General features: G+C 46.2%; 1 protein-coding gene across 1 annotated transcript; it reads left to right on the top strand.

Annotated features, from left to right (window-relative positions):
* The first annotated feature begins 32,650 nt into the window (after positions 1–32,650).
* TMX1 (thioredoxin related transmembrane protein 1) lies at positions 32,651–43,588 on the top strand. Its single transcript, XM_038405390.2, has 8 exons — positions 32,651–33,056; positions 34,137–34,252; positions 34,984–35,029; positions 35,627–35,755; positions 38,878–38,923; positions 39,020–39,121; positions 39,233–39,302; positions 40,165–43,588. The coding sequence occupies exons 1-8, from the start codon at positions 32,893–32,895 to the stop codon at positions 40,341–40,343; spliced, it is 852 nt and encodes a 283-aa protein (XP_038261318.1). The 5' UTR covers positions 32,651–32,892; the 3' UTR covers positions 40,344–43,588.
* The last annotated feature ends 26,649 nt before the right edge of the window (positions 43,589–70,237 follow it).

The raw sequence follows: 70,237 nt of genomic DNA, 5'->3' as shown, positions 1-70,237 counted from the left end.
TAAGCCTCTGAGTGTGGACCCCCGCCTTGTTATATAAAAACATGTTTTTAATTGATACCATTATAAATGCTGGAGGCAAAGTGGAGCTTGGGGTGGAGGCTGACAGCTCGTGACCCTCCATGTAATAACCTTGTGGCCCCCTGAGGGGTCCCAACCCCCAGTTTGAGAGCCCCTGGTCTAGATAATATTTAGTCCTGCTATGAGTGCAGGGGACTGGACTATAGGACCTCTTGAGGTCCCTTCCGATTCTATGTGCACAAATCTGATTCCTGGAGTCAATGGGTAGTGAGAGATGCTGGGAGTAGAGAAGAATTGTTCCCAGCTGTCATATGCTTTCTGCTGTTTCCATCGGACAGAAAATCCCATGAGTGCAGTGGGTGAAATGAAACTTACTCCTGTGCAGGAAGCCCAAGGACTAGACATCACTTAAGCTCAATTTGAAGATGTATGTGGTGCACTGGCCTTGTGCTTATCTGCTGGCTAGGTGTGAATTCCATTGACTCATTAAGAGCTTCCAAAACCCACTGAAGGCAATGGAGAGATTCTGACATCCACCGGCTTTGGATCAGGTCCTCTGCTTCTTGTGTAGATGTATTTCCCCGTTTGTTTCTGTTTGGCATTTCTCCCAGAACAATTTTCAGTCTCATCTTCATCAGCTGTGACGCTAAGGGCAAGAGGTTCTGAACTGAGAAATGTCTCCCTTGCAAATGGAGAAGAAGGAAAGCTGGGTCCCATCAGTGGCTTGGAAATTCCCAACTTTCGTTTGCCCATCTGTGAAATTAATTTCTTTTATTGGACTCTGGTGAGTAGTTATGAAGTGCTAATGAGAATCTGACTCCCTTAGCATCCACGGCATTTAATATAGCACTGGCAGGCCCATGGGCAAGAGGAACAAATAGATTTCCTCTGTCTTTCATTTCTGTGATTCAGAATCTGGAGTGATTGTTAGGAAAAGGCATCTGCAACAACTGCCAGTGGTTTAAAAAACAAGCAACAAAAATACTTTTTTTTTTTCCTACTGATTGAATATCCTAATGGCACAGAAAAATATCATATTAGAACATTTGGCTCTGTGCTGTCATGAAAATAAATTGCAACAATGTAAGGACATTAAGAGCCAGACGTTCAAGGGTTCTACCCCCACAACTGTGGCCAGTTTTTTTCAAAAGGGCTTAGCTCCCAGCTGCAACCTAGCAAAATCTGGCCCTAAAGACTCCGTTCTCCTCATACATACACAGGCACCATCCCCAATGACTTAGGTGTACCCATGCTGTGCTCATGGGCAGATTTTGCTTCATTATTTAGTACAGTAAACATACCCAGCCTCAAAATGAATAAAGGCAGGGGACTGCCACAAAGATTGCAATCTATGGGGCCAGCCCCACAAGCCCTTTCGTGCGCAGCAGCCCTTACTCATCCCAGTAGTTTAAGACAATGGGATTACTCCAGAAAGGAAGATGAACAGCAAAAAGTGCAGGAGTGAGAAATTGCAGAAAGATCTCTGTCCACAAGGAGATTAATGAGTAGTATGTTGCAATATCTAGTAGGTTTGTACAAGAGCTCCCTCTAGTAGTGAGACTCTAGGAGAGACCATGTTACTGTAACTCAGATGCTGTGTATTAAAGAAGGACTAACACACTGGCCTCCTGAACAGAGCAATGATCCAGGAAGGAAAGTTTTGCCCAAGATGGGAAATTGGCCTTAATGACAATGACATATTATGTCTGTGGCATTGCTGCATCCGAGTTGTATCTGAGAAAATAAGACTTTTTTTTTAAATGGGATAAGGCTGTATCATCTATTTATTGTTTTTAAGACTAAATAGCTATATCCTAGTAGGAGAGGACTTGTAGAGCGGACCCCATTTGATGGGATTGACTCAGGACAGAAGAACTATATTCTAGTAGCACGCAGATGTCCCGTTCAGGATCAGAACTCCATTGTGCTAAGCATTCTGGAAAGACATTGATGGCTCCTACCCCAAAAATCCTTATTTTTCAATCATGCTGTTAGATGTGAGGAAATACTCTGAATGGAACAAAACAGGTGTAATGAAATTTAGCTGCAAAACTGATCATTGGCTTCAGTGCTAGGTGGCTACTGAAGTGATCAGAACAATTCTGTCCATCTGACTCTTGAGATCATCTGCTCTTTGTGGCCTATGATTAGGTCTTCTGATTTTTGACTTTAACTAAAACACTGATAAAACATCCGAAAATTTTAAAAAATGGTGTTCATCCAATAAACACCAGAACTGGTTACTTAGGGTATGTCTACACTACGAAATTAGGTTGAATTTATAGAAGTCTGGTTTTAGAAATCGTTTATATATATTCAATTGTGTGTGTGTCCCCACACAAAATGCTTTAAGTGCATTAACTTGGTGGAGTGCTTCCACAGTACCGAGGCTAGCGTTGACTTCTGGAGTGTTGCACTGTGGGTAGCTATCTTGCAGTCTCCGCCGCCCATTGGAATTCTGGGTTGAGATCCCAATACCTAAGGGAGCAAAAACATTGTCACGGGTGGTTCTGGGTACATGTCGTCAGGCCCTCCCTCCCTCAATGAAAGCGATGGCAGACAATTGTTTCATGCCTTTTTTCCTGAGTTACCTGTGCAGATGCCATACCACGGCAAGCCTGGAGCCCATTCAGCTCACTGTCACCATATGTCTCCCGGGTGCTGGCAGACGCGGTACTGCATTGCTACACAGCAGCAGCAACCCATTGCCTTGTGGCAGCAGACAGTACAATAGGCCTGAAAACCATCCTCATCATGTCTGAGGTGCTCCTGGCTGCCTTGGTAAGGTCGGTCAGGAGCGCCTGGGCAGATATGGGTGCAGGGACTAAGTTAGGAGTGACTCGACCAAGTCATTCTCTTTAGTCCTGCAGACAGTCCTATTGTACCATCTTCTGCCAAGCAGCCAGGAGATGTGAATGGCTTATAGTCCTACTGCACTGTCTGCTGCCAGCCAAAGATCTAAAAGATAGATGGAGTGGATCAAAACAAGAAATAGACCAGATTTGTTTTGTATTCATTTGCTCCCACCTCCTTCTCTGTGAAATCAACCGCCGACAATCATTTCAGTGAGGTCTGTCAGGGTCACCTTGAAAAGTTTAATGGAGATTCAGTCCTACCTTGAATACCAGGGGGAGAGAGCTCAGTGGGTTGAGCATTGGCCTGCTAAACCCAGGGTTTTGAGCTCAAGCCTTGAGGGGGGGGCCATTCTGTGTGATTGACAGTTCTTGTTTCTCCTTGATGTAAAGCCACCCCATTTGTTGATTATTATTTTTTTTTTAATTCCCTGTAAGCCATGTAGTCAGTCGCCCCTCCCTCCGTCAGGGCAACGGCAGACAATCATTCCACGCCTTTTTTCCATGCAGACTCCATATCACAGCAAGCATGGAGCCTGCTCAGATCACTTTGGCAATTATGAGCACCTTAAACACCACGCACATTATCCAGCAGTATATGTAGCACCAGAACCTGCCAAAGCAAAACCGTAAGCAACGTCAGCACAGTGATGAGGACATGGACACAGACTTCTCTCAGAGCACGGGCCCTGGCAATGTGGGCATCATGGTGCTAATGGGGCAGGTTCATGCCGTGGAACACAGATTCTGGGCCCGGGAAACAAGCACAGACTGGTGGGACTGCATAATGTTGCAGGTCTGGGACAATTCCCAGTGGCTGTGAAACTTTCGCATGTGTAAGGGCACTTTCATGAAACTTTGTGACTTGCTTTTTCCTGCTCTGAAGTGCCAGAATACCAAGATGAGAGCAGCCCTCACAGTTGAGAAGTGAGTGGCAATAGCTCTGTGGAAGCTTGCAACACCAGATAGCTACCAGTCAGTTGAGAATCAATTTGGAGTGGGCAAATCTACTGTGGGGGCTGCTGTGATGCAAGTAGCCAACACAATCAAAGATCTGCTGATATCAAGGGTAGTGAGTCTGGGAATTGTGCAGGTCATAGTGAATGTCTTTGCTGCAGTGGGATTCCCTAACTGTGATGGGGCCATAGACAGAACCCATATCCCTATCTTGGCACCGGAGCACCAAGCCGGCGAGTACATAAACCGCAAGGGGTACTTTTAATAGTGCTGCAAGCACTGGTGGATCACAAGGGACGTTTCACCAACATCAGTGTAGGATGGCCAGGAAAGGTATGTGATACTCGCATCTTCAGGAACCCTGGTCTGTTTCAAAAGCTGCAGGAAGGGACTTTCTTCGCAGACCAGAAAATAACCATTGGGGATGTTGAAATGCCTATAGTTATCCTTGGGGACCCAGCCTACCCCTTAATGCCATGGCTCATGAAGCCATACATGGGCAGCCTGGACAGTAGTCAGGAGCTGTTCAACTACAGGCTGAGCAAGTGCAGAATGGTGGTAGAATGTGCATTTGGACATTTAAAAGCGCGCTGGCGCAGTTTACTGACTTGCTTAGACTCCAGCGAAACCAATATTCCCATTGTTATTACTGCTTGCTGTGTGCGCCACAATATCTGTGAGTAAGGGGGAGACGTTTATGGCAGGGTAGGAGGTTGAGGCAAATCGCCTGGCTGCTGGTTACATGCAGCCAGGCACCAGGGCAGTTAGAGCACAGGAGGGCGCAGTGCGCATCAGAGAAGCTTTGAAAACCAGTTTCATGACTGGCCAGGCTACGGAGTGACAGTTCTGTTTTTTGTTTCTCCTTGATGAAACCTCCCACCCCTTGGTTCACTCTACTTCCCTGTAAGCTAACCACCCTCCCCTCCCCCCTCTGATCACCGCTTGCAGAGACAATAAAGTCATTGTTGCTTCACATTTATGCATTCTTTATTAATTCATCACACAAATAGGGGGATAACTGCCAAGGTAGCCCGGGACAGGGGGTGGAGGAGGGAAGGACAAGGCCACACAGCACTTTAAAATGTATTGAATGCCAGCCTTCTATTGCTTGGGCAATCCTCTGGGGTGGAGGGGCTGGGTGGCCAGAGGCCCCCCCACCGCGTTCTTGGGCATCTGGGGAGGAGGGTGGTTGGTTACATGGGGCTGTAGTGGCGGTCTGTGCTCCTACTGTCTTTCCTGCAGCTCAACCATATGCTGGAGCATATTAGTTTGATCCTCCAGCAGCCTCAGCATTGCATCCTGCCACCTTTCAGCTTCATTCCGCCAACTCTCCTCCAGGTCATTTTGTGCTTTCCTGCACTCTGACATTGTCTGCCTCCACGCATTTGTCTGTGCTCTGTCAGTGTGGGAGGACAGCATGAGCTCAGAACATTTCAGTGTGAGTGCGTTTGCTTCGCCTTCTAATCTTCGCTAGCCTCTGGGAAGGAGAAGATCCTGTGATCCTTGAAATCTATGCAGCTGGTGGAGGGGGGAAAAAAAGGTACAGTGGTATTTAAAGACTTTTTTTTTTTTTTGAACAATGGGTATGCTCTTTCACAGTAAACCTTGCTGTTAACATTACATACATGTACTTTTGTTACAAGGTCGCATTTGTCCTCCTCCCTATGACTAACAGCAGGGAACATTTCTGTTCAGCCACAGGCAAACAGCCCAGCAGGAACAGGCACCTCTGAATGTCCCCTTAAGAAAAGCACCCTATTTCAACCAGGTGACCATGAATGATATCCCTCTTCTGAAAATAATACAGAGAGATTCAAACAATATCTGTTCTTCATGCCACAAACATACACTGCAATGCTTTGTTTTACAGTGATTCCTGAGTACGTGCTACTGGCCTGGCATACTAAAGTGTCCTACCATGGTGGATGGGATAAGGCTGCCCTCCCCAGAAACCTTTTGATAAGGCTTTGGGAGTACATCCAGGAAAGCTTTATGGAGATGTCCCTGGAGGATTTCTACTCCATCCCCAGAGGTGTTAACAGACTTTTCCAGTAGCTGCAAATGCCAGGGCAAATCTAATCATTAAACATGCTTGCTTTTAAACCATGTATACTATTTAAGAAGATACACTCACCAGAGGTCCCTTCTCTGCCTGGCGGGTCCAGGAGGCAGCCTTGGGTGGGTTTGGGGAGTACTGGCTCCAGGTCCAGGGTGAGAAACAGTTCCTGGCTGTCAGGAAAACCGGTTTCTCCACTTGCTTGCTGTGAGCTAACTACAACCTCATCATCATCATCTTCCTTGTCCCCAAAACCTGCTTTCATGTTGCCTCCCTCTCCATTGACTGAGTCAAAGCACACGGTTGAGGTAGTGGTGGCTGAACCCCCTAAAATGGCATGCAGCTCATCATAGAAACGGCATGTTTGGGGCTCTGACCCAGAGCTGCTGTTGGCCTCTCTGGTTTTCTGGTAGCCTTGCCTCAGCTCCTTAAGTTTCATGCAGCACTGCTTTGGGTCCTTGTTATAGCTTCTGTCCTTCATGGCCTGGGAGATTTTGACAAATGTTTTGGCATTTTGAAAACTGGAACAGAGTTCTGATAGCACAGATTCCTCTCCCCATACAGCGATCAGATCAGAGCTCTTTTGCGATTCTGGGACTCCATCATGGTCACCTCTGCTGATTTCAGCTCTGCATGGTCACCTCTGCTGAGGAGCTCTGCACTCACCTGCAGCTTGCCACGCTGGCTGAACAGGAAATGAGATTCAAAAGTTCGCAGGCCTTTTCCTGTCTACCTGGCCAGTGCAATTGAGTTGAGAGTACTGTCCAGAGAGATCACAATGGAGCACTCTGGGATAGCTCCCGGAGGCCAATACTGTCAAATTGCATCCACATTACCCCAAATTCAAACCAGCAAGGCCGATTTCAGCGCTAATCCCCTTGTCGGGGGTGGAGAAAAGAAATCTATTTAAAGAGCCCTTTAAGTCGAAAAAAGGGCTTCATCATGTGGACAGGTGTAGGGTTAAATCAATTTAATGCTGCTAAATTCGAACTCAACTCCTAGTGTAGACCAGGGCTTGTATGTAAGAGCTTGTCTACATGGAGTAATGCAGACAATGGAGGTGTGATTTCTAAAGCACACTTATGTGTTGTGCATTAACTGGTCCATGTAGGTCCAGCTGGTGAGCACTAAAGGTTCCCTATTGTGCTTTAACATAGTGGTGTTTGAAACAGTACTTTGTTAAAGAGCACTAGAGAACATTGCAAAGAGATTACTCAGTGTATAGCACTGTAATGTGTACAATTGTATACAGAATATACGTTACTTATTACAGTATAAACAACCCCCAATTTTTGGATCTCTACATAAAATGACTAAAAATAAACCCTGAAAAATTAAATTAATAAATCTGAAAACCAAAAGCCCTACTGATGACTTAGACTCTCTCTCTCTCTAATAAAAACAGTTGGGTCCTATTCCCTGAGCCTGCCACTTTTTCATGTAGTTTGGTCATTCTCCTGAAAAGCTGACTTGGTGACCTTTCCATATCTGTAGATCCACCTGTAGGAAGTAAGTTCCCTATGGTCTATTTCTATGTATAGACTGTAAAAGCTACAGAGAATTTTCTGCTATTTCCCTATGACAGCTGTTGTCTGAAGATACATATACATCTCCCTTCACCACAGAATCAGAACACCTAAGTAGGTGGAATATGAATGCATATGGACCACTCTATACTGGGAGATTTATAACATAGTTGAGTCAAGGTGCTGAGGAAAATGATGAAAGTGACTTTACCTGCAGTTTTGCAGAGCTTCTGCTTGCATCTCCTATGATAACCTATGTTATTGGCTAGAGAAAGCAATCATGATGATTACAATGAAGGCTTCCTCATGACAACTTAAAGACCACCCCAAAATAATTGAAGTGGTCTGCTAATAAATGTAGAGCAGAGTTATACTCAGTGGGCCAGATTTTGCTCTAACTTACACCTTTCTCTACTGGAGTAACTCTGACTTTAGGGGAGTTACTCTGGGTACACACTGACATTAAAAAAAAGCAGAATCTGGCCCATTACATTTGGGGGTGGTTTCTTACGACAGGAGTTTGCCTAATACGGGTGGTTTCTTGAACAGGTTTCTCAGTGACATTTTTAAAGGCAGAGGCAGGAAAGCAAAAGTGGGTGAAAGAACATTTTGCATCAGCCCACACAGCAGCAACAGCACCCATGGTTAAGTGGAGTGTGGGCGATCCTCACAAAGCTTTTCACAACAAAATTTCAGATGTATGCCAGAGAGAACACCCTCTGAATAACTGAGAGCAAATCTATTCTTAAAAGATCTGACTCAATTATTCCTTTAAAAACTAAAATTTTAATATGCTTCTTGAAGAAAGGAGTTGAACAAATCCATTTACTTCAATTTAAAAGTAGTTTCATTGTAATTTACTAGTACGTAATGCAACACTGGCCTGGAGTAATAGCATACTTTGCGAGTCATTCCATTGAAATCAATAGGGCTGTTTGTGGAGAAAGGTACTGTTTGAGGTAAGCAGAGGAGGTAAAATAAGGTTCTTCAGTGAAAACCGTTTATAGATTGTTTCACAATGGCAAACATCACAACTCTTTGGAGTTTTGATTTGTTGTGTGTCTTTTATTCACAATTTAAAATTCCCCAAACCAAAAACTGAGTTACAACAGAACTAAGGTCATACATAAATATCCATTTGTTCAAAACACAATTAGAATGCTATAGAGCAATTGCAAGAATTAAATGTCAGAAAGTAAGGAAATCCATAGGTAAGGTTCCACAAAGAACCTTAAATCTGCTCCCATATCTTTACCCACCATCTACAATACTTAAAAGAGTCATTAATTGTTGTTGTTACTGGACAATTATAGCTTTTGACACCAATCCTGCAATGAGCTCTGTGGAGATGGATCCCTGAGTGTGTGCAGAATTCATTACAGGTTTGGGGACACACTTTTTTTTTTAAACATAATATACTGCCATGTCTGCTCCCTTCTCTTTTCCATAGTACCTGGTTTGATGTGGTGAATGGGGTACTCAGAGGTCTGTGATGTCAAAATGGATCTAGAGGCTGAGATCTCTGGCTTACATCACTAGATGGATATGAAAGGTCTAGTGGGATTTCCAGTTCTAGAGGCAAGGAGGAAGAGCTAGACTAGGCCTTTATTTTGTAGTGGAATGGTGAACGGGGGTGCTGTTTCTGGAATGGCAGTAGAGTCATATGTTGTGTTCTGAACGTAGCTACAAGATGGGACGCGTGATGGTCAAGTCTCCGCTTTGTATGCTAAACCTGGGATTTTTGTCAAAGTTAATAGGAATTGTCCATTATGCCTCAAGGTGAAATTTTACCCTTTTGCCAATAGGAGCTATAGGGTTTTTATTATTTATTTATTTTATTTTTTAGCAAAAATGCTTTAATGGAGGTGGTCTTGTTATAGAAGTGAAGCCATCTGATACTCATTTGGAAGGATTCTGGTCTCAGTAACCCATGTTTAAGTAGAGTTACTCTGGAGTTACACTGCCCAATGACATCAGTGTAACATTACCATGCAGTGGAGTTACACTGGTATAACGTGTCCAGGGCAATGTAGAAAGACAGTTTCTCATCTTAAAATGTTCTTTCATTTCCACAGAAAAAAGGTGGAAAACATGGATTGGCTAACACAACCTATGCGATCCCATCCTCGTTTCCCAATCTTACTTTATTTTCTCATCCACCTGTTAGGATCTTGCCTTTCAAACTATAAAATCTCAGGGCCGGGTCCTGTCACTATATGTTTATACAGTGCCTAGCAGTGGTTGAGGTTTGTACCTGCTATTGTAATATTGCCATTGTTCAATAATAATATGGTCAACTATTTGCAAATAGTGGAAATGCTTTTTTCCGTGGTTTTAACAGCAATGTGTATTTTCCACACAGCTCTATCGGTCTTTTTCAGACAAATTGACGTGTTTTATTACCATTTCTACTCTTGAGACCAGACAGTTATTACATTTTCCCTCAGCCTTTAGCTGTGATGAAGACAGAATGAAAACCTCATAAGACTTTGTTATCTAGAAACGTGTGATGGGTGCCATTTTGGCTGACGCTGGGGATTGAAGGAGGCATTTCCAGAGCTAAATGCATGAGCGGCTACAGCTTGAACTAAAAGACTGGGGACTATGTGTGAGGGCTGTAACAGACTCCCATTCTCGTGGATCAGGCACAAAGAGGCATGTGTAACACACACACACACACACACACACCGGTTTGATTGTGCATTTGTCTGTTTTGTCTTTTCTGGGTTTCAGTGTTTATCAGCTGTTCCCTGAATGCATCTCTCTTCCTCGAGCACCTTTTCAATGGTGTTTACCATGATCCCAGTCTCTTGTAGTTCCACACGGGTCCAGCTCAAAGCCTTGGATCTAATCCACACATTCTAACTTTGAGGACTGTGTTGGTTGAAATCTAAGCTTGGATCACAGCTGTACCCAAACACCTATGCACTTTGGGTATTTGTAAGATGAGCTGGATCTGAGTTTTGCTTATTGTAGGGGACTCAATCTACTTATTGTAATTATCTTGCATCCCATGGTGTTTTTTCCCCACTATAAATGCTGCAAAGTGGTTGAGCTCAGTTGCCACAAGCGCTTCCAAAAGCTACAGAACCAAATTCTGCACTGTGGTCGCTGGTACAGGTCCCACCGATTTTGGACCAATTTTGCTAATGTTTTATGGTTTCATACTCTTCTGAAAATGTTCTTAAAAGACATCAGCTTTTGCTAGATCTTAATTTTGAGTGGGAGCAAGATGATTTTTCTAACGTGAATTATCCCACCTTTCAGCTGAATCCTTTTCTCTGCTTTTCCTGTTCTAATTTCCCTGGAGTCGATACTGTCATCATTGCTACAGTCTATATTGTCAAGGTAAATATTGTTCCTCTTGGCTTTGAGGCCAGGCACGCAGCAGTTTAGATCTTTATTGATTAGAGATGAGCCCAAATTAGGAAGTGAATATCCAGAACTGGATTCAGACTTCCCCAACATTCAGAGGGTTTGGATCTAAAGTTTTTTGCTTTGGGCTCCTCTAACATGGACTTATAATCGTAACTCCAGAAATCAAACCAAGAACCAGCTCCAGACAGCAGGCAGGTCATTCATGAAGATAGCTTTTTTTTTTTTTTTTTTAGCTTGGATATTTTAATGTAACATGTTAATGTGACATTTATACCACATTATAGGCCTGATCCAGAGCTCACTGAAGGCAATGGAAGAGACTCCCATCAACTTTGATGGGCCATGGATCAGGTCCTATTGAATGACATTGTTCTGTTGACATTTACTACCATTTTGTATCTTCCACCTTAGATGGTAGAAGAGTACAAGGTGGAAGGCATTGGAAGGTGCTCAGATAGTGCGGTGATGAGCCAATACAGAATAGAACAGACCCAAGTTGCTGAGTTTGCTCTAGGGCTGCTAGTCCTATTGTTAATAACAGAAGGCCCAGATTCTCCATTGCCTCATACTCGTGCATCATTTACACCAGTGCAAAGTGGGTTTAAAACCCCACTCAGCGAGAATGGTAAGAATTTATGCTCACGTTATGCTGATGTACATGATTACACAAGAGGTAGGACAGTGGAGATTCTGGCCCTTAATTTCCCATTGTCTGGGCAGTGCAGTGCCAGTGACTGTATCTTGGTCATTCCCTCTCCCCATTCCTTTCCTTTGATTTTTTTGTTGTTGGTTTCTCTCCTTAATTCATAGTAGACACATGTGACCAGATTTGTGGCAAACTCTTATCGGCTGCGCAGTTAAGGACACCTAGAGTTAGGGTTGCCTGACATTTTACCTTTATAAGACCCTGTTTTCAGTTGCTTTTAATTTTGTCAAACTTAAGCCATTCAGGCTGAAATTTCCCATGCCAGGTGTCTACTAAGGCTGAATTTTTGTGGAAAGTTTCAGCTAAAAATGGGGTTCTGCTTTTTCTGAGATCGAAGTTAGGAAAAAATGTTTTATCCAGGTTTTTAAAAAAAAATTCTTATAGCTATATCATTGAATAGCTCTAGCAACTCCACACTTTTCAACAGGGACTTGAAATTTGCCATTGGGTCACCCTGGAGTCAGGGATGTGCCTTTTGCCATCCCTATGAAAATCTGCCCAAATTTGGCCAAGTTATAAAGCTCTGAAATAGGAACGAGGATGGGAGAAGAGAGGCAGGAGCCAGGGATGGGAGACAATAGAAGTCCACATTATGATAGTCTTCAGTTACCGAGGATGGATGGTGCTCTGAGAATTGAGTTGTGTAGCAAATTAAACTGTTTGTGTAGGACTCCTACCTCATAGGGGTATTGTGAATAAATTCATTAATGTTTGTGAAGAACTAAGATTCCACGATAAGTGTACCACAGAAAAGCTCAATAGGAAATGAATAATTGTGCATTCAGTGCAGGGTGTGGATGGTGTGTAGTAAATAATGCATGGAGGCATGCATTGAACGATGAGAATAAAAAGAAATATTGAATACCTATCCATTCGGTAAGCACCATCCATCCAGTGTGCTGTGTGATGCCGCAGTCTTGTGGGGAAAAATAGTACGTGATCATGTACTTGTTTTGCAGTAACACCTATGAGCCAGTCATGGGCCAGAACACACGGGGCTAGGTGTTGTACAGACACAGAACAAAAAGCCCCTGCTCCAGAGACCTTCCAATCTATATATAAGACAAAAGACAGCTTGGTACAGACCGATGGAGAGATACGATAAAGCAATGAGCCAGCGTTGACTGGCATGATTGGCAGTGGTCTCGGCATGCCAGCAGCCCAGCTGTTGTCAAGCATTTTGCGGGCATCGCAGCAAAGGAGAGGTTTGAGGAGGGATTTGAAGCAGGATCATGAGGTAACTTTGCAGATGTTCACGGGGAGCTTCTAATCGCGAGGGGCAGCACAGCAGGACACTCCCTGGACTGACTGACGGCCAGTCGACAGGGGGTAGAAATGAGAGGTTGGTGGGGATGGGCTGTGAAGGGCCTTGAAAGTGAGGACAAGTAGCTTGTGTTTGATGCAACAGAGGAGGGATGCAAAGAGAGGGGAGACATGGTCAAAGCAATAGGGCAGGGGAATGATCTTTGCAGCAGCTGTCTGAAGGGATAGAAGTGGGGCAAGATTGCATGTGTGAACGCCAGAGAGAAGGATGTTGCAGTAATTGAGACATCCAGGCTCTTATCTTATGAGCTTGGATAAGAAAGGCTGGATCTTGGAGATCTTATACAGAGAGAATCTGCAAAGTTTAGACATAGCCTGGATGTGAGGAACTAGAGAGAGGTCGGAGTCCAGGGTGAAGCTCCAGTTATGGGCTTAAGTGACAGGAAGGATGATGGTGTTGTCCCCAGTGACTAGGGACAGAGCCAGTGGGGTGGGTTTGGAGGGAAAGATTAGGAGTTCGCCTTTAGCCATGTTGAGCTTGAGCTGACAGCTTAGACATCCACAAAGGACATGTCAGGAGAGAGGCTGAGATTTTAGTTTGGACAGAAGGAGACAGGTCTGGAGTAGAGAGGTAGGTCTGTGAGTCATGAGCATAGAGATGGCAGCTGAATTTGTGTGTGTGATTACCCAGATATAAGGTGTAGAGGAAGAACAGAAGGGGGCCAACGACAGAACTCTGTGGAGACCCCATGGAAAGATGGAGGAGGGGTGAAGAGGATGCTCTAAAGGCCACACTAAAAGAACAATGAGAGGTAGGAAAAGAACCAGGAAGGGACAGAGCCATGGAAGCTAGCGGAGAACAAGATATCAAGAAGAACATGGTCGAGAATGTCAGAGGTGACTGATGGGACAAGGAGGCTGAGCACGGAGGACTGGTTCTGAATTTTGGCCGAAAACAGGTCATTAGAGACTTTGGCAACAGCCATTTCAATGGAGCTTGAGGGATTGAAATTGGACTGGAGAGAGTGTAGGGTGGAACTGGAGGAAAGAAACTCCAGATTGCTATTCTAAGCAGTGCATTCAATGAGTTTACCTCCCCATATCCCTTCTCCCTTTCGTCTGTAACTGGAGAAGCAAGTGGGGTCAAGGGTGGGGTTTTTCAAGATGAGACAATTATTGCAAGGGGCCGAAAGCACCTGTAGACATCTCTGAACTGGTTTCAAACAGGACAGGACAACTGTGCGGTCAATCTCTTTAAATGTTTTTTTTTCTAATGACCACTATGCAGCTGTGGTCAACATCAGACTATGTCGCATATTATTGTCGAGTGCCCACTGACTTATTGTGATAGCAAGCTACCAGCTCTCCACCTGGCTGAGAACGCCAATAAATGGCTGGGCACATTGCACATATACCGATGATGATTGGGAGGGGAAGAGCCAGAGGCAAGTGAGAGTTTAAGGAGAAGGGTTGGGGAAAGAATAGGAAGAGTGTGTGAGGGAGATGGGATGGAGTCACTGGGGCAAATTGAGGGATTAGAGGAGGAGAGCAGATGAGAAATCAGAGAAGGAGAAGAGCATTGTAGAAGAGGGAGGGAGGGCAAACAAAGGGGAAGGTCATGTCATAATTTGTCAAATTTCTCTTTGACGAAATCCATGAGATCTGGTGTAGAGAGACTAGTGGAGGCAGAGTTTGCGGGGGGGAAGGGTTTGAGGAGTGAATCAAAGGTGGTAAAAAGCTGACTGGGGTTGTGAACTTGGGATTCAGTTAAGCTGGAGCAGTAGAGTTGTTCAGCTAGGAAGATGGCAGAACTGAAGGATGAGAGCATGGGGTGAGGGAAGTGGATGTTCGGGGTGAGCCAGGGCTGAGGGTTGGCAGGGAGGACCTTGCGGTGGGGGAGAGGGACAGATCGGGTAACTAAGGTGCAAATTTTAAAAAATGCCTCTACTTTTTAAGTTGATTTTCAGAGCAATACCTACAGGCTATGAAAGAGTTAAACCAAATGAATCAAAAATAAGACAATACCCGTTGTCGGAAACACAATCTGTTTGACTTTTTGGTTTTCAAAAATCTTTCTACTCTGGTTCCCATGGTAACTACCGTGGAACACATGAACGGAACACAGCCTTCTCCTAATCATCTCTACACAGTTGAAAGTGATTTGGTAGTTCTTTCACATGTAAACCACGGAATTAGTTTTTGTACTAAGAAGACAAGCGAGATAACTGAAGAGCAAACAAACTCTGGGATAAGAAAGATTTACTGTTCCTAAGTGAGACAGTAATCAAATTATTGAATAATTAGCATTTGGTCCAATCTCTCTGGCATGCAAAGGAAAATGCCGACGGAAAGTGGTTATGAGAAGGATGTTGTGATGCTTATACATCCCAAGAAGATGACAAAATTGTTATATAACACACAATAGTGCAACTTTAGTATGTGTTGCATTTTACACCCCGTCTCAAACTGCATTCAGGAATGTGATACAAGACTGAACAAGAACCTGCGTAGAGTATAGTACACGCCAATACAGCAACACTCCATAAAGCAGAATGAAAAGTCCCTAATCCTCTCAAATGGCATTGCAAGGCGAAAACTGCATTTGCAATTACAGGGTCTGATCCAACTTCCAATGAGTCTATACGTGGGCTCACAGTTAAGCATGCAGGGATTAATTCACTCCCACTAGCACAGGGACAGCTGCATCACAGCAAGATTCTTCCCTGTGGAAATGCAGGTGATGTTTGCCTTGTCCTCCCTCCTTCCAATTATGGAAATGAGCACCTGGGTTGCAGAAAAACATCACCTCCTTGCACTAGCTCCACTAAAGGCCAAACCCACACAGTCATGGAGTAGGTTTCCGAAAGCCAGCTTTTCCAAAAGGCCTATACTAGAAAACAGTTCCATCAAATTAGATGCGCTGGATGCTTATATGTAATATTTCATCTGCCTGCATAATACTAGATACTATGGACGTAATCTCAGAGCAATTTTTCAGCTTTAGGATTTTGGGGTCAGTTTTACTTGGGATCCTAGAATTGTATTGTTTAATGTCCACTACCTCAAATGATTGACAGCTGCGCGGTATCTCATAAACTGCAGAGGATTTTGCCAAATGTGTGCCCTGGACCAGCTGATCAAGGTCAGGTCACTGACCATGTGACCCATCTAGCGGTTGCCTGGCTTGTTTGTATAGCAGTGGGGCTTCTGAACTGGATGTATGGTCAGGCGAGTCACCATGGCAAAACTCTGTTCAATAAGGTCAGCTCTCAACAGCCAGGTGATATGAGCATGTTTTGTTCTCACATTATATACTCAGATTTACTCACTGGACAATATTTTTGTTTAGCTCTGTGTCACCAGAGCATGCAAGTGTTCATTAAAAAATGAACATGCAAAGAGAGCTGTTTGAAACTTTTTTCAAATTTCCAAATGTGGACAATTTCAAATTGTGAAATTTTTACAAAAAGGAATAAAAAACTGAAATTTTAGGAACAATTCATTTATTTTTTAACCATTTATGTGTGTGGTTGGATTTCCAATTTCTACATTTTTGAATATGGGAGGAAAAAATCTAAGTGTTTGGGTTTTTTTCAAAATTTGTTCCTGTTTTTTTTTTTTTTTTTTTTTTTGGGTCAACCAGTCCAACCAAATAAATCCTGGGAATTTTTTTTGAGGCTAGGCATGACCTAATGAAAAGGCCAGTTCCTTTATAACATAGATAAAATACTGGGCTTTTGTCTTCTCCCTTTAAGAACATCTAATCAATTCCAGAACTGATGCAGCCAGCCATTACAGCAGTATAACTGGCCATATATTAAAAGAAACAGGACTGGAGTTGTTAATGGAAATATAGATGAAAGTGATCTAGGAATAGTTATACTGCCTCATCTTTAATATATTGATAACTATGTTATAATGCCATTAGCAGGCAAATATAAATTCTCCAACACTCATGCCACATTCTGCTCAGAAGAAGCATCAACTCTGCCACCTTGTGCCCAGATTGAAAAGGAACACAAAGCCATTCTCCAGCAACACAGTACAGCTAACTATCACATTCAGAAAACAAACTACCCAACATTGTGGTTGAGATTTTAAATGCACAGATGTCAGAAAATTCACATTTACGATGCCCATCACAGCCATAACTTAACCCCATGCGGTGTATTTAGTAGTTTGTAGCACTGTTTTGTGCTTTCTGTAATGGTATGGCAAAGGGTTTTGTGTAGTCTGGATTGCCCCTTCAGTCATTCCTGTAATGGTTCTGGGAGACCAGTTACTGCAAAAACGTTTTCAGATGGGATCCAATTTCCTATTGTAGACTGGTGGTGAGATGGAGTGCCATTGGGGCAGAATGTGCTGCTAAAAGCCCAGACCCCACCAGCTGAGTCTTTCCCTTAGTGAAAGCAAACAACCAGCACTGAGTCTCAGGCCTGGTCTACGCTACAAACTTAGGTCAACATAAGCCACATTAAGTCAATCTAATAAGAACATAAGAATGGCCATACTGGGTCAGACCAAAGGTCCATCCAGCCCAGTATCCTGTCTCCCTTCTGACAACCTAAGTGGCCTGTAAAGTCCACTTTTGTACTCCATCTCCTCAAGAGGCATAGCGCTTGATTCGACATCCACGGGTCAACATGGGGATAGTGTAGACGCTGCGTTGTGTCGTTTGAATGAATTGGCCTCCAGGAGGTGTCCCACAGTGCTCGACTGTGACCACTTACAACTCCACTGCACATCAGCCAGGTACAGAGGAAATAGCTGCTCCCCTGTTAGAGCCCCAGGAACTTCTGAATGTTCATTTCCTGTTTGATCAGTGTGAAGAGCTCACCAGCACAACTGATCATGGAGACTCAAGGCTGCAAATGCACTCCAGCATGGAGTGTGCAGCGAAGCTCCGATCCAGCAGAAGAAATGCTGACATCTATGCCAAGATTGCATGGGGCATGGGGGAGTAGGGCTACACCAGGGAAATGCAGCCGTGCCATGTGAAAAATAAAGGAGCTTCAGCAAGCATACCAGAAGACAAGGGAGGTGAACTGTTGTTCTGGTTCTGTCCCACAGACATGCCGCTTCTATGAGGAGCTGCATGTGATTCTCAGTGGTGACCCCACCGCTACCCCAAAATGCTCCGTGGAGACCTCCCAGGAGCCTAGGGCAACCTCGAGCAACAATGAGGAGGATATTGTTGAGGAGGAGGAGGAGGATGTGAGGCAGGCAAGTGGAGGATCCATTCTCCCCGACAGCCAAGAACTGTTTTTAACCCTGGAGCCCATCCCTTCACAGGACCAGTTGGCGGCAGAGCATGATACCGGGGAAGGCACCTCTGGTGAGCCCACATTTCCGATCAAAATTGCAGGGGTTACATGCTATTATTTTTTATGAACAAAAAAGTAGGTGTAGTGGGTATCGGTGGCCACTCCAGCTACGCAGAGGGTGCTCTCCAAAAAAGACTGTTTATGTGCACAGGGATGGCCTGGGAATCCTCCATGGAGAGCTCCAGGAAGCTTTCATGGAGGTACTCTGCAATCCTTGGCAGAAGGTTTCTGGAAAGGGCTGCCTTATTTTGTCCACCACAGATGGGACACTTTTCTCCGTGCCATTCCAGTATTAACTCTGCTGGCATCATTGCAGCACACAACATTGCAGCATAAGGACCAGGTCTGTACCCAGACGCTTGCAGTATCTGCTCCCTTGCTGCCTCTGTTACCTCAGGAGAGTGATATTGCATAGGGTCACCTAGGGGAAATGGGGGAAGTTTTAATGCTAGCCCTTAAACTGCAAACAATTCAACAAGTAATCCGCCCCCTGTTTGGTGAAATCCGGGTCACACAACCATGCTTTCCCAAACGTGCTGTGGTTGAAAGGGATCAAGCAGCATTGGAAAAAAAGGGGGTGACAGTTTCCTGTCCTCCCCAACCTGGTGCTGCTTTGTGTGTGTTTAAAAAAAAAGGGGGGGGGGCTTTACTCTGGTGCCTGTCCTCAAGCACCATCCATGTTGCTGGGGGAAAGGGGGCTTTTCTCAAGTTCCAACCTGTGATCTCAAGGATGTCTTCACAATAGCAGCAGCACGAGACCTTTTGCCTATGCCTCGTGGCCGTACGCACCATGGCTGGAGCAGCAAACCAACCCTTGCACTAGCCAGCGGTTGTGGTTGCGTTGTGGCTTGCAGTGAAGTGTATCGATGGGTGTTTGTTTCTGGTGCAAGGTTAATTTTTTTTATTTATTTTTTTTAAATGTATGTACTGTCAAGGTTACCCTTGTGCTTTGCATTCCTTGCAGTTGAAACCTTGTCAGCCAGTGCATCCTCCACCCTGGGACAGAGACTTCCCCAGATTAGAAAAAGAAGACGCGGGAGGATATGTTCAATGAATTAATGCACGCCTCCGACAGTGACAAGACAGAGCTCAGAAAATGAAGGATTACGCTGTCTGAGAACCTGGACATGGACCGGGAGGAGAGGAGACCACGCAGGAAGAGATGCTGTGGATTATGAAGGAGCAATCAGACATGTTGAGGTGTCTGGCTAAGGGTCAAGAAAGGCAACTGGATGCTAGATTCCCTCTACAGCCTATGCTGCCATCATTGCCCAGTTCTCAAGCCTCCTCCCTCCGAACATCCTATGAGGTGTGGGGAGGGGAAGTTCGGTATCCCTTGCACTCAGCACCAGCGGAGGGTACAAGGACCAGAAGGTGCCCATTCCCACGTTTTTTTTTATTGTTGTTGCAGTGCATCTGTAAACAAGCTTTACTTGTTTCTTCCCCCACACGGTGTTATCAGCCCTTTTGCCCCAGGTTATCTAATTGTTCTTTGCTGTCTCTGTGTGTCTGTGAGTATAATAAAACCTAAGGGATTGAGGAGGAAAAGCTCTTTATTCATTCAAACACACAGTGGTTGGTGGGGGTGGAGTCTACAGGGAAGAAAATGCAAAAAAGGGGACAGTTTGGTAAGGAACAACACAGATAAGTGTCACATTACTCTGGTTCATTGCTGAAACTGGTTTTCAAAGCCTCACGGAGACGCAGAGCCCCTCGAATAAGCTCTTCTTATTCTCCTGTTGTCTGGCTGCTCAAAATTGGCTGCCAGGTGATCTGCCTCAACTCCCCACCCCGGCAGAAACTTTTCTCCCTTTGTTTCACAGATATTATGGAGCACACAGCAGGTAACAATAACAATGTGGGTATTGCTTTCACTGAGGTCTAACCTAGTAAGCAAACAGTGCCAGTGACCTTTTAAATGTCCAAAGACACATTCCACCACCATTCTGCACTTGCTCAGCCTCTGGTTGAACTGGTCCTTACTGCTGTCCAGGCTGCCTGTGTATGGCTTCATGAGCCATGGGAGCAAAGTGTAGATTGTGTCTCCCAGGATCATTATTGGCATTTCAACATCACCAATGGTTATTTTGCAGTCTGGAAAGAAAGTCCCTGCTTGCAGCTTTCTGAACAGACCTGTGTTCCTAAAGATGTGCGTGTCATGCACCTTTCCTGACCATCCCAAGTTGATGTCGGTGAAACAGCCCCTGTGATCCAGCAGTGCTTGCAACACCATTGAGAAGTACCTCTTTTGGTTTATGTACTCTTTGGCAAGGTGGTCTGGTACCAAGATCGGGATATGCATGCCATCTATTGCCCCACTGCAATTATGGAACCCCATCGCGGCAAAATCATTCACTATGTCCTGCACGTTGCCCAGAGTCACTACCCTTCTTAGCAGAAGTCTATTAATTGCCCTGCAAACTTGGATTGCAAGAGATCCCATAGTAGATTTACCCACCTCAAATTGATGCCCCACTGACCGTTAGCAGTCTGGCATGTCAAGCTTCCACAGAGCTAATGCCACTCACTTCTCAACTGTTAGAGCAGCTCATTTTAGTATTGCTGCGCTTCAGGGCTGGGGAAAGTTCTTCACACAGTTCCTGGAAAGTGGCCTTATGCATTCAAAAGTTCTGCAGCCACTGCTCATTATCCCATAGCCACATAATTATGCGGTTCCATCAGTCAGTGTTTGTTTCCTGGGCCCAGAAACGGCGTTCAACCGTGTCAAGGTGATGCATGACTGTCGCCAGCAACTGCAAATTGCTCTGCTCTGTCTTCCAGCAGGGCTGCTTGCGTGACATTATATTGTTCCATGCAGCGGCTCCTATATTGGCTGGGTAAATACTGCAGGATAAGGCACAAGGTGTTTGTAATGCTCACAACAAGAGTGTACAGCTGAGCAGGGTCCGTGCTTATCGTGCTATGGCGTCCAGGCGGGTAACCCAGGTTTGCAAAAAAGGCTTGGTTTGTTTGCCATTGATTTCTGGGAGGGAGGGAAGTGCATCATGGGAGGCTAATGCCATGTTCCCATAACCACCAACGCCAATGTTTTGGTCCCATAAGGCACTGCAAGTCCAACCCAAAATCTACTTGGCTATGTGCACTGTGGGATAGCTACCCACAGTGCAGTGCTCTGTGCGTCAATGCAAGCCCTGCTAGTGAGGATGCACTGCATTGACACAATGAGCATAGTGTGGACATGCAAGATCAACTTGTTTACATCGGAGGCTTGATATTGACTTGCATGAAGTCGACTTAACTTTGTAGTGTAGACATGGCCTTAGAAGTGGAACACTATATCTGACAGTCAGAATCATGGGCTTCTGACATCTTATTATGCAGAAGGGTTTGGATGAATGGACAACTGAGAAATGATGTTATGCACCAGTTGCAGAAAAATATTCAGCTCTCCGTAGCTAACAGCTCATGTCCTAGGAGCCAAAGAGAGAAAGAAAAGGACCACCCTTCTCTCTAATCACCATTTTTTTAGGGAGCAGAAAACCCCCAGGATGCTCCAATGATAAGGTAAGTTCCCCAATGTCAAAGGTAGGGAGCCCTCCAACTGACAGAGAGAGAGAATCTGATCCTGCTCCCATGGGGCAGAGTCAAGCCTACAAGGAAGAGGGGCCTGCCCAGCCCTGAGGTCAATGGGAAGTTTGCCAGTGTAAGGACTATTGGGTCAGGCTGTGCCTGGATGGGCCACATGGGGAATGCCACATTCATGGCAACCTGCAAGAAATAGGGCAGACGATCCCCAAAACTGGTGGTTTATTCTATACTTCGATTCACCAACCCAGTAACAAAACAGCTTCTGTAACACCACACTGGTTAATAAGAAGCCAGACACAGTCCCCTTTAGGTATTCCAGCCCTTGGCTCCCACCTAGACAGGCAAGTCTAATACATTGAGGGGTCACTGAAAACCTGATTCACCATATGTAAGGTTCACCAATCCCAAAGGACTAGACACTTATTGAGGTCAATCTGCATCTCAGATCTTACCTAATAATCATGTGGATACATAGGTGCTGACTCCATGGGTGCTCTGGGGCTGGGCAGCCACAGAAAAAAAACAGTGGCTGCTCAGCATCCACCAGCCACAGCTGATTGGAAACACCCCTGATCAGCTGATGGGCAGCTCAGCGATGGAATTGAGGAGGGCGGAGGGCAGCGAGCGACGGGCAGGTGAGGGCCTTAGGGAGGGGATGTAGCAGGAGCGGGAAGAGGCAGAGAGAGGGTGGGGCTTGGGGGGAGGGGGTGGAACGAGGGCAGGGCCTTGGGGGTGGAGCCACCATGCTAATTATTGAATAATTTGATTACTGTCTCACTTAGGAACGGTAAATCTTTCTTATCCCAGAGACTGTTTGCTCTTCAGTTATTTCACTTGTTTTCTTACTGGAAAAGCTAATTCCGTGGGGAAAACTAAAATTCAGTGCCTATGTGTTGATACTGACCCTTTAGTAACTAAAAATTAAAGATTTAATAATAAAAGGAAAAAGAAACGAGAGTTACAAATGGTTAAAATATCAATATACATACATGTGACTTCCAGTGTTCATAGTTCAAAATCACAGCAGTGATGAAATAAACTGCTGGTTTGTAAAAGTCTCCCTGGAATCATCCCAACAGGTCAGAATCCAAAGGCATCTTATATGTAAAGTTTGTTAGAGTGTTTCCAGGCAATTCCCAGGTTATTCCAAATAATTATTTGGAAGATCTCCATTCTATAGCGTACACCAGGGGTCGGCAACCTGTGCATGTGTGCCAAGGGCGGCATGCGAGCTGATTTTTAGTGGCACTCTGCTGCCAGCCGGGGTCTCGGCCACCGGCCTCGCTCAGCCCGCTGCTGACCCAGATGAACGGAACCCCGGGCCGGCAGCCGGAACCCCAGACCGGCAGCGCAAGTAGCAGCCGGAACCCCAGACCGGCAGCGCACTGAACTGCTCAGCCCGCTGCCGGTCTGGGGTTCCGTCTGCTGGCCCCTGACAGCTGGGGTCCCAGCTGCCGGCCCCGCTCAGCCCGCTGCCAGTCTGGGGTTTCATCGGGGGGGCCCTGTAAATGCAAAATTTATTATTGGCACACAAAATCTTAAATTAATAAAGACTTAGCACACCACTTCTGAATGGTTGCCGACTCCTGGCTTACACTTTCCCTGTTCAAAGTTTAAGCAGACTAGAGGTGGCACGATTAGGCCCAAGGCTTCTTTTTTAAAGCTCTTCTAGAAGGCTAACAGAAAAGGAGGACTTGTGGCACCTTAGAGGCTAACAAATTTATTTGAGCATAAGCTTTCATGAGCTACAGCTCACTTCATCGGACGCATCGATGAAGTGAGCTGTAGCTCACGAAAGCTTATGCTCAAATAAATGTGTTAGGCTCTAAGGTGCCACAAGTCCTCCTTTTCTTTTTGCGAATACAGACTAACACGGCTGCTACTCTGAAACCTGTAGAAGGCTAACGTGCCTCCTCAGATTTTGTCACATCAGGGCCTTTCCCTCAGAGGAACAGGCAATACAGATCACCTTTGGACCTTGCTTTGAAGCTAATGTTCTATTTCCTATGCATACACAGGTAAACTAGTTACACACATTCACATAAGGCAATTAGCCCATCCTCCATTATAACATAGTTAAACTGAAGACAATGTAGATAATATTATTAGTTTCTTGCAATATCTTACATCTTTGATTTTAAAGATACTGGACACAGTTGCATACATAATTAAAGCAAATAAAACAAGAAAGGGAATTAGCATCTATAAACTAATCTGGCTACAGTGTTACACTTCTAACAGGATATAGATAAACACAGACAAATACACAGCATCTACCCTTGATTTCTATTACTACAAATGAATGAGTTGATGACTGCTAGAACATCTCTTTGAAATTCACAGACAAGTAGATTGTCTTGACAATTGTAATGCCTCCTGTTAAGTTGTTATGGGTCATACACAGGTTCACTGGTCAGTCGGTGTCACACAGGCCCCTAACATTTTCCCAAAACATTTCTGCATGCAGGCTGTAGATAGAGCAACATTTCCAAGAATCAGTCCTGCTTCAGACCAAAAGTTCTTCAGACTCTAGTTTCACAAGAACAGAGCAAACCAATGCAATGGAGTACGAGGATGCAATCAGAGAAGGTGTTTCTTTAGTTAAAGTGTGGGCCACTCACAACCACTGCCATTTAATTCTCTGAAGTCTACAGGAGATTTTACAGCAAAATCAACCAAGAACTAAAACCCCTGGAAAAGATTACTGTAATTTTTAAGGCCAAGCAAACTTCTTGTCCCAGGAAGTGTCTCTTGAATATTCTGGAGTGTGTAAGACTTGTTCAAGGTCTCCTTGTCCTCAGGTTCCAAAAAAAATTATCTGTTTTCTTGTATATTTAGAAGTAAACTTTATGTGATAATGGAGAGTAAAACTAATGTACAGTAGTTTCTACTTGTTCAATAATCATTAATAAAAAGTAAAAGAGATTTACATGATTGCATAAGAGTCATTACTAGGATAAGAGACATGCTGACTACTTATCCACTTTCTTATTCTTGCCTGCCTCTCAGATTATGAAGAGGAGCACTGCTACTCTGAAGAACAGAAAAAAAGTCTTAACATATTACTGATGTGGAAGAGGGGTATGTTCTTGGATTATTAATAATTAGGTTGTAAAAATCCAGTTAAAATAAAAAGGAATAATGTGTGCAGTGCTGAAAGCACTGACCATTGAAGTAGTAAATAAGCTGAGTCAGCAAGTTCTTAGTAACTTGTACTTATTTTAAAAACACACACACTGTATAATACAGTAGGTGCCAATATGGCCACAAAAACTGATCAATTATTTTTCTGCATAGCTCTAGTAATTCATTCTGCACCCAGGCCAGACCACTCCACCTGCCAAGGCCCAATTTCGGGAAATAAAGCAATGACAAAAGATCCCAAAATGAGGGATATAAAGAAAATGATTCACACAGAAAATGAAAAATGTCATTTGTATTGCGGTAGCACTTACTATCAGAGACCTGGGCTCCCTTGTGCTAGGGGCTGTACATACATGTAAGGAAGAGATGGTCCCCCCAAAGAACTTACAATATAAACAGATTTCAGAGTAGCAGCCGTATTAGTCTGTATCCGCAAAAAGAAAAGGAGTACGATGAAGTGAGCTGTAGCTCACGAAAGCTTATGCTCAAATAAATTTTTTAGTCTCTAAGGTGACACAAGTCTTCCTGTTCTTTTTGCGAAAATAAACAGAGTGTAGCAGAATGCTGTGGAATTCATCCCTGTAGTGACAACAACCCTTTCTCTAACTTCAGCTTCATGATTCTTTCTCTATTTCTGATTAATTTTCAACCATAGGTGTGAGGGGCTTCCAAATCTGTGTAGAACACAGGAAACCATAGGGCTGAAAAGACATCCCTTCACTCAATTCTATTCAGGTTCTTATACTGCTGTCATTACTGTGAGCCCTCCGCTTCTGACTAACATCCATGGTGTGTGGGTGATTCTCTCTCATCCTCTCCCCAGGGGGAGAACTTGGTGTGTAGTATTTTTGTTTTGGTAGCAGTTCAGTTTTGGTTTGGTTTTGGTTTGAATGTCCACGCTGTTCTGTGTTATGTTAGAGAAGACATAGGGAAGAAGTCCTCCTTGCACTGGGAGTGGAAAGGGGGGAAGTTTGTGATGATTCTTGGTTCCTGTGGCAGTCATTCCAGTCTCAGACTTGCCCTGAGAAAACTCTGTTTTTTGCAAGCAGCTGTTGATGGTGGTGGAAGATCTAGTCTGCTCCATATCCCAGTTGTGCAATATGTCTTTTGGATTTTTACTTCTCCAGTTGTGCTGAAAGGTCTCGGACTCATAAGAGGTGTAAGAATAAATGGCATAAGCAGGCACTTGTGCAGTGGGGTATGAGTGACCCGGTGGGTCAGGAATGGATAGGTTTGGAAGGATTACCTCTTTATTGGCAAATGTCAATAAATGTTAATTTCACCATACGCACACAAACTGATAAAAATATTTCTATTGGTAATAATCAAAATTTACAGATAGACAAAGTAGAAAATGCTGCTTGAGAACTTATTAGAGGTTGACTTAAAGATATTTACTCTGTATATTTTGATGTGATGTTGACAATTTGTGTTTAAGAGTTTATAAGACTTTTTGAATCTCATCTGTCATTAAATAATTATTGTCTGACCTTCCCATAGTTTTCCACAACTGTGAAAATGTAAATTGATAAAAATCTAAAAAAGTTTAAATCCCATAATCTTGCACAACTGTGAACATTTAAAAGGATAACAGTTTTTAAAAAGCTTAAACATAAACATTGATACTATCAGTCAAAATTATTTTAAAAATTGAAAATGGATTCTGCCAAGCCTAGGAATAACGTCTTTCGTTCTAGTGCAGCCTATGCCCCTGGTTCTAGGATAGCCTGGGACCCTGGTCCTTGTACCAGCCTAGGTTAGCGGTTTTTAGCACAGCCTGGGGCTGTGATCCTAGCACAGGCTGGGACCCACCGGTTCTAGCACAGGCTGAGACCTGCTGGTTCTAGCACAGGCTGAGACCTGCTGGTTCTAGCAGTCTGACACCCGCCGGCTCTAGCACCCCCTGGGGCTGCGGTTCTAGCAGTCTGAGACCCGCCAGTTCTAGCACCCCCTGGGGCCCTGGCATTAGGAGTCTGACACCCGCCGGTTCTAGCATTCCCTGGGCCCGTGGTTCTAGTAGTCTGACACCCGCCGGTTCTAGCACCCCCGGGGGCCGCGGTACTAGCAGTCTGACACCCGCCGGTTCTAGCACCCCCTGGGGCCGTGGTTCTAGCACAGTCTAACACCGCCGGTTCTAGCACCGCCTGGGGCCACGGTTCTAGCAGTGTGAGATCCGCCGGTTCTAGCACCCCCTGGGGCTGCGGTCCTAGCAGTCTGAGACCCGCCGGTTCTAGCACCCCTTGGGGCCGCAATAAAAGCAGTCTGACACCCGCTGGTTCTAGCACTTCCTGGGGCTGCGGTCCTAGCAGTCTGAGACCCGCCGGTTCTAGCACCGCCTGGGGCCGCAGTTCTACCAATCTGAGACCCGCTGGTTCTAGCACCCCTTGGGGGCGTGGTTCTAGCACAGGCTGAGACCAATCGGTTCCAGCACCCCCTGGGGCTGCGGTTCTAGCAGTCTGACACTCACCAGTTCTAACATCCCCTGGGGCTGCAGTCCTAGCACAGGCTGAGACCCATTGGTTCTAGCACTTGCTGGGGCCATGGTTCTAGCAGTCTGAGACCCGCCGGTTTTAGCACCCCCGGGGGCTGTGGTTCTAGCAGTCTGAGACCCACCAGGTCTAGCACCCCCTGGGGCCGCGGTTCTCGTAGCCTGAGACCTGCCAGTTCTAGCACCTCCTGGGGCTGCGGTTCTAGCACCCCCTGGGCCTGCGGTTCAAACAGTCTGACACCCGCCGGTTCTAGCACCCCTTGGAGCTGTGGTTCTAGCAGTCTGACACCCGCCGGTTCTAGCACCCCTTGGGGCTGCGGTTCTAGCAGTCTCACACCCGCCGGTCCTAGCACCCCCTGGGGCTGCGGTTCTAGCAGTCTGACACTCACCGGATCTAACACCGCCTAGGGCTGCAGTTCTAGCAGTCTGAGACCCACTGGTTCTAGCACCCCCTGGTGCCACGGATCTAGCAGTCTGACACCCACCGGTTCTATCACCCCCGGGGGGCGTGGTTCTAGCAGTCTCAGACCCACCAGTTCTTGCACCCCCTGGGGTGTGGATCTAGTAGTCTGAGACCTGCCAGTTCTAGCACCGCCTGGGGCCACGGTTCGAGCAGTCTGACACTCGCTGGTTCTAGCACCCCCTGGGGCCATGGTTCTAGCAGTCTGAGACCCCGCAGTTCTAGCACCCCCGGGGGCCGTGGTTCTAGCAGTCTGACACCTGCCGGTTTTAGCGACGCCTGGGGCCGCAGTTCTAGCAGTCTGACACCCGCCGGTTCTAGCAGTTTGACATCCGCTGGTTCTAGCACCCCCTGGGGCCGCGGTTCTAACAGTCTGACACCCGCCGGTTCTAGCAACCCCAGGGTCCGCGGTTCTAGCAGTCTGAGACGTACCGGTTCTAGTACCCCCTGGGGCTGCGGTTCTAGCAGTCTGATAGCTGCCGGTCCTAGCACCCCGTGGTGCCACGGATCTATTACAAGCTGACACCTGCCGGCTCTAGCACGCCCTCGGCCGCAGGTCTAGCAGTCTGACACACGCTGGTTCTAGCAGTCTGAGACCTGCCGGTTCTAGCACAGCCTGGGGCCGCGGTTCGAGCACTCTGACACCCGCCAGTTCTAGCAACCCCTGGGGACACGGTTCTAGCACTCTGACACCTGCCGATTCTAGCACCCCCTCGTGCCACAGTTCTAGCAGTCTGAGACCCGCCGGTTGTAGCACCCCATGGGGCACGGTTCTAGCAGTCTGACACCCACCGGTTCTAGCACCGCCTGGGGCCGCAGTTCGAGCAGTCTGACACCCGTCGATTCTAGCACCCCCTGGGCTGCGGTTCTATCACCCCCTGGGGCTGCGGTTCTAGCAGTCTGAGACCCGGCGGTTTTAGCACCCCCGGGGTCCGCGGTTCTAGCAGTCTGACACCCACCGGTTCTAGCACCGCCTGGGGCCGCAGTTCGAGCAGTCTGACACCCGTCGATTCTAGCACCCCCTGGGCTGCGGTTCTATCACCCCCTGGGGCTGCGGTTCTAGCAGTCTGAGACCCGGCGGTTTTAGCACCCCCGGGGTCCGCGGTTCTAGCACTCTGACACCCACCGGTTCTAGGACCGTCTTGGGCTGCGGTTCTATCACCCTCTGGGGCTGCGGTTCTAGCAGTCTGAGACCCGCCGGTTCTAGCACCCCCTTGGGCTGTGGTTCTAGCAATCTGACACCCGCCGGTTCTAGCACCCCCTGGGGCCGTGGTTCTAGCACAGTCTAACACCGCCGGTTCTAGCACCGCCTGGGGCCACGGTTCTAGCAGTGTGAGATCCGCCGGTTCTAGCACCCCCTGGGGCTGCGGTCCTAGCAGTCTGAGACCCGCCGGTTCTAGCACCCCTTGGGGCCGCAATAAAAGCAGTCTGACACCCGCTGGTTCTAGCACTTCCTGGGGCTGCGGTCCTAGCAGTCTGAGACCCGCCGGTTCTAGCACCGCCTGGGGCCGCAGTTCTACCAATCTGAGACCCGCTGGTTCTAGCACCCCTTGGGGGCGTGGTTCTAGCACAGGCTGAGACCAATCGGTTCCAGCACCCCCTGGGGCTGCGGTTCTAGCAGTCTGACACTCACCAGTTCTAACATCCCCTGGGGCTGCAGTCCTAGCACAGGCTGAGACCCATTGGTTCTAGCACTTGCTGGGGCCATGGTTCTAGCAGTCTGAGACCCGCCGGTTTTAGCACCCCCGGGGGCTGTGGTTCTAGCAGTCTGAGACCCACCAGGTCTAGCACCCCCTGGGGCCGCGGTTCTCGTAGCCTGAGACCTGCCAGTTCTAGCACCTCCTGGGGCTGCGGTTCTAGCACCCCCTGGGCCTGCGGTTCAAACAGTCTGACACCCGCCGGTTCTAGCACCCCTTGGAGCTGTGGTTCTAGCAGTCTGACACCCGCCGGTTCTAGCACCCCTTGGGGCTGCGGTTCTAGCAGTCTCACACCCGCCGGTCCTAGCACCCCCTGGGGCTGCGGTTCTAGCAGTCTGACACTCACCGGATCTAACACCGCCTAGGGCTGCAGTTCTAGCAGTCTGAGACCCACTGGTTCTAGCACCCCCTGGTGCCACGGATCTAGCAGTCTGACACCCACCGGTTCTATCACCCCCGGGGGGCGTGGTTCTAGCAGTCTCAGACCCACCAGTTCTTGCACCCCCTGGGGTGTGGATCTAGTAGTCTGAGACCTGCCAGTTCTAGCACCGCCTGGGGCCACGGTTCGAGCAGTCTGACACTCGCTGGTTCTAGCACCCCCTGGGGCCATGGTTCTAGCAGTCTGAGACCCCGCAGTTCTAGCACCCCCGGGGGCCGTGGTTCTAGCAGTCTGACACCTGCCGGTTTTAGCGACGCCTGGGGCCGCAGTTCTAGCAGTCTGACACCCGCCGGTTCTAGCAGTTTGACATCCGCTGGTTCTAGCACCCCCTGGGGCCGCGGTTCTAACAGTCTGACACCCGCCGGTTCTAGCAACCCCAGGGTCCGCGGTTCTAGCAGTCTGAGACGTACCGGTTCTAGTACCCCCTGGGGCTGCGGTTCTAGCAGTCTGATAGCTGCCGGTCCTAGCACCCCGTGGTGCCACGGATCTATTACAAGCTGACACCTGCCGGCTCTAGCACGCCCTCGGCCGCAGGTCTAGCAGTCTGACACACGCTGGTTCTAGCAGTCTGAGACCTGCCGGTTCTAGCACAGCCTGGGGCCGCGGTTCGAGCACTCTGACACCCGCCAGTTCTAGCAACCCCTGGGGACACGGTTCTAGCACTCTGACACCTGCCGATTCTAGCACCCCCTCGTGCCACAGTTCTAGCAGTCTGAGACCCGCCGGTTGTAGCACCCCATGGGGCACGGTTCTAGCAGTCTGACACCCACCGGTTCTAGCACCGCCTGGGGCCGCAGTTCGAGCAGTCTGACACCCGTCGATTCTAGCACCCCCTGGGCTGCGGTTCTATCACCCCCTGGGGCTGCGGTTCTAGCAGTCTGAGACCCGGCGGTTTTAGCACCCCCGGGGTCCGCGGTTCTAGCAGTCTGACACCCACCGGTTCTAGCACCGCCTGGGGCCGCAGTTCGAGCAGTCTGACACCCGTCGATTCTAGCACCCCCTGGGCTGCGGTTCTATCACCCCCTGGGGCTGCGGTTCTAGCAGTCTGAGACCCGGCGGTTTTAGCACCCCCGGGGTCCGCGGTTCTAGCACTCTGACACCCACCGGTTCTAGGACCGTCTTGGGCTGCGGTTCTATCACCCTCTGGGGCTGCGGTTCTAGCAGTCTGAGACCCGCCGGTTCTAGCACCCCCTTGGGCTGTGGTTCTAGCAATCTGACACCCACTGGTTCTAGCAGCCCCGGGGGCTGCGGTTCTAGCACCCCCAGGCGCCGTGGCTCTAGCACTCTGAGACCCGCCAGTTCTTGCACCCCCTGGGGCCGCAGATCTAGTCTGAGACCTGCCAGATCTAGCACCGCCTGGGGCCGTGGTTCGAGCAGTCTGATATCCGCCGGTTCTAGCACCCCCTGGGGCCGCAGATCTAGTAGTCTGAGACCTGCCAGATCTAGCACCGCCTGGGCCGCAGATCGAGCAGTCTGACACCCGTCGATTCTAGCACCCCCTGGGCTGCGGTTCTATCACCCCCTGGGGCTGCGGTTCTAGCAGTCTGAGACCCGGCGGTTTTAGCACCCCCGGGGTCCGCGGTTCTAGCACTCTGACACCCACTGGTTCTAGGACCGTCTTGGGCTGCGGTTCTATCACCCCCTGGGGCTGCGGTTCTAGCAGTCTGAGACCCGCCGGTTCTAGCACCCCCTTGGGCTGTGGTTCTAGCAGTCTGACACCCACCGGTTCTAGCAGCCCTGGGGGCTGCAGTTCTAACACCCCCAGGCACCGTGGCTCTAGCACTCTGAGACCCGCCAGTTCTTGCACCCCCTGGGGCCGCAGATCTAGTAGTCTGAGACCTGCCAGATCTATCACCCCCTGGGGCTGCGGTTCTAGCAGTCTGAGGTTCTAGCACCCCCTTGGGCTGTGGTTCTAGCAGTCTGACACCCACCGGTTCTAGCAGCCCCGGGGGCTGCAGTTCTAACACCCCCAGGCACCGTGGCTCTAGCACTCTGAGACCCGCCAGTTCTTGCACCCCCTGGGGCCGCAGATCTAGTAGTCTGAGACCTGCCAGATCTAGCACCCCCTGGGGCTGCGGTTCTAGCAGTCTGAGACCCGCCGGTTCTAGCACCCCCTTGGGCTGTGGTTCTAGCAGTCTGACACCCACCGGTTCTAGCAGCCCCGGGGGCTGCGGTTCTAGCACCCCCAGGCGCCGTGGCTCTAGCACTCTGAGACCCGCCAGTTCTTGCACCCCCTGGGGCCGCGGATCTAGTAGTCTGAGACCTGCCAGATCTAGCACCGCCTGGGGCCGTGGTTCGAGCAGTCTGAGACCCGCCGGTTCTAGCACCCCCTGGGGCTACGGTTCGTGCAGTCTGACACCCGTCGGTTCTAGCACCCCCGGGGGCCGCGGATCTATTACAGGCTGACACCCGCCGGTTCTAGCACCGCCTGGGACTCTAGTACGGTATGGGGCAGCGGCCGTGGGGGTCGCTTACTGAGCAGTGTCCGCCCTCCCCCCGGCAGGCAGGCAGGCAGGCAGGCACAGGGCCCGAGTGCCGCTCGCTCCGCTCAGGGCAGCCCTGCTCCCCACTGGCCTTCTGAGCTTGCTTCTCCCGCACGCGCCCTCCCAGAACACGGTGCCCATTGGCTCCCTATCGTTCTAAGCCCGCCTTGAGCAGCTTGTCACTCAGCCGGGACCGGCCTCCCTAGGTCCCCGACCGCTCCTCGCGTCTATCACGCGCAGTGGATGACACGCGCGCCTCGCCGCTCAGAGCCCGAGCATGCGTGATGTAGACTGATGGGGCGACAACGCAATGCGCATGCGCGCTGAGTGGCCGCTGTCAGCTCTGCCACCAGCGCTGTGTACGGGGCTCGGTTCGGGCACGCGCAGTCTGGGCTCGTCAGGGCGCTATGCCGGAATACGCATGCGCCAGCGCTAGCCCTTCCGCCAGCGACGCAGGCTGGGTTCCGCGCTCCCTTGACATGCGCAGTAAGCGCGCTGGGCTGGAGAGAACGCGGAAGTCTCCAGCGGGTAAGCGCCGACCGCGTAACTAAGATGGCGGCCCCCGTGAGGCGCTGCGCCGTGGCCTGGCTGGTCCCCGCGGCGGGGCTGCTGGCGCTGCTGGCCGGCCCGGGGGCGCTGGGGAAGCGGAGTGAAGTGAAGACGCTGACGGACGGGACGTGGCGGGAGCTGCTGCAGGGCGAGTGGATGATTGAATTGTGAGTGCGCGAGAGTGACCGCCCCGCCCCGCTCCTCCCCTCCCCCCCCGGGCCAGCTGCGCCCCGGGGTGTCTCCCCTCCCCCACCAGCCCTGCAGAGCCATGGGGGGGGGGGAGGTCGTGGTGTGCGGGCCTCGTCCCGCGCTTCCCGCCAGTCCCTCCCGGGGGGGGGGGGCGAGTGTTCTCGGGACCCCTAGGGCGTCGCCCCATGCTCCCGGCATGCCCTGGTGTGGGGGGCCGCCCCTCCTCCCTCAGGCCGCCCTGCTGCCGCGCTGGAGGTGAGGCTCCGTGGGCCCAGCAGCCCCCCCCCCCCCCGGCCCGGTGTGCAGCCTGCCGCTGGGATCCGGGCGCCTCTAGCTATGTTGAGATTCCCAGGGTGAACCGCAGCCCCATAGACCCGTGGGGCTGGAAGGGACCTCCCGAGGTCATCCCGTCCAGCCCCCGCATTGAGCCAGGGTCACATATTATTTGGACCTGATTTTCTTAAAAACCTCGAGTGGTGGTTATTCCCCAATCTCCCTAGATAAGCTATTCCAGTCCTTAATTGCCCTGACCCCTAGAAGCTTTTCTGAGTTAATATTAAGCCTAAATCTCTCTTGGTGCAAGGTCTGTTAATTGGGATTATTTTTTTCATCTATGATTCTGCACCAGTGTCTCGGGCAGGATCGGGCAGCTTTTAAAACTGAGGCTAGTTTCTCCTTTGTGCAGACTTCTTTCAATAACCGCAGCATTCGCAGTCTGCCATACTCAGTTTTGCTAGCAATTGTTCTCTTGGAAGCTGTTACTTGAGAGGTAGTAAAGGTGGCAAATTTATGAGGCCGGAAGGCATCGTTTAAAAATAGGTGATGGTGATAGCTGACTTTGTGGTAATCAGATCTTTAATTTGCTTAATCTGTTACAGTGGGGTGTGGCTGCCCGTTTCTTAATATCTCTTTAGCCCTGGAGTGTTAGCGTGTATTAAGTCACTAGGCACGTTACTTGCAATGGCAGTGTTTATATTCTGGGTTATTACTGTATGGTTGGATAAATTAGCATTGTGTTTTCTCCCACTGTGTTTTTTGAGACAAACTTTATTTTTCAGTTATGCTCCCTGGTGTCCTGCTTGTCAAAACCTTCAGCCTGAATGGGAAAAGTTTGCCGAATGGGGAGAAGATCTTGAAGTTAACATTGCAAAAGTGGATGTCACAGAACAGCCAGGTGATCCCTGTTACAGATCTGAAAAAAGAAACAATATTTTATACAGATGTTTACACTTTGTGCAATACCCAGAGGCTGTGTTGCTTCATATGCTTTCTTTGTTTGGTTTTTTTTGTTGTACTAAAGTGAAATGTTGAGTGTGCTTGTTTTAAATAAAATGAATAGAGACAATAGGAACAATACAGATACAGTATCCTTAATTGTAGTGAGAGCCCGTTAACTATATTTATGGCTGAGAAGCACAAGTCCTACTGAAAGTCAATGGTACTTGTGCTCCTAAATCATTTAGGAGCACCTTGAAAATTCCACCCTGTTTGCATTACTGTGGGAACCCAATCTTGGGTTCCCTTTGCACAAGCTGCTGTACAACACACAGAAAGACAGTCCTTGCTCTGAAGACCTTACAGTCAAAATAGAAAGACAAAAGATGAAACAGGCACAGACAGGTGAAATAACTTGCCCAAAGTCACATAGCTGATCAGTGCAGAGCTGGGAATAGAACCCAGGACTTCTGTCTCCCTGTTGAGTGTCATATCCCTTAGACTATGCTCTCTTTCCAGTTTGTGTGTCAATTTGTGCTTTATCAGAATTACAGGTGAATAAGTGATGTACATTTTTGTCAAGATACCTATGATAAACACATTTATTGTCAGATACTGTTTGTTTTCCCCTTTTCCCCCCACGCCAGTTCAAAATGCTCTTAACATTTTAAAAATGATTGTGTCTTTCAGGTCTGAGTGGGCGATTTGTCATAACAGCACTTCCCACTATCTATCAGTAAGTACTCAAAATTCACAGTAATAGAGGAAATGTGGTGATCTCCTTATTAAATGTTGTATTTCTTGGAAAAATGATTCTAGATTATTTGTTTGCTTTATTGAGAGAGGCTTTTTAGGATGGCGAGGGAGAAGTCTGAGCTCTTTGTATCATTAATCATAAATTTATGATCACCTAACCTGACTTCCTGCATAGCATGGGCCACAGAATGTCATCCAATGATTTCTTTGCAGTTAGTCCATACCTTGACCTATCTCTGTAATGGGTTCTTCCATTTTTTAAACTTGTGTCTATTAGGTGGTTTTAATGCTGCTGTTAGGTGAGGCACTGGCAAGATTGTTGTCTTTCTGTAGTAATACAATATGAGTCTAGCAAAGATCCTGTATTCTGCCAGATAAATGACATTGATTGTGTTCCATTTTTTCTAAGAATCTTGACTTTAAAGTAAGATAAAAAGAATGATTATAGAGAATACAGGAGAAAAATGCCATTGAACAGAAATGAATGCTACATGGATAGATTGTACTACATGGTTACATGATAGCTGTACTGTATCTGGCATCCAAAGACTCGTCTAATTTGTTCCTCTTTGAACAGTTGTAAAGATGGAGAGTTTAGGAGGTACCAGGGCCAGAGGACTAAAAACGATTTCATAAATTTCATCAGTGACCAAGAATGGAAGTCTGTTGAACCAGTTTCTTCTTGGTTTGGTCCTTGCTCTGTCCTGTAAGTATCAGTGTGATTTTTATCAGTATCTGTATTATTTTTACTACCAGACACGAGCACATTCAAGGATTCTGTGGGACAAATTACCTGATGCACCATAGCACTGCTTGGTTCACCTTAGATCAGTGGTTCCCGAACTTGGTTCGTGGCTCGTACTTGCGGATGCTCAGGTAGACAAAGTGTGTCTCGTGGCCCGCCAGGGGCTTACCCTGAATAAGTCACGAACCGAGTTTGGGAACTGCTGCCTTAGAGGGGTAAAAGTAACTTTTTGTCCCCTGTTCGAATGAGGCTGTTTCAGGGGCCATTATGCTGGTGAGGATAATCTTTGCAGAGTTGAGAATCTGACAATGTATTTGTAGATTTTTCGTAGGCTAATGTACTTGTTCTGCACGCTTGAGTGGAGCAGCTAAAAATTTGGAAAGAGTATATCATTGTTTTAGAGTGCTGGCAGTGTAAGGAACATGTGGAGACAAACCAGATGCAACCTGTGATGAGTGCAGGCAGAAAACAGTGGGAAAGTGATGTCACCTAGTCTCAAAAGAATAGTACTGTGTGAAATATTATATAGTCTTCCAGTGGTTTTGAGGGGCAACTCAGAAGATTCCTTGCTTTTAACTACTGCAGTGCTCCTATGTTGTAAATGCTGGGGGTATATAGTTATTTTGGGGGAGGGAATGGAATAGTAGATAGGGAATTGCTTAGCAAAATGGCATTCCAGAATCAAAGTTCTGTAATCTGACTTGGGTCATCCCAAATTCTTATACGCTGGACTAGTTTGACAGCTGTTGGAGCACAGTCTAAACAATAATATTTGGAGCTCTTCTGTACAAAAATACAAATACAGGAACTCCTCACTTAACGTTATAGTTATGTTCCTGAAAAATGCGACTTTAAGCGAATCCAGTTTCCCCATAAGACTTAATGTAAATGAGAGGATTAGATTCCAGGGAAATTTTTTACGCACGCACGCACATGCACATGCACAGTATAAGTTTTAAACAAACAATTTAATACTGGTACCCAGTGATGATGATTGTGAAGCTTGGTTGAGGTGGAGGAGTCCAAGGGTGGGATATTTCCCAGGGAATGCCTTACTGCTAAATGATGAACTACCAATTGGCTGAGCCCTCAAGGGTTAACTCTCACACTCTAGGAGGCAGCAGGAAAGGAGGGAGGGCAGACAGACACACACACCCTGTGTGTGTTTGAGAGATAGAGATGCGCATTTCCACTTTAAGTATGAAGAGTGGGGTCAGAAGTACACTGCCATGTTAATTAGATCAGCAAGCTGAGACCAGACCCCAGTTGCTGCCTAAGGCAGCAGCTCCTTGTGTCCCCCCTGCTCTATGGAAGATGGGGTAAGCGGGGTGCAGGAGCAGGGGGGAGACGGACACCCTGACATTAGCCCCCCCTTTCTTCCCCTCCCCCACACACAGCAAGCAGGAATCTTGGGGAGCAGCGCCAAGGCAGAGGGCAGGAGCAGCACTTGGCAGTGCAGGGAGGGACAGCTGAACTCCGGCAATTGATAACCTGCTGAGCAGCTGTTGCACAGGGAATTTAGGGGAGCAGGGAGCTGATGGGGGGCTGCCAGTCAATCCTGGTTCCAACCATCCACCAGCTAGCTGCAACGGGCTGCTCTTCCTGCAAGCAGTGGACAAAGCATGCGGTTGCCAAACGACAGAAGGGAGCATGTTCCCTAATTGATCAGCAACCTAACAACGAAATAACGTTAAACGGGATGACTTTAAGTGAAGAGTTCCTGTACAGTGTTTATATTATAGCCTTTCTGCAGTTAGAATAAAGTCAGGTTCAGTTGCAGTCCTGCTCAGCGTTTCTGGGCAGTCACCTTTAGGCCTGAAATCTTTTGTCTCCGGGGGGTGTGTGTGGGGGGGGTGTTTTGAAAGGTCAAGGAAAACTGATACCTTTTTTACCAAGGTCTAAAAATACTTCCCTCATTTAAAAGCTATCCCTTTATTCAGAAGTCATGATACCTGAGCTTTGAAACTTGGTGTGCAAGTAATCTTAATGAAAGTGTTGGTCCACAACCAAGTATGACACAAATAGGCTACTAATTAAATTAGGATCAACAGAAAAATGACTATTGCAGGTGTAAAATTGAGATCTTTAATGTTTGTGCCTTAGTCACTGTGCATACCTCTTTTCATAAGTGCACACTTAAGTACTGAAAGTGACTTAACTTTTCACCGGGTCAACTTTTAGCTTTTCTTTTCCTAAAAACAAAACAACACAAATCAAAACCACGCGCTGGGGCTGAATTGAATACTACTTACAGCAGTGCAAAGATAGCCCGGTAACAATGAAAGATCAGGAAATGGAAAAACCTAGAATTCCTACACCAATATCTGTTATTTAGATGCAATATTTTATAATTCTGTGTGTGCATTGTGTCCAAGCTAATGTTGCTATAGGAACCATAGCTTTATATACCCTGACTTTTATTGTAACTCTGCAGTCTCAATGTCTCATTAAGATACTTTTTGTATCATATTAGTTACTTGAATACAAACATAATTGGTACTGTATAGACTATGTTTTCCCTGAGGAACAAAGTCTAGTGCATTAACAAATAGAGTTAAAATGCATAGGCCAGCAGGTGTAAGTTCTAGATGGTGTGGGGATCTGTAGATGTCCTTCAGAAACTTGCAGAAGAAATATACTCAGGTACCAAATAATGCCCATCTCCTGTGAGGGAGACTGTTTCTAGAACCCTGCAAATCTGCAGATACCCCATTGATATCTGCATTTGCAGATGTGGATTTTTGCGGCTCAAGGATGGAAGTGGATCCAAATTTTATATCTAAAACCCTGCGGTATCCGCATCATATCCACGGATGTGGATATATGCGGGGCATATTTGCGAATCATGGATAGGATGCGGATATACACTTTGTATCCGCACAGACTTTTTCAGAGTAAAGGGCAAAGTAGAAGGATAAAAGAGAAGTGGTTAGGAAAGCAGCCTGATATTTTGGGATGGTGTCAAAATCAACATTGCTCAGTGTAGGTCTGATGAATGGGAGGTTCATAGATCTGTATGCTTCTGATTTGCCAAAAAAAAAAATTGTGGTCTCCAGTTTCACTCTTTTCTGATTTTATTTCAGGATGAGCAGTATGTCTGCTTTGTTTCAGTTGTCCATGTGGATCAGGGTATGTGTTGCAAGTCTGATTTTTGTTTAACTTGAATAAAGAAAAACTTAGTATTCTGCCATTCTTGAGATGACTAATGTCTTTCTTTCTTTTTAGCATTGCCACAGTTACTTTACAGAAAATGTTGGTATGCCAGTTTGGGGATCATATGCTATTTTTGCTTTGGCAACTCTTTTTTCAGGACTGATACTTGGACTTGTAAGTAAAAAAAATTTTCAGTTGTGAGAAACAAAAGCTGCTTTTTATACAGCATGATGGATTAATGCACTGTAGAAGTTCAGAATTATTGAATGAAAACTTTCTTTCCAGATCATGGTATTTTTAGCAGACTGTCTCTGTCCATCCAAAAGGCATAGACCACAGCAGCACCACTATCAAAGTAAGCATGCTATATGTTTCTAAGGGTTTCATTTTGTTCGAGGAAGCCAGTGAGTAAATCCTCGTGTAATAATATGAGGCTTATGATTGCTGGCCATGAAACGTTCACTGAAATGTTGAGTTTTTGCTGGTCAGTGATACTGCACTTTAACTGTGATTATCTAGTGTCTAGGCTTCCTAATAGGATCATGACTGGGGTTAGGAGAGCAGAATATTGTTTACCATAGACTTCAGATGGTGAAAACAGCTTTTTCAACATTTAGATGTTTGGAGGATATTTCCTCCCTCACCATCTCAAATTTAATAAGGTAAGCTAAAAGTTTGGGTTTCAACACATTTCAGTTCAATTCCAGTGAATGAACTCAGTTTGGAACTTGTAGTCGGATCGAGGGCAAAAGAAGACATGCCTCATTTTAAAAGGAGGAGGGGTTTACATCTGTTAACATAATCCAACAATTCAGTTTAAAATGCTTCATTGGGAGCTATTAAAATGAGGTGTGGTACTAATGGGGATTGCTTACTCATTGTTACAAAGACATATGAGGAGAAAACTCAGCCCTGTGTACCTCAAACTGGTGCTTTTACGTTCCCTGTCCCAAACTTCAGGGAGACTTACGCCAGGTAATTTTGACTCAGTAATTGAACACGAGTGACCCAATTCCTTTGGTGGCAGTGAATCTGTTTAGGCATTTTACATTTAATATTGGAATTCCCAACTTTTGCTGGTTTGTGGTTAAGATAATTGCTATGACTAAACCACTGCAGTTCATGTTCGTGTGTATCAGAATTCTTAGACAGACCTGTTAGGTGTTGCGCAAGCAAAATAGGTCTTGCGGTGAAAGTACGTCTGTTTTCTCTTTAAGAAAAATTAGCACCAGAATCAGCCCGGCTCTTGAAAAAACTGGATGAAGAACAAGAAGCAGATGAGGAGGATCTTTCAGACGATGAAGCAGAGGATAAAGGGGTGGCAGACAGAAACTCTTCAACAAATGCTGTAAGACAGCGTCCTGTGAACCTTGCTGCTGCCCCAGATAAATCATAGCTCCGTGTACTGAGGGTTTCTTGAGAAACAAAAGAGGTGCAATATACCAGACCCTTCTGCTTGAAGAGAGGTGGAACTTGTATCGCTGTAGTGTTCGCTCATCACTTTCAGAGAAAGCTACCTTTAAAAAAAAGTCTCTGTGGCATCAGGTATTCAAAGCTGAAACTTGATATTGCAAATGGCGAAACCCAGGACCATGTCTGTGGATTGGTATAAGAAATAGTTTGTATGGCTTTCTGAATGACTCATTCTGTGGTTGAGTTGTACAAAATGCAAAACCAGTGTATTTGCAGTATTAGAGAATATTAGCAAGGAAAATGCACTAACCTGTTTGCCTGCTAGAGCATCTGAAAAGATTTCTCATTGTAAATCTTCCCAGTTTCACTCTGAAGAAATGCTGGAAAAAATTCCTCAAGTTATGGGATCTTTGCCCAGTTTTTGTGGTAAAAATGTACTATAAGCTGTTTCCAGGTCACTGTTCTGTTAGATAGGTATGACCTTTAGTGCAACAAACAAATTTCTTTACACCAAATAATGCAAACTAAGGATATCCTCTAATACAAAGCAAGGAGATGAGACTAATATGGGACATATTGGAGTCTTAAAAACTGAACAGTGGCTTGTTAATGCCAATCATGCATTGGCCTGATATTCAGGATTGCCCTGTTATGAAACTTGTCTTCCCTTCTAATGTGGACCATTTTTATTCTGTTCCATATTACTCTTTCCCCTCTCTTTTTGACCAACTTTCATCCTCTGTGCAGTAGGTAAATCTTATATATCCCAGGCTGGAGGAAAAACTACAAATATGACTTAAAAAAATTTGAATTGATGAAATTTAATTTCCTGGTTGCTTTTCTCCTTCTGAACTCTTGAGTGGAAAGGTATTTTTCTACTCTTACATTCAAATAAAAAAAAAAGAAAGCATTTTTTAATTTGAATGTATCCTAAATTACTAAAGTACATGAGCATGCGTTATAGATGAAGAAAGCAGGATGCCTGATCTTCCACACTCAAACAGAAATAGCACACTCTCTCCTTTTAAACATTTAGTGTGAAAACCCTCTGTTACTCTTGCCAAGTTCTAAGTTGAGATGTTTCCAGAGTCTTGTGTTCAGAGCATCTCATTTTCTGCATTTACTGTGCAGAGGACATTCAGCGCTGTGTCTCCTGGCCTAGAGGCATGCGTGTTCTTTTCAAATACCACAGGCCTTGTGGTTGCTTGCCTTCCAGGGCCGCTCTTATGAAGCTAATATATTTATTTTCACTTCTGCCACATTACAGCACGGATAATTCTAACCCCCTTATTAAAACAAATGGAAAGCTGATGCTGAAGAGCTAAAGAAATTATTCCTATAGGAATGGTCAGCAATGATCTCCTTGCCGTGGTATTATGCGCACTCTATTCCCTGTGCTTTGATGCAGTAAAGTGTTTGCCTGCTTCATATTAGTTTAAGGAGCTGTTTGTGTCTTTAGTGATGTCTCATGGAAACGGAGCCTTTAATAAACCTAAAAGGTAATAACATGCTATAAAAAAAGGTCTTTGAAATAATCCTAAGCATTTTCTGTGACTATTTAAAGATTTTGTGGCTTTCAGTTAAGACAGTGATGCTCCATATCCATCTGTTGAAACGAGTAATCTTGACTACAGTGTCTTCTGACTGCATAGTCACCCCACTGTAGTCAAAGCCGAGAACAGCAAAAGGCCAGTACCTATAATTATTCAACCACAAAATGAAGGTCCCTTATGTGCATTGTGAAGCTAGTATGAAATCTCTCTCTCTCATTACCCAGAAATCTTTCAGTTGCATTGTCTCTTTTTAGGAGTAGAAGGCTCTTAAATGCCCCAAAGGAGATACATAAGTTCTGAGCTTCTCAATTAAACGTGTAATTCTTCTACTCTGAAAACTGATTTCAAATGTCATCTGGCAGTTCCCTGTCTGTCTCAATGACTCCAGCTCAAACAGGCTCAGTTTACAAATAAAGTTTTCTGCTTAAGTGCCAGTTCCATCAGTTCATCCTGCAGTATGGAAGTAAAGCTGTCATGATTCAACCGCATCTTATGAGCATGGTTGTGTGTCTAGTGTATATTTAAAGGAACACGTGTCACCTTGAATTTTTTTTTTAAATTGACTAATTTACAAAAAGTCCAGTTTCTTAGAGTGCCATTTTAAATGCTATGCCTTGAAATTAATACGTCTCCTTAGCCTTCTAAGGGTTTTTCTGTTTATATATAAAATATAGAGTATATGTTAATACTGGAATTTGTGCATTAGCGAGCCAAAGAAAATGAAGATTTCTGTTGCTAACTTCGGAAGTGGTGTTTGCAAGTGAAAGATTGCTGTATATAGTAGGTGCAACATTTTCAAACAAATGTAACTCAGTTCTTGCTGGTCCTCATCTTAGTGAATTTGCAGTGCTGGCAGATTAAACATCTGTCATTGCAAACAATAAATTTTGGTCTGGAGTCACTGAGAGATTAATGGAAATACTGGTGCCATTTTTAATTTTTCACTGCAAAATGGCACTTTTGAAACCAGAAAGGTTTTAACAATATTACTAATTACTTCTAGCAGAGACCAACCGGGAACAAGTACCTATTAAAGAATGTCCAAGGGATGTGGAGTAGTTACTTAAAAACAAACTTGCTCAGCATTCACAAATATTGCTGTTGATTTAATACATTAAAAGTCATAAGGGAGGGACACATCAAGTGTCCAAGTCCTGTCTTGAGATCATTTCTTGGCAATAAATAACACAAAATATGCATTTGTATGTCAGTTAGTCAGATCTTTAATCAACCTGCATACTGTGACTGGAAAAACACGAGTCAACTCACCAGATATATTCTGCTGTCAAACAAATCCCTCCAGGGAAATTTTCAGATGTACAAGAAAATGATCAGCTATAAAATGTGTCCTAGTACTTCCTATTAGTCTTTTTTGTTTGTCTTTGGTGCTGTTGGTTTGATTTATTCTAAGCAAAAATACTTTCCATTCTGTGTTGGCACTTACACTTTCACTGAGGTAACAGCATAACTATAACAATGTAAATCAATCTGTTTTGGTCAACTTTTTAGTTGAATCGTGTTCCTACATTTTAAAATATCAAAACTAGCATAGTATGTGAAATGAAGTGTGTATCCCGTACAATACACTTAGGATGTTTTTGTGGGAATTGCCTTAAATGCTAGAGTCTAGATCACTGTTTGTTACCAGTAAAATAAAGCAATAATGTGTGATGTACTAGAGAAAAGCAGCACTTTATTTGATAAGTGGTACCTTTCATTCAGCAGTGAAACTTGCACTTAATTCTGGAGAGGATTTGAGAGAAGGCCAAGGATTCAGATAGAGCTGCATGTTCTCAATATGGAAAAGTGCTTATTCTAGATTTGAAATAATAGTTTAACATAGCCTTCCGTATGTCTAAATGTAGCTGCTGCTTACAGATGCAGATGTTAGTTTTAAACAACTAAATTTGTATAACATATAAAACATTTTTTTTTTCCTGTTACAGCTTTTAAGTGAAGAAAATCAATGTGTTTTCTTGCTAAAGTGGTAGCGCTCTCGTGTTTCTCTTGCCAGGGTAACACTTGCATAACTTGTCTTTGATTTTCCTACCTTTCCGAATACATTCCTGCCCTACAGGCAAATGATTGAACTAATTCAAAAATTGCCTCTCAGATTTAAGGGTCATTTACTCTGGGTTGTGTGAATCCTGACTTAGTGTTGCAGAGCTTGCATTTGTGCTTATTGTTGTTTGTGCAACAAATGCTGTGTTTAGTGATCATAGGCCAGCCTCCTGTGCTTTTGCCCACCTTTGTAAATCTTACTGTCATGCTTTCATAATGCAATGGTTTGTCCTGTGAACGTTTCTTCCTTTCATCTGTACCAAATTACTGTATTCCTAAAATTGTTTATTGAGGCTTACTAGCCTCAGATTGCAATGTAACAAAGGTATGTTAATAAGAACCTGCCCTTTATATCTGTTTGTGTTCATAATGTTTGAATATCAATTTTATAAAAGCCAGACTACCCTTTTCATTCCAGATGGGATTGAAATAACACCTCCTAGACCAGGGTGATGGTACATACTGACTAAAAACGGTATGTTACATCAAAGTTTTGTCAAAGGTTCTCCAAAAGAATACTCTTATTGAAACTGACTACCAGCCTTAGATTCCTGTTTTCTCGGTGAATTTTGAACACACATTTTGGGTTAGTTCCATTTTCCAGTGTCAAAGCAAGGCTAAGCAGCCATTGTCAATGCAAAATAACACTCACATTGTAACAATACAATTAATAAAATAGTTCTGTTTGTCTTTTTAAAGGAAAAATGTTGAATGACATTTTAAACTAAAGTGGCAGGGAACAGCTTGTAGCTTTTTAAAATCCACAATGGCATCTCTTATTGTTAAGGCTACGATCAAGTCAAGGGTATTTTTAGTACAAGACAGTCATGGACATGTCACGGGCAATAAACAACCATTCACAGCTTGTGACCTATCCATGGCTTATACTAACAATACCTGTGACTAAATCTTAACGGGGGAGCACTAGTGGCCAGGGGCTGCTGACCCTGGCACCCTGCTCAGGACGGTCCTGGTCTGGTGCCGAGGTGCAGCTGGCCCTAGCACCAGTGTGGCTGGCTGCGGAGCCACTCCACCAGCAGCTGTGGCTGTCTCCATGGGCAGACCTGGGGTCAGCCACGCTGGCCACTGCAGAAGTGTCAGAGGTCACAGAATCCATGACTTCGGTGACCTCCATGACAGACACAGAGCCCTACTTCTTGTAACATGACCTGGTTATTTAGCAGTAGCTAGATACCTCCCAGGGTGCATGGGAATCTATTCCCCAAAACGGCTTAGATAATGAGTGTATAGGACAGTATAGATCGTGGTGTAGAAAAACACAGGTTGGAGTCAACAGTTGGAAAGCTTGAAGTTTGGCCTCCTGGTTTGACTCATTGACTTTTCTACTGGCGTCTAAAACAATATGCTGTGAAACTTCCCCAACCAAAGGAATTTTTAGGAATTGTTTCTGTGATTGTCTGCATGCCAGCTACTAACAACTAAATGTTTGCTATAGGCCCTGCTGTAGTGAGCTGCCTGACAGATGGGATTCTTTTAGAATACTTCCAGGCAGTGTCATGTGCACCCTAGTGAGTGGGTGTGGCTGAAGATACTGAATCTAGAAAGAAAGTAGGAAATACAAGCTCAGAGTCGGGCACTTTTCACTAGCACCTGTTGCGTGCCTCAGTTGCATGTGCATAAGTCTTGCCTTGTTTGGTGAAATAGGGCAGGCTAGATGTAAGCTGCTGTCCTAACTTTCCCCTGCTGGCAAACTAGTTTGAACAAAGTTTTAAAACGGGGAAGCTAACTGAAAAGTGTGACATGTTTCAGAGTAGCAGCCATGTTAGTGTGTATTCACAAAAAGAAAAGGAGGACTTGTGGCACCTTAGCAACTAACAACGATGAAGAAAGCTGTAGCTCCGGAAAGCTTCTGCTCAAATAAACTTGTTAGTCTCTAAGGTACCACAAGTCCTCCTGTTCTTTTTTTGAAAAATGAGAGTGTATTCTAGCTTAGCCTGCTCCTTTCCTGGGTGGGAGGTGGGGTTGCTTAGCTCCATTGGTCAAACACAAATGACAGGTTCATGCAGCTCTTAACAAGAAAGAAGAAATGACCTGTCGCTAAAAAGTGGACAGGTAACTACTGTTCGTTTTGATTTTAACATCCCCACCCAGAAGCCGCAGTTAGCGTGTGCCTTTGCTAACCGGAAGCTTTCTCAATGCAATTACAGTTTCGCCATATATCACATTGAAGCACAGCTCTTTGTACGGCCATTCAACAAACAGTGCTGTTCTGCAGTTAAAAGGGGTGTAACTGATGCTGAAAGTATGAAACAGACCAATACCTTTCTTCAGTCTGCTTAATTGAATAAATATTCCAAAAATGAAGATTTGACTTCTGCCTCTACTGTAGCTTTCCCTAAAATTCAGACTTACTCAGAGCTGGCACATAGACAAGGTGCCAGTGCTAAGAATCACCTAAACCTCTGAAAAGCAGCTTCTAGTTGCTAAACCCTTGTCTCTACTGTGACTCCAGCTAGTTTTAAAACTGATTTGAATCTTTGGGACTATTTCCCCAGTTTAGACATAACCTTCAGGTGTTTTTGTTGACAAGAAAAAAGTCAAATGCATAAATTATTCACCTTTGAGGATTAGTACCAGGAAAAGAGCGTCTGAAATACATTTTCTAATAACCTCTGTAGATGGAGTGATAAATACAGCAATAAGCCACAAAAGTATATCCCCTAGCAGGTGGCCTTTATATACTCAAGAAAGAGAGCTTCATGCATACCGTCTGGTGTGATTGGAAGAGGCCCTGGAGGTGTTTCGCCTTCCTCTGTAGCATGGGGCATGGGTTACTTGCTGGAGGATTCTCTGCTCCTTGAAGTCTTTAAACCATGATTTGAGTACTTCAATAGCTCAGACATGGGTGAGGTTTTTCGTAGGAGTGGGTGGATGAGATTCTGTGGCCTGCGTTGTGCAGGAGGTCGGACTAGATGATCAGAATGGTCCCTTCTGACCTTAGTATCTATGAATCTATGGTGTGGTTTATTCCTTGTTAGACTGAACAGCTCCTTCATTTTACATCTCAATGTTTTTAATTTTTTTTTAAAAGTGCAGTATTTCAGGGGTCAAGGATGTCATCCTCCCCTATTAAAAAATAGTCCTTTAAGGACAGCAGACAAAAGTAGAGAACAAAATTATAGCACCCTTTTTCTGGTCTCTTTTGTATACAATTTTTTCCCTCACTTTTTTTTGTCTTGTAAAGTTCTTTGTATGTCTTAGGTCTTTCTCCCTCCTTGAAATAAATTCATGGTCTTGTCTTTCCTTTCAGCGGCAGTTTCTGGCATAATGCTAACTTTTTATTCCTAAAGCGGGGCGTATCTGTTATTATGAGAGTTTAACATGGCCAGAGGGCCACTAACTGCTGTTTAATAGGCATCTGGGCATATAGTGGAGGAGGGAAAGGCATTTATTCCTTGATTCAGCAAAGAATTTAAACATATGCTTAATTTCAAGCATGTGCTTGACTTGAATGGGATTAATCACCCGCTTAAGTGCTTTGCTGGAATGGAGACATAGAAGGGGCCCTAGTGTGGTTGAGGATGAGGCTGGGTTGGGCTGCCTGGGGAAGCTGTAGTATCCCTGTTGAGGTAATGAGAGCCTCGCTGTGAGTTTGTGACCAAGTGTGACATCAGGAAGGCCCAACCAGAATGTGGCCATGGACAATCACTTTCATTTGCCAGCCTTTCCTATATCTGAGCATCATGCTGCTTGGTCATTTGTCAGGTTAGACTGAGCCAAAGGCCTTTAGCCACACAAGCTCCCCTGGGTTAGCCCTTTTGTGGGGCTAACCCAGCCCAAGCAGCCATGGATTGAATATGTCTAAAGACTGAGGGACCTTTTTGCTTCTATGCATGGTCCTTCTAAGGCGGGGCTGAGAGGAAACCTGCATCGTGACTGCCTGCTCTATGAATAAATAAGTCTTCAGTCGCCAGAGCCGTCAAGCCTGTGCATGTGAACCAACACAACCATGCCCATGGCAGGGGACCCACTTGCTGAGCCCCTACTGCAAAATCCCTGTCTTCCTGCGCAGGTGATGGGGGTGTCCGTGGTGTGTTGGAGGCTGGCCCTGGCTGATATCACTAGGATAAGAGACCTCTGGACTATGGCTGGTAATACTGGGTCAACCATGGGTGCACACTCTTTATGTCCCCTGCTATGTGCTCTGGAAGATGAAGGCTGCCCAGCCTCTCTTCTGTGTCTTGAGCAGGTCCTGTGAAAAGGGTGTTCTCCAACTTCCCGTAGCCACTGGCCCTTCAAAACTCAACTTCAGGCTCCTACCCCACAAACCACCCTCCTGGCTGCCCCCAGCATATCACCCAGGGAGGCTGAATGCCATCCAGCGGGCCTGCTTCAGAGCCACACCCGGGGAATATCTCTACTTGTCTGCTCTCCACAACATGCACTTCCTTGCTCTCATGTCCTGCCCTGATACTAAATGTCAGGACGCCCTTCCACCTAGCAAGGGTGAGCCTTCATGCAGCTCTGGTCTTGTGGCCTGCTGTGATTATCAGCTGGTGGCTCTTGCACAGGGCTGTTAGCTTGGGCATGTGGTAGGCACAGTTCACGGAAATCTCTGACGCCTTCTCCTGCTGCGGTGAGAGGGAGACCCTGGCCTACCTGCAGAGTGCCATGTTGCAGCCCCTCTTTCAGCTCCTCCAGGCTGAGTGAGGTTCTGGCCGTGCTTTCCTCCACAACTGTTCCTGTCTACATGGCCCATCTGCGGCTCCACAAAGGAGCGAGACCTCCTTGTCAGTCTTCCTAGTGCTGGCCATCCATAAGTCCAGGAGGAGGAAGCTGGATGGGGAGATTCTCTGTGACCGTGGGGCCTTTTTCCATTCCCTGGCCATTTCACGCATCCAGGCCAAGATCTTCCGGGCATGAGTCGCTGACTCCTTCATGGAGCATTAGGGGTCTGGAGTTCTCTACTCTGACTCCCCATCTGGTGCCTTGTTTTATACTGCTCATGGCCTCTTAGAATTCCAGGCGTGTGAATCATACATGATGGTAAGGTACACCCGTAAAACAATGTCAGCTTCTAAAATATTTGTGAGCATCTGGGGAAAATAAACTTATTACATCTTTTAGTGGTTTGTTTTGTTTTTGTTTTTTGGAAGATTCATTTTAAGAGGTAGAATGTGACTTCTAAATCAGGAAGCTTTAAAAAATGCAAAGTGAATCATTTTCATCAGTAAATCATTATTCCACAATTATATTTGTGTTGGTAATTAGTGGCAATACTTAGCTTCTGCTTCTTCAAGAACTAATAGTGTGATATTTTGGGGGCTCTTATGAATGTCACACTCAGCAGAGGCCTCAGAGCCCCTTGATCCTGCCATGTATTATAATTCCTGAGAGAGGTGATCTCTCTATATTCCTCTATAATTTTGCATCTTGTTTTGGGGGGATTGCAAGTAAATGAGTGCTTGGATACTATAGTGACTGATGCCATATAAATACTTGAGATATAGGCAAATGAAGGGAGGAGATACACCAGTACTCCATCCCTTCTGCAAGTGGCATCCTGTATCCCTGTAATTTTAGCCACAGGCAAATTTAAATGCTGTGTCCACAAATGTAGACATTGTCTTCTGTGCTAGGCATGGAGTTATTTACCCTTCACGTGCAGTGGGATTGCTGTGGTCGCAACAGCTACATGCGGGAGAGAGCTTTTACCCGATTAACGTCATCACGTTGGGTTTGCTCTGGTGCAGCTGCACTGAAGACCTGCTATTAACACTGATGCCGTAAATCATCTCCAGCTGACTTCTCTGAGGAGCCAAGAGCTTGTTCACTGGCTGACCACACGGTCTGTCTCTGAACAGCGTTTTCATCAATCCTCCAAAAACAGCAAACTAAGATGGGAATTATGTCGGGGAAGTGAATTAGACAGGGGAGCAGAATAGATGTGATTACAGTTATGTGAGTTGCTTGTTTGAGAGCTACCTTATCTGTTTGTCTTCCTAGTGGGGTGGGTGCTACTGTTAGGGACAACAAATGAACCATTTCCTGACTAGTGACGTATTCAGCTGTGATTCTGTATAAACCGTTAGTGTTGAGTTCTTGCACATGGAATCTGCTTCAGTCCTTTGATTCCTACATGGAGATACAAAACTTTTCCGTTTGGCCCTCATTGTAAATTTTCCAGTTGTTTTCTACACTGCAGGGCTGATCTGTCAGATAAACAAGAGTAAAAGGTTTCCCTTTTCTCTTCCCAGTCCATGTAGCTGTATTCTTTTCCACTTGGAAATGTGTTGGAATAGAAATGCCATAGGTTTTTATGCTGGACCATTTGCTTAACAGCTTGAGTTGTGTATCTTCAGATATGCATCAGGTATCCACAAAAGAGCTTTTGTGTGAGCACACCGATGTTTGTTCTATACCGTGCTGATCCAGGTGTGGAAACAAATAATACAGATGATGTGGTCCCCTGGTGTTAGGTTAGGGAAGTTTGAATAAACAGTGGTAGGGGAAATGATTGTGAGTTTGCTGGGAGACCCAGTGCAGGTGAACATGCTACGACAATGTACGAGCAGCAGAAGGAAAATCTTTGGAAGAAACATTTATTCAGGCAGACAGCTCTTGTTCCGAGTGAGCAATTTAGTTACAGCATATATTATAGTTCCATTTTATTGATGTCTTTACAAAAAAGAAATAAGGTTTGGTGTATAAAGGTAAAATAGATTATGGCCAAAGGAACTTGTGATTGTTGGGTGCCTTAGTTTTGGGTGCCTCCACTTCTTGTATACTTAAAAAAACCCCAACAACGACAACAAAACACAACACCTTGGCACGAATCTCACAGTATGCTGCTGTAACATTTAAGTGACCAGATCACTCGATCACAGATCTTAGAGTGGCTATACTTCAACAAAAAAGCTTCAAAAACAGACTCCAACGAGAGACTGCTGAATTGGAATTAATTTGCAAACTGGATACAATTAACTTAGACTTGAATAGAGACTGGGAATGGATGAGTCATTACACAAAGTAAAACTATTTCCCCATGGTATTTCTCCCTCCCACCCCACCCCCCACTGTTCCTCTGATATTCTTGTTAACTGCTGGAATTAGCCTACCTTGCTTGTCACCATGAAAGGTTTTCCTCCTTTCCCCCCCTGCTGCTGGTGATGGCTTATCTTAAGTGATCACTCTCCCTACAGTGTGTATGATAAACCCATTGTTTCATGTTCTCTGTGTGTGTGTGTATAAATCTCTCCTCTGTTTTTTCCACCAAATGCATCCGATGAAGTGAGCTGTAGCTCACGAAAGCTTATGCTCTAATAAATTTGTTAGTCTCTAAGGTGCCACCGGTACTCCTTTTCTTTTTGCGAATACAGACTAACACGGCTGCTACTCTGAAACATGGGGAAATAGTTTTACTTTGTGTAATGACTCATCCATTCCCAGTCTCTATTCAAGCCTAAGTTAATTGTATCTAGTTTGCAAATTAATTCCAATTCCGCAGTCTCTCGTTGGAGTCTATTTTTGAAATTTTTTTGTTGAAGAATAGCCACCCTCAGGTCTGTAATCGAGTGACCGGAGAGATTGAAGTGTTCTCCAATTGGTTTTTGAATGTTATAATTCTTGACGTCTGATTTGTGTCCATTTATTCTTTTACGTAGAGACTGTCCAGTTTGTGAGCTGTAGCTCACGAAAGCTTATGCTCTAATAAATTTGTTAGTCTCTAAGGTGCCACAAGTACCCCTTTTCTCCTTACAGTGTGTATGATAAAACCCATTGTTTCATGTTCTCTGTGTGTGTATATCAATGTCCCCTCTGTATTTTCCACCAAATGCATCCGATGAAGTGAGCTGTAGCTCACGAAAGCTTATGCTCAAATAAAGTTGTTAGTCTCTAAGGTGCCACAAGTACTCCTTTTCTTTTTGCAAATACAGACTAACACGGCTGCTACTCTGTCACAATTACAGTGTCACAATTACAGTGACATCTGTTCATTGGGAAGAGCATTGAAAAATAGTGCAGAAACTATACTTCTATGTATATATGTGTATTTATGGATATATGTTTATAGAAGACAGTATTATAAATACTTCAGCCATCAAGCTTATCCTCCTTCCCCCCCCCATATGTTCCTCCAAATTCAGGCTTTTTTCCTTGTGAAAAAGGAAATCAGGTGTTTGGAAACAACAAAACAAAAGCATGAATTGAAGAGTGGAATCTGTGGTAAGGTTTTATGTACGTATAGTCCTTGGGCCAGAACCTCAGCTGGCATAAATCAATGTAGCTTCATTGAAGTTAGTGGAGCTGTGTGGTTTACACCGGCTAAGCAATCAGTTCCTTGGGTTTAATGCTTCTGTAATTCAGCTGTCTCTTCTACCTAGCTTAGCAGTAACTTGCTTCATAACATGTAATAGCCACTTGTAGCATGAATATTAGCTGCCCAAAGTAGAGAGTAATATTTTAGTAATGTTTCATACACTCACTGCTACATTTTCAACAGCAGCTTCTAAACGGCTGCCCACAATTTTGCATACTACAGGATTTTGCATACCACATATCTTATAACTAATATTTTGCTTGACCAAAACCTCATTTGTATGCCTACAAGCTGTTCGCATGCACCACTGAGCAAATGGGATCTCTGAAAGATTTGCATACGAAAATGTAGTTTTAGAACAAAATTTTAGTGTGGGAAAAAATGACCCAGTGCTGGCTGTACTAACTAGTGAGGGTAAAGGCTGTGGTTGTGGCCGCTTTGACACTGTGACCCCTAGCATTCAAAATACAAGACAAATTGCTAACTTCATATATAAATGCCAGATAAATGGACAGGGACAGGGGGATCTCAATATCTTTGTGACATATACTGCAGGAAATAATCCCAGCCTTGAAGGGAGATGGACAATTTGAGCTCTTCCATCTCTAATTTCTGTGATTTTGAGACTCAGGTCTGGTCTTTCTGTATTGGTTAAGCAAAGTAAAGATACCATTAGTAACTGACATATGGAATATTGCTATAAACACTAGTCTATTCATGTCACCGGTTCATCGCCTCTCACAAAACAGGTAGTAAAGAAGCTGACTTCAGAAGTTCTGACTCTTTGCCTGCGTAGTTTTATCAGTAAGACACTCTCGGAGAGAAATGCTTTCTGATGAGAGCAAGCTTCCCTTTTCCTCAGCTTGCCTTCTACATCTTCATTTGTTTGTCTTGGAAAACAAAACAGAGTGCTGCCTTGAATGTACTATCTCTTTTCCTTGTCTGTGTCTGGTAGCCTAATTCACCAACTCTTAGGTAATGCAAGTCAGTGAGCTGTGGGGGGCGCTAGAGTGTTATCTGTGTGACTACAGATTCTATACCTCAGGGATAAAGCTCCAAGATTCTGACCATTTAATCTAAATGGCAACAAACCCATTTTCTTTTCCCTAGCGACTGCCAATTTGTAGATCCATAATTCTATTTGGAAAGATTTCGGCTCCCAGAATCATTAACTCTACATTGGCCATCCACACGAAACACACCTCCTCCAACAGTTTTGCTCACCGCAGCAAACATCATTTCCCATGCGCCAGCCAAGCTCCTTCCCATCTTTAGTTAATCGGATCAGCACAGAACTGTATTACTGTTCATCAAGGCCATTGTGGATGGGTTTTCTGGCTGATCTGCAGCAGTTGTTTATTGGCAGCCCTATCCAAAATTGGCTTCCTGTGATTAAAAAACAATGAGGAGTGGAGTGTGTTTGAGGGAGATCTGATTTTGATCAACACAGCCTGGGAATGGGAACAGATGGGGATTTTAATGAATTAGATTCACTGCTAGATGTTGTCCTCATACAAATCAGCTCAGTTTTCTCTAACAGAATAATAAGAAGACAAAATATTTAATTTCACTAAACTTCTCTCTCCCACCCCACCCCACCCCCCGCCACCAGCTCCAGACCTATCCCTCAAGCATAGGCTTTTATCCTGCTGCCCATCATTGTAGTATCCACCTAAAATCACCAGCAATAGTGAAGGGTCCCTAGTGAATTTCTTGGAGTCTCTGGCACTTGTCCCTTTTCAGGGTAAAACCGCTGCTTAGGTTAGGGTTTGCTTTGATGGTTAGATCATATTGATTGACTTTTCTTGGTTATGTTGATTTCAGAATAATATCTAATAGATGCAGAAGCTATGTTTCTTAGGCACTTTGCAAAAGTTTAAGGAAGGATTAGCTCTAAAAGCCAACCTTGTCCCCCCAGCCCTTTTGCTGAAAAGTTGTTAGGGCTGCAATGAGTGAATGCAGTGTGTTAGCTTAAGGCAGCATGGGTGAAATTCACCCATATGAGCCCTGAAAGCCCCCTCTGCTGAGGGTGGGAATGATGGGTCTCTGCCATGCTGTGTGCTATGGGGCTGGGCCCCAGGCTGGGTCTGGAGCATGAGGAAGTAAGGCTTAGAGGTTGAGGAAGAACAGCTGGGCTGGAGCAAAGGCTACTGTCACAGGGCCTCCACAGAGAATGTAGGAGACCCAAGCTGTAGATACAGTTCTCAACGCAAAGCTGATTGACTCAGGGGTGTATTTCAACCTGCATGAGTAATAGCTGCTCCTGACTTCACTAGGAGGGTGGTGAAGCACTGGAATGGGTTACCTAGGGAGGTGGTGGAATCTCCATCCTTAGAGGTTTCTAAGGTCAGGCTTGACAAAGTCCTGGCTGGGATGATTTAGTTGGGGATTGGTCCTGCTTTGAGCAGGGGGTTGGACTAGATGACCTCCTGGGGTCACTTCCAACCCTGATATTCTATGATTCTAAGACTGATCCAAAGCCCAGACAAGTTCATAAGGTCTTAGCTCGGCGTTGGTACAGCCAAGGTTGCCAGATGTCCAGTTTTCCACCAGAACGCCTGATCGAAAAGGGACCCTGGTTGCTCCAGTCAGCACCTCTGACTGGGCTGTTAAAAGTCCAGTCAGCAGTGCAGTGGGGCTAAGGCAGGCTCCCTGTCTGCTGTGGTTCCGCGCGGCCCCCGGAAGCAGCAGCATGTCCCCCCTCTGGCTCCTACATGTAGGGGCAACCAGGGGGCTCCACACTCTGCCCCCGCCCCAAGCGCCAGCTCCGCAGCTCCCGTTGGCCTGGAACCCTCCTACACCCCAAACCCCTCATCCCCAAACCCAGAGTCTGCATCCCCAGCTGGAGCCCTCTCATTCCCCCACCTCAATCCATTGTCTCAGCCCAGAGCCCCCTCCCACACCATGAACTCCTCATTTCTGACCCCACCCTGGATCCCATGCTCCCAGGTGAAGCCCTCACCCCCTCCAGCATCCCAGTCACCTGCCCCAGCCCAGTGAAAATGAGCGAGTGAGTGAGGGTGGGGAGAGCGAGCGACAAACGGAGAGGGGAATGGAATGAGCAGGGGGTGGGACCTCGGAGAAGGGGCGAGGTGGGGCGGGGCCTCAGAGGAGAGGCAAAGCAGGGAGCAGAGCAAGTGTGTTTGGTTTTGTGCGAGTAGAAAGTTGACAACCCTAGGTACAGACCCTGAATGCCTGGGATTACTTAATCCTGCGTTGCTCCTGTTGAAATGTTCATTTAAGGCAGGAATCCAGTACTCAGTGGTTTGATACACTATCCCTGAGAACTTGGAACCATTTTACTCTTTTTAATCTTCTCACCAAGTCTGTTCTTCTGTTCCCCCCACTCCTGTGCCCAATTTACAAGTCCAGCCACACTGATAACATTCAGCTGGCAAGCCCTGTTTTCAATTGAAACTTTTTTAGAAAGCATCTATCATGAGATGTTTGCCTCTCCTCCTGTGATACTTTTGATTAAAATAATCCAAACCCTGCAGGGCTTGTGGAATTTATATGGCCAACCTAATGGAAAGCAGCAAGCAGCTGGTAGAGGGGTGGCACATAAAGTTGGAACAGGATAACTAGAGTTCCCAACTTTGGTTGGACAAATTCCTGGAGGTTTCATCACATGACATAATCTTTACTTAAAGATTAATTTTCATTCCTGGAGACTGCAGGACAATCCTGGAGGGTTGGCAATCTGAGGGATAACCAGAACAGAGGAGAAAGGAGTATGTGGAGGGCCTAGAGGAGGAGGAGAGGGAGAGCTCAGCTGGCTTTTCTTAATTCCTTTTTAGCCTGGAATAAGTTAATAAGGTGGATGACTGTAAAGAGAAAAAGACAGACACAGGAAACAGGACTGAAAAGGGTGGGGGGACACCACCAGAAGAGATGAGTTTGTAAAACGCATCCAAATATCCTTTCCTGGCTAGTCAGGTTTTATAGAGCATTGCATGCCCTTCCTGATGTGTGCGTCTGGCTGAGGTTAGGGGCAAAGGTTCAGATGACAGTAGCAGAGATGAACCTCTGTTTGAAATCAAACCTGGATTGCAATGGCATGTGGACTGTCTTTACACCCAATCCTGCTTTTGCTTTGCCAGCGTGCCCCAGGTGAGAGGCATCTGGGGCTCTGGGAGCTGATGCTATTAGCTGGGCACAGCAGCACTGGTTCGGCCACGTTCTGACAGTGAATAACACTGGGGTTGGTATCTCAGTGTGCTGCTGTTGTTGAGGCCGGTAACTGCTGGACAGACAGAACTGATGCAGTGATCAGTACTTTACCGGGTCTAAATACATTTGTGAAACTTGTTAGTTCTCCCAGGTGGAGTAGGATGGAGATGGTACATTCTAGGGCACACAGACTTTGCACATGGGCTTAATTTATACTACATCAGAAGCTGAATTTTATTGTCTCCACACTGTAGCCCAAAGCTCCACAAACCCTCCTTCTCTTTCACACTCCCAGTCATCTGTGTCCTTTTCTCAAGGCACGTGGCTTCTGCCGACACATCCTCCACTCCATCCTATTCTTAAAGGATAAAGATCCAAGTATAATATACATGTCAGATGATACCTATCCTCAAGATTGATGCAAGGCTTATTCAATATGTTCTGTAATTGATGGAAACAACCCAATTCAACTGCTTTGCAAACAGAGCCTCAAGAGTCATAGAATATCAGGCTTGGAAGGGACCTCAGGAAGTCATCTACTCCAAACCCCCTGCTCAAAGCAGGATCAATCCCCAATTTTTGCCCCAGATCCCTAAATGGCCCCCTCAAGGATTGACCTCACAACCCTGGGTTTAGTAGGCCAATGCTCAAACCACTGAGCTATTCCTCCCCTTCGACCCTCCTGTTGTGTCCCTTCTATATTCAGTTGTTTCACGGTCCTCTTCTGTGTTTTGGAGACAGTAATGGAAGCATTTAGCATTTGGATTTTAAAGCTTTTAAACTGTTGGCTTTATATCTTTAGGTCACTGGTGACTTTTTTGGTAGGCAATAACAACATATGCCATTGACTGGTGTAATTTGAGCCAAAATGTGACCTTTTCCAGGTAAAGACAAAATAGCCATTCGGATATTCATAAACTCTAATATATACGGAGAGAGAAAGAGAGGGGATATATCTTCAGGCTTTTCCACAGTTTCCTGATAATTTTCAAAGTTCTTATTCAGCAGTAATGCAGATTCCAACTTGAGAAGTAGTATGGGAATCCAGATCAAAGTGATTTAAAGTGAAAAATGAACATGAAAACATGAAAGAATAGCACAATATTCCCTCAATACTGAAGCACAACTACTGAAAAACAAATGGATCCCCCATTGTTGATGTCTTTTTGTGGGAGATGACGCCTTTATATAAAAAGGGGCTATATAGCTAGATCTGTGCTAGTCAATCCCCTTTATTCACTTACTACTAAAGCCGAGGGAAATTCAGAATTTCTGGTCCACAGGAAATTACAAAATTTCAATCTTTCTTTTCATCCCAGATTGGGGCAAAATGTTGTAATTCCAAAAATATTTGATTTGGAAATATTGAAACAGAACATTTAGAAGTTTTCAAACTCAAAATGTTTCATATTGGGTTGATGATGTGCCCCAAAATGCTTCACTCCGAGTCATTTCAATGCTAAACTCCATTTTCACATTATGACACGTTGCTTGCCATTGGGAATTGTTTGGTGGCATCAAGCTCCCAGACTTCTGCCCCAGGAGTCCTGCCAGACTACATCTTCCATAATGCAACAGAGTCATGTGACTTCCGTGATGCACCAAGAGGGAAATCAGTGCATTGTCTTATAGGAAATGTCGTACTCCAAGGAGACCCGCCTATAGCGGAGAATGAAGGTCCTAAAGCAATGTGCTGATCGAGAAAGGCAATTTATTGTTTTGTTGAACTGATTCAAAATGAAACACTTTGGGTCAGTTTTTAAACAGGAAATATTCTGATTTGGGGCAAATTGACATGATGACTTGAAATCAAATATTAAATCTCATTTTTCCTGGTGGAAGATCAACATTTTTTGCAGATGATGCACTTTTTTCGGAAACCCATTCTGATGGAAAATCCCTGGCGAGCTCTACCTTGCTAAATTGAAAAAAAGAAAAAATTTCGTTCAACTTGGTTATTGGGCCCGGATTTCTAAAATTGGGAGTCTGATTCTCTAAAGTGCTGACAAGCTTCCATTAGGAACTTTAACTGAATCACTGAAATGTGGGGCTACTAAGGACCTTGAGAAGTCATCAAGTCCAGCTCCCTGCGCTGAGACTGGACCAAAGAAACCTAAACCATCCCTGACAGGTGTTTGTCTAACCTGCTTTTAAAAACCTCCAGTGATGGGGATTCAACAACCTCCCTTGGAAGCTATTCCAGAGCTTAACCACCCTGAGAGTTAGAAAGTTGTTCCTAATGTCTAACCTAAATCTCCCTGGCTGCAGATTAAGCCTGTTATTTCTTGTCCTACTTCCAGTGGATACATAGAACAATTGATCACCATCCGCTTTATAACAGCCCTTCACATATTTAGAAATTGCTATGCTGTCCCCCCTCAGTTGCCTTTTTCTCAAGACTAAACATTTCCCTTTTTTTAATCTTTCCTCATAGGTCAGGTTTTCTAAACCTTTGATCATTTTTGTTGCTCTCCTCTGGGATCTTTCCACTTGTCCACATCTTTCCTCAAGTGTGATACCCAGAACTGGACACAGTCCTCCAGCTGAGGCCTCACTAGAGCCAAGCAGAGTGGGACAATTACCTCCTGTGTCTTCCATATAACACTCAGGCTAATACACCCCAGAATCTTATTACCCTTTTCTTTTTGCAACTGCGTCACATTGTGGACTCGTATTGAATTTGTGATTCTCTGTAACCCATAGCTCCTTTTCAGCAGTCCAGCCACCTGGCCAGTTATTTCCCACTTTGAAGTTGTGCATTTGATTTTTTCCTTCCTAAGCGAAGCACTTTGCACCTGTCTTTATTTAATATTAGCTTCATCAGTCAGAAGTGAGGCCCATACTTATCTACTCATTTTGAGCCTTTAAACTAGGTGCTGAAAATGAGGCTGGGATGGGGTGTATACGTCCCATCCTGCCACAGACTTTAAGGGGTTAAGAGACAGAGTTGCTACCGTCTCAGCTGAGGCTAATTAGCTAAACTGGGCTAAGAGCCTGCAGATCAGGGAGAAGGAGGCTGCCTGGGAATCTGAGGGGACACTGTCAGCCCCAAACTAGCAGGAAGTGGCGCAAGGGGCTGGAACCTTCAGGGAGAAAGCACTGGAAGGAGCTTCTCTGAAGGCAGATGAAGGTAAGAAGTGGCCCAGGGAACAGGAGTCAGTTTGAAGAAGCAGCCCTTAGCTGTTTGCTACAGGGTCCCTGGGCTGGAAGCCAGAGTAAAGGGAGAGCCTGGATTCCCCTACCTGCCCTCAGGAAATGGGCGTAAAAGGCCTTCTGATGCCAGGGGCAAGGCCTGTTGAGATGGGACAAAGCACTGCAGGCCTGGAGGGGCTGTTGATGAGGGGTGCCAGCAGGGGTGCAGGAACAATTTGTATAGTGGGGGTGCTCAGAGCCCTTGAACCAAAGCTTAAACCCTGGATATAATGGAACCCACTTCAAGTTGGGGGATGCTGCAGCACCCCCGGTTCCAGCATCTCTGGGTGCCAGAGCTGGACAGGCTTCTGCCTCACTGGCTGGTCCACTGGCTGGTTGGTGACCCTTCCCCAGGAGCCTCCTGTTTAGGTGCCTGAAAAGGCATTTGAAACAGTTAGCTTTGATTATTCTCATGCCTAAGCATAGAAAGAGCACTGGTGTCTGACTGTTCAAACTGGTCAAACTTTCTTCAGCCTCATCCTTCTTCACGGCTAGTCTGAAAGTATCTGGCTTCTACGGTTGTAATATTTTGTCCTTAATAAAGCTGAAACATACAACCTTTCAATACTGTGGTTTTTTCCCCCTCCCATGGGATCAAGTCTTTAGGCTGTGACCCTTCACAGCAAGGAGAAGAGTTGTCCCTTTCAGGGTACTTAGCTGCTTTGACTGTTTTAGTCCCCCTAGGTTGAGGTATGATGGAGGGGGTTGAAGCTTCTCCAGTGAAGGGGCGAGGGGTCAACCCCTCTTGCCTCTTTGGACTGGGTCATTTCTGCATGCCCTCTCTCAAGGGGTGCACTGGCTGCTGTAGTTTAAGGATAAAATTGTTTTAATCTGTATGATATGTTACGTTTTCCTTCATATTTCTAAAAGTTTTTGGTATCTCTTTTGGCATCAGTGCCTTTCTGTTAGTTCAGCATTGTTGTTTATTGTATTTTGAGTGTGTGTGGTGCTACCCTTTCATTACAGAGGGGGCAGTAACTTATTTTATCATTAATAAAGTGGTAGATTTTTACCACAATGTATTAGTTGCAGCAAGATTCCATTGTATCAGTCTACTCTGTCTGCCACAGCTCCCTGGATAGATGGAAACAGAAAGGAGGGGTCTGTACCGTCCACAGCCAGTGGCCTCTGCTAATTCCATTCAGAATGTCTGAGATGCAGGACTTGGTGGAGCTAAATGTCCTGTCCTTTTTTGTAAGATTTCACTTGTGCCTCCTTCAGACATCTGTCTTTCTTCCACAAACCCAATAACTTCCCAGGGATAGGTCTGACTTGCCTTGATGACAGCATGTGAGTTCGCACCAAACGTCTTGTGTATTTAACGCTAGTAAGGTAGGGATTAAGTCCACAGAAGAAATAAAGATTTAGGCACCAGCATCAGCCTAGGGGTTGAATTTCTGTCTCCATTCTGATTTCAAGACCACCACCTCCTCCTGGCAGTGTCAATAGTGCCCCCTGCCTGCGTTGCAGGACATCACCAAGAGTCGCCATTCTCGATGAATCCTAGTATGGAGTCATTTTGCACCATGGATAGGGTAAGACCTTGCGTTTCTACACTATTCCTTGGGATCTTTGCTCAGTCAGCTCCTCCCAGCCCTCTGCTGTCTCCTGACGTGGATAACAAGAACAGCCAGAGTTAAGATAATCCACTTTAAATAATAAAGGAGAGCTTTGGAAGGGACACAAACCCTCCTGCTCCAGGGCGTGAGCCAACCTCTAACTACTGGGGTTTGGCAGGAGGAGATTTTTGCTGGAGGCAGATCATCCCATGACCACCTGCTGCAGGGTTCTTGCACCTTCTAGCCTCTGTTGAATACTGGACTAGATGCTCCACTGGTCTGATCCTGTCTGGCAACTCCCTTCTGCCTCCAGCTCTGTGCCTTTGCCCAAATTACCCTCTGTGTTTGGAGTACTGTCCCTACTGTGTGCCATGCATCCTTCTCCTTCCCATCTCCCCGAACCTCTCCCTCCTTTTGGCTTGTCGTAACTAGCCGATCAGACTTTAAACTTCATGTTGTCAGATGGCTTGGGATTTCTCCTGGCATGGATGACTAAAGAGAATCCTTGCGCAGAAGAGCCTATCGTGGACCTAAAATGCCATGCACTTGTGACGCAGTAGAAGTACCCAGTAATCCTGATTCCAAGTGCAGTGTGGCATCTGGCTCCTCATCAGGATTAAGGGAGGGGGTGGGAGAAGAAGTGGGATAAACCCGGTACCTACTCCACAGGGTGTGTTGACGCTGCAGTTACGGGGTGTGACTGCCGCTTGTGTAGACACACCGGAGCTCGCGTCAGTCTGACTAGCTTAGCTATTGGAGCAGTGACAATCCTGCACAACAGGTGTCAGATGACACCGCTGGGTAATTACGTGGGTGGCTGGCTCACTCTGCCTCAGGTACTCGAGCGAGCAAGATTAAAGCCAATTTGGAAATATTTGCACAATCTTCAGCTGCCCCCCATGATGGACGTACTCTTAAAATCAGGCGTTGCTGCTTCTCTCCTAGCTCCTGGTGCCTATTTGAAAGCAGTCGGTGGCACAAGTGCTCCTGCCCTCCCGCAATCGCCATGGCCCCCAGGCAGCAGGAAAACCTGCACGTTCTTTACTTCCTGAGCTGCGCCAAGCCAGAAACAGTGAGCAAGGCCCCAGATGGCCATGCTGGGCTGTGTAGCACGCCTCTCTTTATCTCCCTGCCTGCCCCTTGCACCTTCTGGGGTCGGCACCCACACGGCCCATGGGGGCTCAGCTCAGCACTCGCTGGCTTGGTACCTTCCTTTGGGGAGTTCTGGTGTAAAGCAGGCCAGGAGGGCACCCCCGAGAGCAGGCATGTTGGCGGTAAGGGCTGGTGGGGAGGGAGGGGAGCACCAGGGAACGCCTTGGATGGAGAAGGAGCGAGCAGTTTTCACAGCCCTGGTGTGGTGCAACTCGTGAATCCAGCCAAGGGAGCCCACCCAAGCTGCACACCCTGGGCAGAGGACTAGTGTCTAGCTGCCCCCTGCACTCTGAGCTCTGCTGGGAGTGACAAAGCCCAGGCCTGGATCCTTCTTCTTCCCCGTCATGTTGACACCCTGGCTGTGATAACAGCAAGCTTGCTGAGAGAGGCCACAGCTCCCGGCTCCCCCCAGCGGCTTTTCCCTCTCTCAGGCGACCACTCGGCCCTTTCCCTGCAGAATGCGAGATTCTCCAAGCATCCTCTTCATAGTCGCTGGGTCTGGGGTCACAGTAAGGGGGAGAGGGTGTGTGGGGTAAGCACCATTCGCTCCCTGCCCGCCAGCTCTCCCTGGCTGGTGTGGTGAGAGCGCCCCCTCCTGTTTCAATCTCCTTTAACCCCTGCCAAGTCTCGGGAAGCGGCTCCCTCTTGCCCACAGGACCCTGCTGCCTGAGCGTAGCCCTCCTGCTCCATGTCTGCATTCGAGCCCCCGGGGCCTGAGGGGAGAGCAGGGCCAGAAAAAGCCAGGGCTCCAAGCAACGCGGACTCATCCTGTCAGACCCCCACACTCCTCCCCGCTCCTCATTCTGACACTGGCCTCGTCCAGGTGCTTAAGGGGAAGGGGAACCCTCCCTCCCAGTGCACCTGGCAGCGTTGTGGCTAACGCTCAGCTAAGGCGTTGGGGAGGTCCCTGCTGCAGGGCGCTGAGCGACGGCTCCGGAAAGAGCCAGCCCATGCCAGAGCAGAGCGCAGCAGAGCAGAGAATTGGCTGATGGCCTGGGGTTGGGGTCGAAGGAGGAGGTGAAATTCCAGGCGAGTGGGGAGCCGAGAAGATGAGGCGGGTGCCTGCTACTTAGCACCTGCGGGGAGGTCTCCATGTGGGTGGCGTGTAGAGTACAGACGCGGCGCGGCACGGCCGGCTGGTGCGGGTATCGACAGCAGTGCAGACGGTGAGGCCGGGCTGAGGCGAGCAGAGTGCCCCGCACGCCGGCCCCCTCAGGCATGGACCCCACACGGCTCTCTATGGGCCCCGCTGTGCCTCCCATGCCGAAACTGTTATTTTTAGCAGTAATGTAGCCTACACATACCCGACACTCTGCCACACGGGTAGACCAGGTCTGTGAGTGCTGCCTATCTGTGAGAGCAGCAGTGCCAGCCCCTGCCAGTGCAGGAGAGCCAGGTCAGAGCAGCACCCTTTACGCTGACAGGTGGCGAAGAGGCTCAAAGGCTGCTGCTGTAACCCTGGTATGAGGTAGAGTTGGTCCAAGGCACAAATGGGATTTAGGTGCCCAACTGCCATTGGCTTCCACATGGGCACATAACTGTGCATCTGGCAATGTTCCCTGGAGGCCTGAAGTTGGGCACCTAAGCCCCGGTTTAGGGGCTTAAATTAGTGGGTTGGGTTTCAGAGATGCTGAGCACTCAGTGGGAGTTGCTGGGTGCTTAGCAACTCTGAAATACATGCCGTTTATTTAACTCCCTAACAATGGGCTTAGGGCTCCGACCCACAAAGGTATTTAGTCAATGGGAGTCAGCACCTGGGCCCACAGTGTCAAAGATATTTAACTTCCAACACCCAGGGGTGAACACATGGCCACGGTGTCTGAAATCTAACGTGAGATGCATTGTTCATGTTGTGTTTCATGCAAAGGGCAGTTGGTGCGTCTGCGTCCGCCTCATCCAGGCTCTGGAAGTCAGCAGTACGCGCAGCGGCTCTATGACTGTGGAGTTGTTGGGGTCCATTGGCGAAATTGAAGAGGTGTGTGCAGTATACCACACAACACTCTTCAGATGGCCTCTTCCCTAGAATGCACTCAGCTGGGAGGGCAAAAGATGTGGAGGGGCCGATCCTCAGTTGGTGGAGCTTGGAAGTTCATGGAGCTACACTGAGTCACACAAGTTGAGGAGCTGGCCATGGGTCCCTCATCCCCCACAGCCCGTATCCCCTCTGTTCATGGGGCCATGTCAATAGCCATTGCGGCCTTGCTGCATCCTGTCTCTGGAGGAGGACCAGAAAAGTGCTGGCACTTGGCTGAGGCCCCAGCAGTGCAATCCCCGGACCACGGTTAAACTGTACTTTGATGTCACATCAGGGGCTTTTGAGTCTTGATCATCAATGTACAGGCTGATGGACAGTGTGTCCCTTGCCTAGAAAGTCATGGCACATCTTTTAAAGGACTTTGTGTGTCTGTGCCTTGCAAGTTCCTCCCCCTGCCCTTTTTATTCTCAGCCTGCATCTTTGGATGAAGGGGCAAGTTCTTTCCAGCTACCCAGTCCACAGAAGCTGAATGAACAGGTAATGAAGAGGTCTGTGTTAGCAGCAAATCGGCAAGTTTGCCACCAGCTGCATCATCTCTGCGTCCCTTCTGAGGTGCTTTTTGCTTTAAAGCAAGCTAAGGGATGGATTGTCAGAAAGGGCGTGAACAATAGCGGGTGCAAAATGTGTGGGCAATTGCAGTTCTAATTTGCATGTGCATGTTCCAGGCTCTTAGTTATTGCATGTGCAAGTTGCCTGTGCAAATGCCCAGTTAGATGTCTGATGTGTACTTGTAAATGACCTCACTGCAGTCAGGGATTGCTACTGATGTTTTTGTGAGTGCAGTTTTGTATACATATTACTGAAAATCTGGCTCCAATTTTGTTTTAAAACACTGGCATCCTTTTGTCAAACAGACAGTATTTTCTGACTTCACTAAGCTCATAGCAATGGTACCCAGTCTTACCGAACGGCTCTGTCTGTTTGGCTTAAATGCAATGGCTTTCACAGCGTTTAATGAACAAATGCCCTAAGGACAATGTCGCACTTTGACACATGTATATTTAACACAATCCATTAAAAATACTACGGAAAGTAAGTAGTTCAAACCTGTTTTGCTTCCTGCATGGAGCTGGCGTGTCGCATTGAAATTAAATACTGCCCATCCTCAGTTTTGAGGGAGGCACAAGTGACTTGAGTGTGTAAATTGCAGGATTTTAGCTCTGTACCTACGCTCTCTGTAAGGAAACTTGTTCATCGGTGCATAAGCTGCATTGGAAGTTTGTTGGTTGAGTTTTTTTTTTTTTTTTTTTTTTTTTACAATCCCTGCAGGCCAGATGCTCAGCTGTTATAAACTGATAGTGCTATGCTGACTTACACCAGCTGAAGATCTGGTCCTACACTTTTAAGTGTATTGTTTAAACAGCTGTGGGTTACTCCAGCATCTCTGTCCTGCTCTGAATCACAGAGACTGACTCACATTCCAGTGCTGGCAGTCGGTTGATAGGCAGATAGCCAGATCAGAGCATGCTGGCGTGCTAGAGAAAGACATACTTTGGACTCTGGGGTGGTCATGGCAAGACTAGCAAGTCAGTAACTGAGCTCAGCAGTAATCCTCTAAAAAGTCTGTTGCTGCCAGCAGTTTGTTAACTAAATACCCGTGAGGAAGTGAGGGCTTCCCACCAAATCTGTTCATGGCCACAGCAAGTGGCTTTGAAAGATCCCTTGTTACTAGGCAAGACCTTTTTAATTGCAACTTTGATTCCGCTTAACTCAGCTAGAAGTCATAGGAAAGTGTCCAGGCAAAGAAAAATAGCACATTTTCTCCATGCTTATCAGGCATCTAGAAGAGAAAACATACCCCTAAATGTGCGCCGAGAGGAATGCACCACTGCTTTACAAGAAAATAGGTGAACAGGATGTCTGCCAAACTCAGACTTAGCATAAATATCTGTATTTGTTGGGCCCAGATCCTCCAAGGTATTTAGGCACCTAACTCCCATTGATTTCTGTGGAAGTAGTAGCCTAAATACTTTAATCTGGGCCCTAGTCCCTAAGGGCATGTCTGCACCAGAGCCAGGAGAAAGTCTCCGGGCCTGGATAGGTAGATTTGTGCATGCCAAAATTAGCAGTGTAGATGTTGCAGCAAGGGCAGTGGCTTGGGCTAGCCACCTGAGTCCAAACCTGCCCAGCTTCCTGGGCCACAGCTTGGGCAGTTAGCCGGAGCCGCTCCCCGGCAGCAATGGCCACACCGCTATGTTTGCTCAAGAGGAGCTAGCATGAGTCTGTCTACTTGGGCTGGTAGGCTTGCTCCCAGCTGCAGTGTAGACATACCGTAGGGGGCCCAAACTGGGATCAGGGCCCCACTGTACAGCACCAAGTACACCCTTATAACAAAGACAGTCCCTGCCCCAGGGAGCTTGCAGTCTAATTGAGACAACAGATAGACTCAGCAAACCAACCTGGGGAGAACAAGGTATTTGGGAGATGATTCTGATTAGCACAAGAAGCAGGGGTCACAACACATCATCTTCCTAGGTGTTGCCAAGTGACAACACACTTAACATTTGGAATCAAAGGTTTGCCCTAAGATGTAGTTCCAGGTGTAAACTAGGACAGCCATCTACCATGTTATGGAGGCAGACATATCCCAGGTTGGTCTTTCATGCCACTCTGACATGACATCTGGATATTCCTGAGTGTAGGCAATGGGCAAAACAGGAATGGAAATGAAATGAAGCCAGTGCTCAGAAGATTAGCAGGATTGAGGAGTGCCTCACAAATCCCCCTTCCTTCTTACTGCTGACTCTGAAAGCTAATGTTTTCCTTTGGAGGGTTCAAAGAAAAAACAAGACAGGGTTTAAAGTTTTAATAAACACCTGCTCTTATATTCAGACTTCTGAGACAGTTTATCAAGCTATATGTATAGAATTGCCCAGTGACAACTGGGAACGGGTCACTTGTCATTAGTTTCTCATCCCATGCCTAAGGTAGCCATGAACAACTATGATGTGTCTTCGGAGCAGTAAATCACTGGAATGTTTAGGATCTAATCAGTGCTGGTAGATTTAGATCCTGAGTTTGTATCACATACTCAAGTGAGCATTTTTCCAGTACATGAAAACACCTTTTTTTTTTAATATATAAATATAACAATGGCTTAGCCTCAAGAAATTATACCGTGTTAATCCCTGCGCTTTGTGCATCACTTGTTGTTCTGCTAAAAGATAAATAGGAACAGCAACAGCCTGTAGCAGAGGAGCTGGGTGATGAATTTTAGTGAGCAATCTGTATTCATTTCAGTTTGCCTCACCATTCCACTGTGGATGTAGGTCTGTTTGTCTGGTGTAATCATTTCACTGCATTTTTTTCTGAAGAGAAAAACATCCCTCTATTTGGAATCACCCTCTAAGCTTGAATTATTGAGGTTTATGATGATGATGATGATGATTTTAATTTATTGTATTTTTAAGGTTGTTTGGGCTTGCAGGTCTAATCAGGTATTTTGGGGAAGAAGCTTTCCTCACTATGGTTCCAAAATGCGAACCTTCCAGGGAATATGACTCATCTACAATTGGAGTAGCTTGTTCTGTTTCACTGGAAGCATAAGCAATATTAGCTGAGACATGATTACTTACTGCTGCTCTTTCTGTTGGTAGTGAGCTTATAAACTATACAGACTGCTGCGGGAGAGGCATGATCTATCCAGTAAACATAGCTGGAGCTTGGCTGTATGGTAAATTATTGATAGGAGAATAACTGTATGAATGGAATATCTCTCATGCTGGATTGGGACTAAATCTTCCCCTTTGGAAGAAAAGGTAAAGGAAAAAATATCTAGTAGGGGCCTGAGGTCAGCAGGGAATGCTGCCTGAATAAGGAGTGAAGGATCAGGCCCTAGGGTTTCAATACAGGATGAAGGGAGAGAAAATAAGATGCCAATGAGAATACCCAGCTCTTATACAGTGTGCTTCATCCATATGTAATGCCCACAGACCCAGCCCGGCAGCAGCTGGGATCAAACCTAGGACCTCTTGAGCTTAATGCATGAACTTCTACTGCCCTGAGCTAAAAGATTCATCTCTCTTAGCCAAGGCTGTAGCAGGCTCATTTGTCTTTAGCTGGCCTAACCACCACTAGAGGGGGACAGAGGGCCACCCCAAGCGAGCAGGGGTTACACATAGATCTCAGAACATATAGCAAAGGAAGTAAGCATGACTATGCCTATTTTACAGAGTAGGAAATTGAGGCACAGAGGCAAAATGATTTCCATTCAGCAAGCTAGTGGAAGAGAGGGGAACAGAAACAAGGTCTCTTGTGTCCCAACCCACTGCTCTCTCCTGCAGGAGTTGTTAACTCGGGCTCACACAGGTGCTGCAGAGAGGGGCTCTAGGACCAGGAATGGAGAAGGGCTGGGCTGAGTTAAACTGGCGGCCTTGTTTTGTAATGATGGGTTTTTTAATCTGGTTCCCTATGACTAAGAGAGAAAGTTCTCCCTGATTGGCCAAGCCGGTGTCGTGTTGCCTTCATGCTTGGAGCAAACATTGGCAATAGAGGTATTTGCTGTGACACAAAGCTTTGCCCGTTGTGCCATTTGGCATCCCTCTGGCATCTAGGCTGGGTTATACGGAATCATTGTTAATAAAGATTGCTTGGTGAGCCTGCTCTGCGAACATCAATCATCTTCCCTGTCGTACCTGGAGCAGCTACTGGTTACCTAAGGAATTGTGAGTGGAGGTTTTTAAGGACAGGTTAGACAAACACCTGTCTGGGATGGTCTAGGACCGGTTTACACTTAACCCTTTCTCAGCACAGGGGGATGGATTAGATGGCCTCTCACAGTCCCTTCCAGCCATCCAGCTCTGCAGTCTGCATTGTCAGTGTGTTTTGCTGCTGCTGAATGTCACTTCCATTTGTAATGTGTGCTGAGGGACGTGAGTCTCACCCAGGGATTTAATTAGCAAATAATAATCAGCTCTTATTGGAGGCGTGAGGGGGTGGGTGGAGGAAAGGTCAGCAGCCCAAAGGCAGTGTCTAAGGAAAACAGTACTTCCCTCCACCCCCCAGCTGCTTATTTTGCAGTATCTTAACAGCGTGTATTTACAGCTGAAATCATCTAGTAGACAAGCTTATTTCTGTTATTTGCACATGTCAAGGGCCTGCGAAGTCCATAGCAAAATTTCCACCACCTTCAATGGATGGAGTTCTAAATGTGTGCCCCTCAAACAATGCATGCGAAGGGCAAACTTATGTGCCAAGAGCACCTCTTTACATGTGACCAGAGTTAACCAACCTACTGAAAAGAAGGGGAGTTTTTCCATCTTGAGCTGAAGTGAGGGATTTGGCTGTTACACACATTTTGATGTATTCGCTCATTGATGAGCCTGTTTGTTCTGTTGCAGAAGCACAGAAATGTAGGGGCCCCATTGTGCTATGCAGCGGATAAGCCCACAGGCAACAAGTGAATACAACTAACAGCCAGGTTCGTTAGATTACCAGTTGATTAGGCCATTTGTTGCTGGTAGAAAGAAAACTTCCCATGAGACAGGCCGCTGCCATGCTAGCAGCTGTGCATCGGCAAGGCATTGAGATGCAATGCTAATTTCAGAAACACCGCGCTCTCAGTGAGCATTCAGGTCTAACTGCAAAGAAGGGAGAGCCATAATGGCAGCTTTGCGGGCTGGTAGCAGAATCTCTGTGGTGAGTAGCAGCTGTGCTTCAGATGCAAATGATCCCGATGCTTCTGCTGTTTTTTTTTTTAAATAGCTTTTTCTCACCATGCCAGGGGCTTCTTGTGTGCTGCCAGGCACCTGGAGCACCTCATTAAACTCTCTAATGGATAAGACCATCCCCTCTGAGCTACTCAGCTCCAGTCAGAATTTGCAACGTTTCAGTTATGTTGTATTCAGGCATGGGGTTTGTGGCAGCCCAGAGAAT

The sequence above is a fragment of the Dermochelys coriacea genome, chromosome 6 (assembly GCF_009764565.3).
Source record: "Dermochelys coriacea isolate rDerCor1 chromosome 6, rDerCor1.pri.v4, whole genome shotgun sequence".
In the NCBI taxonomy this organism is placed as follows: Eukaryota; Metazoa; Chordata; order Testudines; family Dermochelyidae; genus Dermochelys; species Dermochelys coriacea.
Note: the sequence above shows the minus strand (reverse complement) of the source record. Positions and strands in the feature narration are given on the sequence as shown.

Bases quoted from the DNA above. Each gene is read 5' to 3' on its own strand.
- TMX1 (XM_038405390.2), top strand. From the start codon at position 32,893: ATGGCGGCCCCCGTGAGGCGCTGCGCCGTGGCCTGGCTGGTCCCCGCG. The intron at 39,122-39,232 runs GTAAGTAAAAAA...CTTTCTTTCCAG, and splicing joins CAGGACTGATACTTGGACTT to ATCATGGTATTTTTAGCAGA. The intron at 39,303-40,164 runs GTAAGCATGCTA...TTTCTCTTTAAG, and splicing joins ACAGCAGCACCACTATCAAA to AAAAATTAGCACCAGAATCA.